Consider the following 72,089-nt stretch of genomic DNA (forward strand, 5'->3'; position numbering starts at 1 on the left):
GTTGAAAATGAAGAATTATATTTAGTGGGTCACTTCATTATATCTAAAAATGTATATCCCTTGCTGTGCCCGATACAGAAATGTCGACAACAAGCATTCCCAGTGTTACCAGTTACCATTGCGCAATTCTTGGGATGACACCGATTTTCACGCTCGCTTTACATTCCACAACAACGAATTATTGGATGAAAGATGCAAACCAAATACAATAATAATTTGTTACTAGGTGATTACCAATCGGCGGTAACTCCTTAGTCCTTCCCCATGGTTCTCTCTACCTTTTCTTATTTTGTCCTGAAGCAGATTTGCAGGAAACGATGATTTCCTTACTGCTGGAAAGGAGAATTTACTGGGAACACCATTGACCCAACGAATTTCCACATGACATCATTTTAATTTAAAACTGCCATGTAGAGATTGGCTAGGACCAAGGAAGGAACAAGTTTTTTTGCGCCAAAACTTATATTACACACAATATAATAACTATAGGTTACAAGAAAGGCCCCTTTAAAGCAATCAACAAAGAAAGGCTTTAAAATGAAGTCATGCCCTCAGGTACCCATTCTCCTCCAAGTAGGATATCACAATTTCAGCCATATCACTGGGAGACTTACAGCCACTTCCTTTCTGTTGTAATACAATCTGCAAGATGAAGAAGGCCCAGTCTTTTAAAATGAATATGAAAACTGGAACTAATAAAATGGAAAACAAAGATTGAGAATCCCAGAAATGATAGTTCTGGTGAAAAGTTTCAAAAGGGAAAGTGTGAGGCTAAATCTGGCTTATATAGTAAATCAGTAAGCTTATGATCTATCAATCCAATCTAAGTTCAGAGAAAGCAAAGAAAAGATATTAAAAGAATGAAAAAAGAATAAACAACCCTGTTCAGAAGACAACAATTTTTCCCTTCCAAGTTGGATCCTCAACAGAGAGAACTAAAATTTCAATTATAATAGGAACAGTATTTGCTATTTGGTAGTTAAATGAATGTTGAAGTTTTTACACTGCTTTTACCAGTTAATGGCAACTCTATTATTCGTTAACAATGTGTATGGTTGATGCCAACGGTGACTCAATGATTGATTAACACAGGGTTTTAAAGTAATCAGTAATAGATATTGTTGGTAAAAAAACACGTGCAAAAAGGCCAACGCAAAAATAGCGACAAATACACACCTCACAACTACACGGTGCTTCATATGGATCATCTATACCAGTGAAACCTGCACCGTACCAAATAAAAAATTCAGTCCCGTCAGGAGAAGTGATACCCCTGAATATTGATTAGAAAAAAAGAAAAATAAACATGATATATGTAACCGAACTGATGATGTTAATGTAGTTGGATAACGGATCCAACATTACAGTGAAAATTTATATCAAGATAACCTTTGATCTTTCCAGCTCGAGCAAGCTTGTAGAGTCCCTTTGGGTCCCTAGCTTCACACACCTGTAGTGGAACGTCTATGAAAACCTGCAAAGTGTAACCTTTGCATCAGCGATGATTTAAGAAGAACCTTTTCTTGTTCTATAGTTGTACAAATACTATTAGCATAGGCCATCTACGCGGATTATTTGGATAACAAATAAAAATATTAATCTTACCTCAATAAAATCTCCTTTCGGAAGTAGTGCTCTACATGCATCTCTATCCTTTTGGTATGGTGATATTAAACTAGTGATGCAGATAACACCAGCATCTGCAAAGAGTTTTGCCACCTCACCTGCAAAATTTTAAATCGCGATGTCTGATTATTAATAGAAATAGACAACCTTACTAGAAGATATAGGAGAATCTAGAAAAACTCACCAATCCTGCGAATGTTTTCTGACCGATCTTCTGCTCTAAAACTAAGATCATTGTTTAGACCATGCCGAATATTGTCACCATCAAGGATGTATGACAGTTTCCCTCTGGAGTGCAAGCTTCGACTCAAAGCACATGAAATAGTGCTTTTTCCTGCAATTAATAATGATTAAAGGGTAACTGATCTCGGGCTAAAACAATTTCAACTTTTATTTCACAGGAACAAGTGTTGAACTAAAGCTGAGCTTGATTGAAGGACAAAATTGGTAGACCTTGGTTGTAAGATAAAGTAAAAATCAGTAATTTGCACTATCGAGATTTCAACACCGTAACTTGCCAAGGCAATTTTTCAGTGCCAAAAAGTTTATTCATTTGTCGGAAAGAAAAAATAGTAGAACTATGTGTTGGATGATTGTAAGCGTCTATTATGGGTCTATATTAGCGCATGCCAAGATCAGTTAAGAACTGTGTCTACAATTCTAAATTATTAAAATTGAAGAGTAACTAATGTGTTCCTTTCTTGACATCTGTGATGTCAATTGTCCGGTGAAAAATTATCAATAGTAGTTACAAATAGATTATGACACTGCAACATTTGAAGGGTCACGTATATAACAACATTAACAGTAACAAATATGGAGCACATACCAACACGAATGGGCACTGTTTCTACAATCACTGAATGTATTACATCAGACAACATATAACAAAATCAAAGGAAGCATAGCCAGAGTTACAAACCAAATCACCTACAGAATGGGAATCCAAGAGGCATTTAAGATATAGGCGGAAAAGAAGTGTGGACTATTCTTGCTCAGTGCACAAAACCATGTTCTTTACTAGATTAAATGAACTAATCAGACTTTCAGATTCAAGAACTATCTAAAATGCCACAAACCTGATCCACTGAGGCCAGTTAGCCATATAACGCAGCCTTTTTGCTGAAGCAGCTGCTGTCTATCTTGTTTCTGAATTGGACAGTCATGCCACATAATGTTTGTTGAGTTGCCAACGTTTGACATCTGGGGGAGATTTTTACCTAGTTAGATAATAGATTGGTTAACTCGGAAACAATTTGAGCCCAAATTCCCCGAAGAATCATATATTCATTCGCTTCAAAGGGAGACAATAAATGAAGGGGGAAAGTCAACTACCCATACGTATGCATCAATATTCAATCCTCACAATATGCAACAAAGTCAACGAGACTTCCAGTTCCACTCAACCAAAATTCAACAAAGAAATCGTCTGTTTCACTTAACCTAAAAAGGCTTAAAAAGAACATTTCATGCCTCAAAAGATGAACACGAATAAGAGCAAAAAAGTAAAAATTACCTTTTTTTTCTATTATTTATGTGCACGATGAAGATGCTTACCAGAAAAGTAACCTTAGTAGGCTTTATCAGCTTTCAAGAGCCACTCAACAAGAATCTGTTCGTTTTTTTTTCCAGGAGAAACAGATGCATCGATTTAAATTGAATGTTCGGCACAGTATAGATGAAAAAAGTTGCTTGCTCTGCTACACGCCACTGAATTATGATTATGACCCACGTAGCTGAGCTGTACAATTTTTAAATGGTTCAACACGAATTTCTTACCTCGCCGTCTTTTCTAATAATTATATGGTTGAATTAGAATGATCGTGACCAATTTAAACAGACGCATTTTTATTTGTAACTTTTTAAAATAAAAAAAATTAAGATTCCGAATGTATCTAAATTCCTCTCCGCACAGTATAAAGAAGCTATTCGAAATTTATCTACAACAACGACCCTTATAATTTGCATTTCAGAAAAAGACATTAATTCCAGATTCCAGATCTTGATAGTGAATAAAACGAAAATCGCAGTACCAGAAAATGCAGTAGCACGATCCTCTGTGTCCGAATCCTTCTTCCCCTTAATTGGCTTGAACCAGTCATCGATCAAAGAAGCGCCTGCGTTCTCCTTCGCCTTAATCGGCTTCGATCTCGCGTGGAGGACGAAGCAACTGCGACTTCGGTACAATCCACTGACATTGATTCCTCGTAGCTTGGCAAACCCTAGCGTCTCCGCCGCCGACGACGGCCCGCTTTCGATTTTGCGGAGTAATCCGGAGCTACACGGCGGTGGCGGTGCTTTGGCGGTGATCATCTGCGGCGGAGGAAGAAGAATGAGGCGGCGAAAATAATAAAAACAGTCTCTCCGTAACCGTTTTCTGTTATGGCTAAGGTTTGTATTTTATATCTAAAGCTTAGTGAGGATTTGATTTTGCATTTTACGGGTTAGCAATGGCAAAATGAAAGCAGTGGAGGACAGATAACAAATACACCTCATGTTATTTGCCACCCCTTCTCTATCGTTCCCTATAGTAACAAACAACACATTTTCCAACATAATCAGATAAACTTTAATCTGATTTTATAACTTTTAATTCCTTTAACAAATAAAATATGAAAACCAAACAAGAAAAATCAAATAAAAAACAATTACATTAATACAAATATTTAGTTTTATTACGCGGCCATTATCAAGAGTTTAATAAAAACACAAAAAACTGCAGTGAAGCGTGTTTTTATTCGCGCGTGAATTGAAAAACCTTTTTTTTTAATTTTATATCATTGTCGCTACATTTAAAAAATACTTTTTTTCCCTAAAGTGTTATTTGTTGAAATTTCATATCAAGAACCTCAAAGACTCATTAAAATTAAATTTTCATCTAATTAAAATATTCTTGTCTGAAATATAACATCGTTAGAGTAGATTACTATATTTGAAGTACTTTAAAACTTAGAATAAATAACGAAAAAAATATATTTAAATTGTAATTAATCTTAATTTTTAAGGTATGTGAAAACATGTAATTGAACGTAAACAATTTAAAAGTGGTAAAAAAAAAATTATTTGAATGCATCAGTTAGTAATTCTCTAAACATAGATATTATTTCAATAATTAAATTAAATTCTACTCTAATTTTTTTTTTCTTAAATGAGAAAATTAATAAATATTCCTAATACTTGCAAGATACTATTAATACACTAGAGGAGCAGCAACGCGCAGACATAGTATTTTCAGTCAAATTCTATTTCAACGTTTATTTTCCTTCTTAAATGAATGAAAATTTAAATATTTATAACATTTTAAAAATATTAAGTACACTAATCCACCGTGCATAGAAAAAATAAAGCTTGAAAACAATAGTATTTCTCAGAGTTAAATTCTATTGAACTTTCTATATGAACATTAATAATGATGTATTTTTCTTTCTTGTCAGAGAATAAGGATTTTTAAAAATGGTTAAAACAAATTTGATTGGTGAAAATTTTTTAGAAGTATTATGTATTTTGTGAGTAAAAGCTTTTCACATCTAATTTTAACAAAATGTTTCCTTAAACTTCAGCTGAGGATAATTTTACAGGCAAGAATTGTTTTTAACTTTGAAAAAATTACAGTGAAAGTTAAACCAATTTTGTGGAAAACTTGTAAAAACAAATATTCTTGGTAAACATTGTTTTGAGCAAGTGATGTCGTGTCCCACACCAAAGCAATCAGGCTGCAAATGAGTGTATGGCGTAGATTTCATTTTTCTGAAGTTCAAATTGACATTCACTGGTAGCAGTGCACACCAATTATTTTGTGTGGAGTTGTCGATTCACTGGACGCCAATTCATATAAAATGCTTGAGATGTAACTTTAATGGGATTCGTGTACTCAACTAATTTCCTTTTTTAACCAAATAACTGAAAGAGAACAAAACACTGCTTATAATTGATAATTTTAGATAATGAATTGTTGTATGCATGTGGATTTAAACACGAGGACAATTTTTATATCTTTAAAATAATGTATTTTATACCAATTTATCAAGTCAAAAAGCCCAACACACACGTTTTTCTTTTCACTTACTAGACATGTGTTTATGTGAGATATATCTCGACAATCTAGGGGGAGGATTATGATATTAATTCTTCATTTAGTAATATGCGTGTTGAAGGGTTTAAATTATAAAAAAAAAACTTTTATAATGTCCAAGATGAATCATCATAATGCATATAAAACTACTAATATATTAAAAGAAGGGTTTTTTTTTTACTATCATGGGTTATTTTTTTTTTGTTTTTATCAAAATGGGGTCCGTTTAAAAAAAATTATAAATTTAGGTAAGTCGTGCCTAATTGGGACGACTTCATATGCAGAAGTCGTCTCAATTAGGCATGACTTTTGCCATGTCATACTAAAATCGTGTCAACTTGGCACGACTTCTGCCCTGTCATAATGAAGTCGTGCCAAGTTGGCACGACTTTTGCCATGTCATAATTTTTTTTTAATTTTAGTGTTTATATATTGTAGTAAGTTATGTAATGTTAAAAATTAATTTGATACATAATTTTCTAAGAGTGTTAGTTTTAAGGAACAAAAAATTGGATAATTGTGTATGGATTATGTTTATGTAACTTAAAAAAATTTTGTTCATTAAAACTAACACTCTTAGAAAATTATGTATCAAATTAATTTTTAACATTACATAACTTATTACCCATTATATAAACAATAAAATTAAAAAAATAAAATAAATTATGACGTGGCGGAAGTCGTTCCAAGTTGGCACGACTTTTGTATGACAGGGTAGAAGTCGTGTCAAGTTAGCACGACTTTAATATGACGGGGCAGAAGTCGTGCCAAGTTGACACGATTTTAGTATGACATGGCAGAAGTCATGCCAAGTTGGCACGACTTTAGTATGACATGGCAGATGGCGTGCTTAATTGGGACGACTTGCCTAAATTTGTAATTTTTTAAAACGGATCCCATTTTGATAAAAACCAAAAAAAATAACCCCATCATGGTAAAAAAAACCTAAAAGAAGCATTCAAAATGGAATATTAAATAAGAAGCATTCTCACACTTATCTTGCAAGAGATCCCACCTTATAAAAAAATGATTTTGCATAAAATACTCTAATAATGGACAACTTTCTTATCAATCACGCTAATCATACATCGTGTTTGAATCCACTGACTTTGATTTTGTTGTAGTAATAGAAAAGAAAGGGAGATGCCTTCCAATGTCACGCACTCACAACACTATCTAAGTTATTTAAAATCAAAACTTCCAATCTTGCATTGTCATTAACAAACTCGTATTACTCACATTGGTTTTCCTCTTACCATTAACAATCTCCTTCTCATTGGTTTTCCTAAAGTTGTTCATTTAGTGAATGTCTTTATCTTTCAAAAGCTTTAGATGTAACCACTAGACAAATACAATTTAGGACATGTTTGCTTTTAAAAGAAGCACTATTCATATAGATGGATGTTTAATGATATTCCTCTTTTGGATTTATTGATGTTTGCAGAAGTGGAATGGAAGGATCAACATGAACACTGTTTTGAAACCCCTCTCAAATGAGAAGAATCCTAAAACAAATACATAAAGGGTGTGTTTTTCCATTTCAGAGTAAAAGTAATAAAGCAAAATATTTCAAACCTTAGGAAAATAAAAGAATGTATAACGAGAGAAAAACCTACAAAGGTCTTTGATGGAAATCTCCACCCAACCAATTTTCTATAGGAAATTCTAGTAGACCTGTAAATAATCATATTAGGTTTTTAAGTATGGAAAAAATCATTATGCTATAAAAACTGTCATATTAAAGAACTTGCCTCTTTCAAGTGAAAAACTTGGTCATATGTTATTTGAATGTGAACAATAAAACCACATTCCAATCATTGTGCACCCAAGGCAAAGCTACGACAACTCTGGGAGAGTCTACATCATGAATGGAGCTTATCTTCAAATGACAAATAAGATTTTATTCCCACTTATTTTGTATTAAGCTTCCATGTTATTCATAATATGAGTTTTTTTGTTGAGTCGAGAAAAAGTCTTAGATAAATTAAGGCTATACAATCTTTTGTCTAATTAAGGGTTTTTGACCATGATGTGTTTTTTTTTTTTTTTATCAAAATGGTGTCCGTTTAAAAAATATTTCAAATTTAGGCCAGTCGTGCCAATTTGGTTGGACTTCATATGCACAAATCGTCCCAATTTGACACGACTTCTGCCATGTCATAATTTTTTTTAAAAAAAATTTATTGTTTATATATTGAGTTGTAAGTTATGTAATGTAAAAAATTAATTTGATACATAATTTTTTAAAAGTGTTAGTTTTAAGGAAAAAAAAAATTGGATAATCGTGTATCACAATTATTCATTTTTTTGTCTGAAGTAATAATTTTTTTATCACAATTCAAATAATACATTTTTTAAACCTGTTTATTTTTTTTAATGTCATTTATATTAAAATATAAAAAAAGGTATAAGTACTGTAATTATTTTGAAATAATTAAATAATTTAAAAATAATTATATAAATTTTAAATAATTCAAATAATATAAATAATTTGTAATTATTTTGAAATAATTAAATAATTTAAAAATAATTATATATCCAATTTTTTTTCCTTAAAACTAACACTCTTAGAAAATTATGTATCAAATTAATTTTTAACATTACATAACTTACTATCCAATATATAAACAATAAAATTTTTAAAAAAAATAAAAAATTAAGATGTGGCAGATTCGCGCCAAGTTGGCACGACTTCCGTATGACAGGGCAGAAGTCGTGCCAAGTTGGCACGACTTTAGTATGACATGACAGAGTCGTGTCAAATTGGAACGATTTGTGCATATGAAGTCGTGCCAAATTGGCACGACTTGCCTAAATTTGTAATATTTTTTAAACGGACTCCATTTTGGTAAAAAAAAAAAAACCCCATGGTCAAAAATCCTCTAATTAATCCTATTAAGTTATTTACAACAATTTATAAAATGATAGTCTAGTTGAAAAAGATTTGTTTTCAATAAAATTTAGAATAATTAAAATAAAATAAAATATCTAATAAAAATAAATAAATTTATTGACTCTTTTTATTTTGACCGAAAGAAACTTTAAAACGTTTGAATTAAAATTTACTATAAAGATTAAAAAAACTAGAGATGTTAGTAAAACAATTTAATCCAAAAAAAAACTATTTTTGATTCTATTTTTATAAAATATGCTTTATTTATGGAATAAACATGAATATAACCACACACATGACAATTCTTTTGCACATATTTACCTACATGACACATATATTTTACACAAGCTTCATCACTTGACATTTATGTTCTTCAGAATTTCTATTTAAATCAAATTCGTATGTATAATCTTTTTGTAGATTTGTATGATAAATAACTTTCATTTTAAAATTTGTAATTTTTCTCCAAATATATAACCAATTCTTTAAATTCTAAATTCGGTAGAAAAATCTTGGTAGCTAATTAGATACTAATTTAAAAATTATTTATCAATAATAGAAACTAGTTTAGAAACCAGTAATTTTTTTTTTCTAAAATATTATCTAATTTAGTCATTAGCCAATAATTATTTTTGGTCCTTAAAATTAATTTTTATTTTATGATTTTCTTGTAGTGTTTAGTCATAAAACATAATGTTGTTTTCTTTTTTTAATTCTTCAATTAAATTTTCTGTTTTTTAAAGTTGACCTTTTTTTGTTAAATTAAATTATAAACAACTTGAAATAAACTTTTTAGAAAAATGATTTTTCTTTTTGTAGCTTAAGTTGTTGCAAAATACTGTACTGTCACAGAAACATATCTAAACAAAATAGAAATAAAGTTAGAAATGATATAACAAAGAAATAAAAAAAAACTGTTAAGTAATATTGTAAAAGCTATGCAAAAGAAAATGAGGATTGTACATTCAATTTTGTGTTGTCTAGGATGAAAGAAAGACAAACGGTGAAGTAAAAGTAAAAGAAAATGAGGATTGTACATTCAATTACACCTGTTTCTTATTTATTTTAAAAAAATGCTTTAAAAAAGTATTTTTAGTAAAACTGTTTTGGTTGAAATGGTTCATTTAAAAAAACGATGTTGTATAAAGAATCGCAGAGCAAATTATGGTGATTTTATAAAGTGACATAAATGACGATTATAACCCATAACTTTTTATTGTGTCTGGCTAAAATACTGTATATAACAAAAATATTTGTTTTTAACGACATACGCAATAGCATATTTCTATGGAGATAACTCTGATTAAAGTTTATCAAAATTCTTTGGATACGAGGAATGTGTTAAATTTTAAAATAGAACTTGCAAGTTTTTTAATAAAAAAAATAAGTATGTAGAGTAGGTATTGGTTTGGTTTCCCATGGGTTGTATTCTTTCTCTTTTCTAATACAATTTTATTCTGTAAAATGTATACACTTATTGAAATACAAGATATCATCTAGTTAGAATGTGATGTTTTCAAAGTAATGTTTTTTAGATAAATACTTTTAAAAAAAAAAGAAAAAAGTAAAAGTGAAGAGAGTAAAACACGATAAATGTGATTGAAAAAGAAAAAAAAATATAATAAAAATAAATGGGAGTAAAAAATGTGAAAGATAATATATATATTAGTTTACAAATAAAAAGAGGTGTGCTTATAAAGACTACTAAAAATATGTTATATAAAAGTTTAATTATATATTAATTTATTTTAATATAACACCAATTAGTAAATAACTCCTGGTCTAATATACTGCGTCTACACTATACCTTTAAAAGTAAAAAAAAAAAAAATACAAAACTTGCACTGATATAAAATTAAATGGAGAATTCTTACAAAGCATTTATACGCTTGAATTGTTGAAATATAGAAAAAATTGGGTATTAATTTTTTTTATTAAAACATATATAACTTGTCAAAACATTGGTTAAGTGAATTACTCCTTTTTGAATATATGATATTAGTATAGAAAAATCATTTTGCAATCACAAAATCTAAAATGAAGGAGGTGAAACATTATTTTAACAAATTTAAGGTTGGAGTGAATTTAATATAAAATTCATAAATTTATGTTTATTTTAGAAGCGAAAATTTAAAAATAAGCAAAAAAGAAGGTGTATTGTAGATGCTCTCTTCCACAATAGTTGAGATGGTAGGTTACAATTGTGAAGTATGTACCACAACAATCTTCAATTCCAAACTTATCTATACGTGAGTAGTAAGTAAGGAGCGTGGTTTGTTTCTGGAGTCAAGTTGAGGCTGAGTTTTGCACCCGAAACGCGTTCCTGAGTCCAATCATGAACCTCTGCCGAAAAGTCTTGTTCATTTTCGGATTCACGCTCCCAACATCCACAGAGAAAGAAGATCTCTTCCCCTGACGCTTCTCCATTCTCCCATCAAACTCAATTTTCGAAGACGAACTCGACCATCGTTCCCCCTTCTTCACTCTACCATTCTCAACCGGCACAAAATGGAAACTCGCCGAACGCTCTGACCCCAACACACCCCTCTCCTCTTCCTCCTCCTTCCCTTCGCATTTTCTCAGCACTCTGTTCATGCACCGCACCTCTTCTTCCAGGCTTCCAATGCGAGCATTCGTGGAATCCATCACTGTCTTCAGTCGCTCCGTTTGCCGCAGCGCCGCGTCGCGATGGAGGAAGTCCCCGAGCGTCATGGAACGGCGTCGTTGTCGTCCCTCGTTACTCTCGAATCGGAGTTGATGACGTTGAACTTCAGAGCTTGCTATGGCGATGGAGTGGCGAGTGTTGAGATGTTCTACCAGCACCGCTCGCATCACCAATCTCAACGGTATTCTAGGGTTTTGAACACACTCTACCAGAGCATCACTCGACAGCTTCGTGCAATCTATGCAACTGCATATACTACTTCTCTCTTCCTCCGTTACTTTCTCAAACTTGTTTTCCTTCACAAATACCAAATATGTCTCTAAGATCAATAGTAATCGTATAACTTTGATCAAATAAAAATGAGAAACGTGTTATACCTTAAAATACGAATCAACCATCTTGTAGAGGACGTCGTGGTTCTCGTACCTTCTACCGAATGATTCAGCCACAATTTGAAAATCTCGAGGCTGCATTTCATTCACCTCATTTAAACGAGTGATGCCATGAACTGAAACAAGCGCTTCAATGCATCTGCTAACGAGAGACGCCGTCGTTTCAGCCTCGGGAAGTATAGCCATGCACGAACGTAGAACCGTTAACGCCTGCTCTGGGTTGGTAAAAACGACTTCGCGGAAGCGCATTTCCGCCAAGTGGCTCAGGCCGTCAGCTGCCGTCATTCCCAGCATCTCCGACGCCGTTCTGATGACGGCGACGTTCGCCGGCGTCATTTGGACTTGGATGTTGTAACAGAATTCGGCTACGGCGGCGAATGTCTCGACTGTTATGTTTAACGGGGGAGAGATAGTGAGGTCCGAAGTTTCCGTTAGATGGCGCTTTAGGTATGAACTTTGTGAAACCACACGGTCCTGGAAATAAAGTAAAAACGGAGAACATCATGAGTGTCCATCTTTTCATTATCAGCACAAAAAAGTAGAGCGCTTATTTCTATGTAATTGGTAATAATTAAATTAAAGAAATGTCCCTACTTATTATTAGGATTAAAAAGCCGCGCCATGAAAAGCAATTACTGATCTAAAAGGGTCATGTCAAGACAAAACAGGGCGTCACTGAAGCTTCCCCAGCATACATGAAATGGATTCTTACATTATTACTTTCCACTCAACCAAAACTGATCATCACAACAGTGTTTAATCACACAATAATTTTATAATAACTGAGTTTTACAATAACTATTTAGTATAACCATATTTGTTTCTATGACCTAGTATTCATTTTACAATGTTTATGGGGTTGAGACTTCACAGCAATCAGCAGCATCGTCAACAAGCTTGGTCTAGAATTATGTAGATATGTTGCTAGCTGTTTTGCATCCTCAATTCATAGGGATTTTTCAGAAAATAACTTGCTGGGTTCCTCTAGATTTTAGGTATAGGAAAATGATAACTTAATGCTATGTGTTTTTAATAGGAAAATGATGTTTTGAAATCTCTTTTTATTTATATATGCATATATATAATTCATTTACAATCTTCTTATAATAATATTTACAAATTATTCTGCTTACTCACATATTTATATTATTATAATAAGACTGTGAAGTACTTTTATATCAAATAGGTTCTTCAATTATTATTAATTTTAATAAAAATAAGAACTCTTCAAGCGTAAGTGTCTGATGTACATGTGTTGAATTGACTATTGATGTAGGCATATTAACAACATCTTGACCTGAAAGGCTGAAAAAAAAATAAAGTAGTTCTTAACTTTTCTTCGGTAGCTGGGAGTATATTCCTATACCCTGTTCATAGGTTAGTCTCCTCCTTGATGGCCATCCAACATTGTTCTTATCCATCCTAATTTGTTCCACTGTCACTACCAATAATCAGGTCTGCATTTGTTAACCCTACTAATCGCAAGTATGTAAACTACAAATTCAGCCAAACATTTTGCTGACAAAATCCTAAGGTTAATCATGATAATTTGTTATTATGACTGTAAAAGTTTGGATGCGGGTTTAGGGTTTAGGAACACTGTAACCACACGCAAGCTTTTGATAAAAACAGGGTTGAAGTAAGACAGTAATATTAGTTGAAGAGCATGACAAGGGAAAATCAACCAACCTTGTGCAAACGAAAACATGTCCCTTGAACACGAATCAAGACATCTGTTTCACGGCCGATTTTCAGAGACCTGGGTGAATTTTTAATATTAAAATAAGAAAGTAAACGTAATTGGAGACCAAGGGGGAGTCATATGACACCCAGAGAAAAAAACGCGAGATGAATAATGAAGAGAAGAATTTGTTACCAGGCCTTTACTCTGGAGTGAAAGGATGGTGGAGAAGAGGAAAATGACGGCGAAGGGGAAGCAAAAGGAGAAGATGTCGATGAAAACTCGCATTCTTCCTCGTAGATGGTTTCAACTGCCCCTAATTGATTCAAACCCCTCATCTCTTTCTCTCTCGTTTCTCGCACTACGCACAGAAGGGCACAGTTTTTAAAACATTTTTCAATGCTTTTATCATATCATCATAAGTCTGGTTATTCACCTTAGTAAGAACCAACATATTGGTCATCATAATAAAAAGTTTCTATTATTTTAATGGTTTAATCAGTCCTTAGTCTCTACTTTTTCAGTTCTAAGCAATATAAAAAAAATAGTTCACACACAAGTATTTTATTTATTTATTTAAAATTGGAGAATATGAATGGTGTGAGTGCTTAACATCTACCTACAGAGGTTTGGAAAATAGTGACGAATTTGTGGTGAAAGGCCATAAATGAAATTTGGGAGTGGGAAGAAAACTTAATGGCACATGTGAGGACTCATAAATGCTCTCACATTAATTTCGCCCTTCATAAATTTCCCATCCAACTTTCTCGGTCGGATACCCAAATATCCTACTACAATAGAAATTGTTTTGATGCTCATTTAGTTTAATTTATCACACTACAAGAAATTATTTTCTTCTGTCTATTTCTTTATAGTATAGCACGATTGCCGTGTAAATAAATTATAACAAGTTATAACCAATACACTTAAATTATTTAGAATAAACAAGTTATGTAAAATTTAGCCAATTTGTTTTAAACCTAAATTCTTCCATTTAGTTATTTTAAATTGAAAACCAACTAAATTAATAGACAAACAAGATATTGTGATTTAATTTGATTTTCAATTTTTAGCGTTGAGACTGGATTGAATCATACTAAATGGTATTTTTAATGTATTTGTATTCATTTGTAACTGTCTTTTTCAACAATTAATTTGTAACTGTGTGAAAATTTATTACAACAATTGAAATATCTTAATAATTTTTTAGGAAGAAATATATTGAATACCAAGTATATTGAATTACTTTAATAGACAAATATACTTTATGTTTGTGAGACTTAAAATCAAAATTGTGAATTTTATTTATTGGAACTGACAATAATATGTTTTTTACTTAAAGATACATCTCAAGTGAAATTTTAATAATGTATTTTGAATAAAAAAAATAAGAATGTAATTCATTTTTATAAATTATTTCAACTGTTTTATGAAAAAAAAAGTTCGAATAACTAATTTTAAAAAAATGTGTGAGTTTCAAATAAAAAAAAACGCATTCTCTATCCTTCTTCTATCACCTCCCTTCCATAACATGAATTGTTCATTTTATATATTGTGACCTTACTTTATAACCTTAGTTTTGAAAACCTTCTCAATCTTCCTACATAAAGCCCGTATGTAAGAAACAAACTCACTCGAAGTCAAGTTCCTGACCAAAGAAAGTTTTAACTACTACACCACTAGACAAATTTTTTTTTATCATATTATAATTTTTATTATACATATTAATAATATTAATATTAGTATTATCATTAATATTAATATTAATAATATTATTATTAATATTAATATTATTATTATTAATATTAATAATTTTAATTCTAGTATGATTTAGATGGAGACAATCAATATAAAATATTATTATAGATATTAATATTTATATTTATTTATTTTTATTTTTTAATAATTTTAATATTATAATTTTATTTAATTAAATAAAAAAATAAATAAACTCAATTTAATTTTAACAAGGTAATAAATCTTAAAATTATTTCAATTCCTTATGACATTCTTTTATATTTTCATTTTTATTTTTTTTTTTATTTTAGTTTGTTCATGGCTTTTAATTCTCATAAAAAACTATACGAATACAAATCCGTATGTATTGCTCACTTTACATATGCATCTGGATTCGTATGTAAAAATCAGTATGTAACAATTACTTTACATATGGATTTAAATTCGTATGTAAAAATTTGTATGTAATACTCACTTTTCATACGGATCTGGATCCGTATGTAAAAATTCGTATATAACGCTCCCTTTACATACGGATTCAAATTCGTATGTAATGCTCACTTTACATACGAATCTGAATCCGTATGTAAAAATCTGTATATAAATAGCAAATTTCTTGTAGTGTAGATAATGCCGAATACTGAATTCTGACTTGAGCGTTGGAATGTCTTTTGCAGGTACCATCCGAGTCTGGACTATGCGGAGACCTAGAGGCTAAACAACGAGAGAGGAGTAAGAAGCTCAATTTGAGAAGAAGGAAGGAAGACTTGACCGACCGACCAAGGAGTGTTGCAATCATTCTCTTGATTTCAACCCCGTTCGAGAATAATTGGCGCTCACCCACCGTGGGACCGAGAGAATTAGCTTGAAGAAGGAAGTAGATGATATCAACCCGAAGCATGGTGAATGAAAAGATGTTTGATGCTGAACAGATGACGCTCTTTATGTCTCTCTAGAAGACGATGACCGAGATGAAGAGAAAGAACATATTCTCTTGAGACTTGACCTTGTTCTTCAAGTCCAACAATTAATGTATATCAAATCATCTAGTAAAAGAAGTTGTCTTCTTAAAATATTTTGGAGAACATCATTAACAAACAAATTATCGAAAATGTAAGAGAAAACCTTTTCCTCCAATTTGCAATCTTGTTAAAAATCACTAATTTCCAGGTACATCTGATAACATTTATTAATAGGTTAGATTTCTATCATTTGGATTCTTGTTGCTACTTTGTTTTCCCTCATTGGATTTGTTATCACTAAAAAAATTGATTTTACCTAAGAAAAAAAATCCATAGGTAACAACAAACGAGTTTTTGTTATCATATTCTCATCATTACTATTTTTAATATGATTATACTTATTATTATTATAATTATTGTTACTATTAATACTATTAATATTATTAATACTATTAATATTATTAATACTATTAATATTATTAATCATATTTATAGTTTTCATAATTTTCATATTATTAATTATTATTAGTAAATACTCACATATACATATTCGTAGATTTATCTTTCTCTCTATATATATATATCCGTGAATAATAATTTATAAAAAAAATATTAAATTTATCTACATATTTAAATTTATGTATAATATGTTGATAAAATTGAATTTATTGACGGATTGAAATTCAAACATAATAATCAATGGGAAAATTTGATTTTTTATTGTATTATTGTATTATAATTAGCATACCAAATGAGCTGAGTTGATTTTATTTCCCCACTTAAACTAGATATTTGGGATAATGAAAAAACTAGGTATTATGACCACTTAAAGCTATGCATTGCAGGAAATAAAACTACCATTGGATAGAAATAAGTAATTTCCCACGTGATCTGTCTTACGATCATTGATACATTCTATCATCATGTTGGAACAATTTCATTGTAAAAGTCATTGCATTAGGTTTTTATTTAATTTTTGTGTGTTATATTGTGTCACATCACTTTTAAGATCCTTTTTTACAATTTTATTTTAAGCAAAGTCTTATAAAACTCACACTCTCATTAATGTTTTATTTAGTTAGTGGCAGAAATATATACTTTCAAAATAAATAAATAAACAATTTTTTATGGCCTAGGATCTTACTTATCACCTTGGATCTTATTTTTTTATGTTATAGAAAGTCTGATAAGATGCAGATCTTAATATTATGACAGAATATATTATCCTTGCAATTAAAATTTTATTAGGAATCTTTTCCTATTTCATCCTTAGACATTTGAACTTCGAGTTCATATGTAAATTTTTTTATAACTCCTTGCTTATCAAGTGAAATTTATTTTCTCTCTTAAATTAAAATCAGATTAATATTTGAACTTTTAAAAATTAAATAAAAGAAATTATTTAAATATTAAGTGTAGAAGTGGATTTTAAATTTATGAAGAAATTATTTGTCAACTTATTTTTTCTCGTAAATAAAACTAATGAAACTTTATTTTTACATGCAAAACGACAACCAAAATTTGAACATAAAAAGTTTGTGCAAACGTGGAATTATTGATCTTACTATTTACAGGAGCTACAGGAAAGAACCGAATACGGCACTTTGTTTCTGAATTCTTTTATCGAAGAAAATAAGGTTGACCCCGTGGAATTCGTTCATCCCCAGTTTCCCGAAATAACGGACAACAACAGAAGAAATGGACCGTTATTCATTCTTAAACACTACAAAATTTCGGATCCTCACTCGTTTCCCTCCTCTGCTTAATCTCTCCCCTCTTCATTCATTTTCTTTGACTCCAACTTTGCCTTTCACGAGGTTCCCACCTCACTCATTCTCTCCCTCTCTTTCCATGAAAAGATATCCAAACCAAACCGTAACCTAAATTTTTCTAACAATGTTACTACTGGTCGCTGTTACAGTGTTACTGCAAATTATCATGCCTTTCTCAACGTGAGCTCGGGTTTGAAAAGAGTCTTAGAGTCGATTGATAACAGAGAAGGCATCGAAGAAGGAAAAGATCATAGCATATTAGAAGATGGAGAGTTATTTGCATGAGAATTTTGGAGGAGTGAAGTCCAAAAACACAACTGACGAAGCTCTTCAAAAATGGAGGAAGGTATGTGGGGTGGTAAAGAACCCCAAACGACGCTTTCGTTTCACTGCCAACATCTCTAAACGCTATGAAGCAGCTGCTATGCGTCGTACCAATCAGGTTATCAATCTCTACATGCATATTTTGAACCTCGAATGTATAGGTTAGACGTATCTTTCAATATAGATTTCAAATCTATTTATTGACATGCAAATTCATTCAAAATGTAATGATTCTTCAACACTGTAATAGACCATTTTCGTAAACAATATGATTCCTCTATTCCCCTTCTTAAAGAAATACCAAATATAGCATGAGAAGTTGGGACCTCTTCATGTGCGGATTCTCAAAGGCTTATTCTCTCCTTAATGCAGGAGAAGCTAAGGGTTGCTGTTTTGGTTTCCAAAGCGGCATTTCAATTTATCCAAGGTAAATTTCTTTATAATTAATGCATGAGTTTGTTGACTTTTATAATAATTATTTAAAAATCATACTTACCATTACAGGTTTTTATTGGTTGTATAGTGTAAAGTTTTTTATTGTATAGATATTATTAAGCATGCTGATAAAGAATCAAGTTGCTTATCTGTGAATTGTGATCGTATATATACCGGCAGGTGTTCAACCAAGCGATTATGTTGTGCCTGAAGAAGTTAAAGCTGCCGGTTTCCAAATCTGTGCGGATGAAATGGGGTCTATTGTTGAAGGCCACGACGTAAAGAAGCTTAAGTTTCATGGTGGAGTAACGGGCATTGCAGAAAAGCTTTCAACATCAACCACCACGGGGCTTAGCGGTGATTCTGAATCACGGCACAGGAGACAAGAGCTTTTTGGAATCAATAAATTCACTGAAAGCGAAGTTCGGAGCTTCTGGATTTTTGTTGTTGAAGCCTTACAAGACATGACTCTCATGATCCTAGGGGTGTGTGCTTTTGTGTCTCTGATAGTTGGCATATTAACGGAAGGATGGCCCAAAGGTGCTCATGATGGTCTTGGAATTGTTGCAAGTATCTTACTCGTTGTCTTCGTAACAGCATCAAGTGATTATCGCCAATCGTTGCAATTCAAGGACTTGGACAAGGAGAAGAAAAAGATTTCCATTCAGGTTACAAGAAACGGTTACAGGCAGAAAATGTCAATCTATAATTTACTTCCTGGTGACATTGTGCATCTTGCCATTGGAGACCAAGTTCCCGCAGATGGCTTATTTGTTTCAGGATTTTCTGTGTTGATTGATGAGTCAAGTTTAACTGGTGAGAGTGAGCCAGTGATGGTGACTTCCCAAAACCCTTTTCTTCTATCTGGAACCAAGGTCCAAGATGGATCTTGCACCATGTTGGTTACAACTGTTGGGATGAGAACTCAATGGGGCAAGTTGATGGCAACTCTGAGTGAAGGTGGAGATGATGAAACCCCATTGCAAGTTAAACTTAATGGAGTAGCAACCATTATTGGGAAGATAGGACTATTCTTTGCGGTAGTTACCTTTGCAGTTTTGGTGAAAGGACTCATGGGCCGCAAACTCAAAGAGGGAAGATTCTGGTGGTGGTCAGCGGATGATGCAATGGAGATGTTGGAATTCTTTGCCATTGCAGTTACCATTGTCGTTGTTGCTGTTCCAGAGGGGTTACCCTTAGCTGTGACATTGAGCCTTGCATTTGCAATGAAGAAGATGATGAATGACAAGGCCCTGGTGAGGCATTTGGCAGCTTGTGAAACTATGGGATCAGCCACAACTATATGCAGTGACAAGACTGGGACACTGACAACCAACCGCATGACTGTGGTGAAAACATGCATTTGTATGAATATCAAGGAAGTGAGTAATGATTGTAATTTGTCCTCTGAACTCCCAGGGTCTGCTTTGAAAATGTTGCTTCAGTCAATATTTAGTAACACTGGAGGAGAGGTTGTGGTTAACAAGAAAGGTAAGCGTGAGATCTTGGGGACTCCAACAGAGTCAGCACTATTGGAGTTTGGTTTATCACTCGGTGGGGATTTTCATGCAGAGAGACAAACATGTAAGATTGTTAAAGTTGAGCCATTCAACTCCGAGAAGAAAAGAATGGGTGTGGCTTTGGAGACCCCTGAAGGAGGTTTAAGGGCTCACTGTAAAGGTGCTTCCGAAATCATTCTGGCTGCTTGTGACAAGGTTATAAACTCAGACGGTGTTGTTGTCTCCATTGATAAAGAATCGAGTGATTATCTCACTAGTACAATCAACCAATTTGCTGGTGAGGCACTTAGAACTCTTTGCCTTGCATATATTGAATTGGAAAATGGGTTTTCAGATAAAGACCCTATTCCTGCAACTGGCTACACTTGTATAGGAGTTGTTGGTATCAAAGATCCTGTTCGTCCTGGCGTAAAGGAATCAGTTGAAATGTGTCGATCAGCTGGAATACTGGTCAGAATGGTAACGGGAGACAATATTAATACAGCGAAGGCCATAGCCAGGGAATGTGGGATTTTAACAGATGATGGCATAGCCATTGAGGGTCCTGACTTCAGAGAGAAGACTCAGGAGGAATTGTTTGAACTGATTCCCAAAATTCAGGTGCTTCATATACTTGCTATATGAGTAACATCTCTGATTGATTCAATCCTCAACGATTAACATGGTTGATGCATTAAATAATATGATGTGTTCAATTTTCTTCTAAGGTTATGGCTCGATCATCACCTCTAGACAAGCATACACTAGTGAAACATCTACGTACCACGTTCGATGAAGTTGTAGCTGTAACTGGTGATGGAACAAATGATGCCCCGGCCCTTCATGAAGCTGACATTGGACTTGCTATGGGAATTGCTGGAACTGAGGTGAATCAATTGCGATGATATATAAGCTTGGCTAAATAGGGAATGTATCTATCTCCTTTGAGATATTCCCGTGTGAAGAGAGAATCATATTTAAAATATTTGTTTCATTTTTGTCTCTTCGTATGAATATATTATGTGAAAATCTAATATGATCTATTCCTGGTCAAATATTTGAAATCAAAAGAAGAGGAAAGGGAATAGTGACTCTAATGCACTTCATTTTGATAAAATAATCTCAATCTTCTAAAGCAAGGAGATGTGTGCAGGTTGCAAAAGAAAGTGCAGATGTCATAATTCTGGATGACAATTTCTCCACAATAGTGACAGTAGCCAAATGGGGACGTTCAGTTTACATAAATATTCAAAAGTTCGTACAGTTCCAGCTCACTGTAAATGTGGTTGCATTACTAGTGAACTTCTCGTCAGCATGCATGACAGGTTAAAACATTATTTCTTAATTATCTTTCATGCACCCTTTCATCATTCTTCATTCCGTTGAAAGTGTAGTAGTAATTATGCTGAAAAAAATATTCTTTATCATACGATTTTACGTGAATTTTGTCTTTAGGCAGTGCACCCCTCACAGCTGTTCAACTTTTGTGGGTGAACATGATAATGGACACGCTGGGAGCACTTGCTCTTGCAACAGAACCTCCAACTGACGATTTAATGAAGCGTGCACCAGTTGGGAGGAGAGGTGACTTCATCAACAATGTGATGTGGAGGAATATCTTAGGACAAGCATTGTATCAGTTTGTGGTGATATGGTTTCTTCAGGCAGTAGGTAAATGGGTCTTTTTCCTGAGAGGCCCGAATGCTGAAGTGGTCTTAAACACCCTTATTTTCAACACATTTGTATTCTGTCAGGTGATCCTTTCTTAAACACTCGTCCTCACAGAATTTACTAGCAAGTTTAGATCAACACCTGCCAATAATCTCCACTAATTTTCGCGAGACACATTAATTGTTTCTTTAATTTACGAGAAAAACATATTAACACTCGAATATGTCTCTGGAAATTAATAGAAACCTAATCCTTGATTACCTAATGATCTCTTCAAGACTTTTAGTAACCTTAACATGTTTTTTTATGGAACCTTAACATGTTGCATAGGCAGATGCATGAGAAAATAATGAATTGACAACTGAGAAAAGATTTCAATTGTGTTTCACTACAGTTTGGCTTGCAGGGTATATTTGCCTAACAAGATATGGTGTTTGGTTGTGCAGGTTTTCAATGAGGTAAACTCACGTGAGATGGAGGAAATAGATGTTTTCAAAGGCATATGGGATAATCAGGTGTTCATAGCTGTCCTTGGTTGCACTGTTTTCTTTCAAATCGTAATAGTTGAGTACTTGGGAACCTTTGCCAACACAACACCTCTCAGTCTGGTACAATGGATCTTCTGCTTAGGGGTTGGATACTTAGGCATGCCACTAGCAGTTCGCTTAAAGCAGATACCCGTCTGAAGCATGCATGAAGGGATATCCAGTTTTTAAAACACAGTTTCATATTTGTTATGTTACAGGGCTTCGAGGTTCCTTACTCTTGTACAGTCACTAATAGGTCTGGTATTGCTTGAGGTTTTCTTGGGTAAGAACCAGAGTTTGAGCAAATAAAAGTAGAAATGTAGAGTCTCGTAGCCATTATATATAGTTAGTCTTGTATAAGTGACTTTCAAAGAACCTCTTAACCATTTTATTTAGCACCCGTTGTTTATTTTTCAAGGCTAGTACAAATTTAGGCTAGAAAACATGGACGATTTTGCAGAGTGGATACTGATGACTCTTTTTTATTATAGATTGAATATGATTGTAAAGAATGCTTCCAAATATTACATACATACAGCGTATTTCTTGCTGTAGCTGACAATGTGACAACATGAATCACTTGTGATAAAAAATTTATTTTCCAAGATAATTTTCATTTATTGAAATAATTATGAGAATCAATGACTAGCCTTTCAACTTCCCTGAACATCTTTTAATTGATTTTTATGAAAGGAAAATTCTGAATCTGCTCTTTGTGTGTGTGGATATATAATTAACTTCCTGTTTATGGCCTGAACCACTGTACAGAAGACGCCACGTAGGTGATCACCTTAGTGTATTTTACTTTTCAGTGAATACAAAAGTCTTCCTGCATTACTACTCCAAACCAAATACGAATTAACTAACCGAATTCAAGTTCTCCCACCATAAACACAAAGGATTTGCAAAAAACTGCTATTTATTATTAAAAAATTGTTCAATAAGATCATATTCTGTAGTATGAATATGTATGGGAAACTAATATAATAAAACCTATCATAACTATGGGATGTGGGCTTGATTTGAACTAACAAAAGCTACGCATGTCTTGAACAAAAGCACTTCCCATTTAATGTTCATTTCGGGTTCTAATGAAATTGAGTGGATGTGGTAAGCAAGGTACAGATCCTGTCAACAGCTTATTCTCTTCCTCATCCTGCCTAACTGTTTGTTCTTCAATCTTGTGGATGGAATTCTCTAGGCACTGGTAGAAATCAAATCTGTTGAGTTTTATACGTATAGAGAAATTAACTTAAATTTGGGAAAAACAATCATTTTAGTTTTAGTGTTATCCTAAGACACCCTCATTTCTTTCATATACACAGCACTAGGGGGATAAGCTTTCCTCATCTGAACTTCTATCTTGTCTTGCATGGTACCTGTTGAGAACAGGTAATGATGCACTTGCGGCTATCCTGAAGGATCTAGCTGAACCAACCACAGTTCTATCCTGCATCCTTCCCACTTCTTTACAGACTTGATCCAAACTATTTAGAAAGTCTCTCACAATCATAAAAATTCTGAAAGGGTGTGCTTCTTCCTTTGCTGCATCACCATGAAAGTAGTCTGTAACTTCTTTCACAAGGAACAAGGCCTTTCTCTCATCAGCCTTGATCCTAACAATTTCCTCTTCAGCATCTTTCAGAAATAGCCCAGTTGAGTTAAAGAAATTTCCATACATATCTGGTTTTCTGCATTGCAAAACTAAGCTCACTTTATCAAGCCCAATTTCAAGCTTTGAGACATAGCTTCTTAACACATTCGAGTCCATTCCTGCTGCCTTTTTTACATTACCTAGGTCTCTACTCAGTCCAGCCACAACCTGCAATCCTTTCTTTCTGAACTCGTCCTCGTTGAATTGGCGAGTTGTTTGGTTTTGAGCATTTTCATTTGCAGATTCACCACCTGTTCCTTCAGATCTAATGATCTCTTGGACCACAAAGTGGAGAAGTGTTGTCTTCCCATCTGTGCCCTTTATATCTACCAGTTTTAAAAGTGTGTCCAGTTTGAAAGATTTAGCATCACCACGGTTAGTGCCAACATTCATTCTGTTTCCTGTCCTTAGAACAGCTTCGAGAAGTTTGAGGAATAACCGACTGTTCTTTAATTCCTCACTTGCTGCCTGATAAATGTGAACAGCTGATTGATTAGTTTATAACGACGCAGAACAAAATGCAATAGAAAGCAAGACATTGAATATAGAAAGGGACAGACCTCCAGTGTCTGAAAGGACTTCCTAAGGTAGTTAACTTCTGTTTCAAAATTAGCTCTGTACAGCATGGCTTCAATTCTTTTAAAAGCTAAAGGGATATCGAGCACTGCTTTAAGAAATCTTTCTGCAGAACCAAGTCTTGATAGGTCACCATCATAAGTTTTAAGTTTTATTTCCTCCTCCTTTGTTAGAGCCATCTTCACTAGAGTCTCCAATAGCTCAGTTCCCAAACCTTCAGGGTTCCCTGTGTCATTCAAGAAACGATACCACCTAAGATGAGGTTTGCTAGGTGTAAACATTGGTTGAAGATAACATTAATGTATGTCAGGAAATAACCAAGGATGCTAGTTGATGAAATATATGTTTTCAGATATTTGAATTCACAATATTTTGCATTTTTGTTACCTATATATAGTGTAATTGACTTCCTTTTGAAGTTTGTCAATATTATATTAGTGAACATGGCAGATCTGCTGTTTTTTTATTCTTAGCCCATACAGAGGACATACGACGGTGATACGTATGAAGGCGTTGTTTCTAATTAGGAAAATGGTCAGTTCTTAATTATTAACAATTGTTCATCTGCACAATACTCACAATAGAGAAATTGTAGTTTGTAAATAAATACTCTGGCTTCAACTCCTTACGCCTAATCTTCTTATACCTGATCTCAGTAATATTTCTGTTACTTCTTTTGTCTAACCCATAAGATTAATATACCATAATTAAATTTATTTAATAGATGAATCTAATAATATTTCTAACATATTTAAACTATTTTAATATAAATTATGAGATTAAGGAGGTGTAACTAATAATAAATATAATGAACTATTAAGAAGATTAAAGAAATGTAATTAGTAATAAATGTAATGAATTAAGACTAAAAAAATGATTGGGTCATAAATGAAAAAGAAGAAACAAGCGAACATTATATTAAAAGGAAGAGTAGATAAAAGAAAAAGAAAACTGAATGATTTAGTATGTAGAAGGTTAGTGAAGAAGCTACAAGGGAGAGTTGCTGGTTTATCTTCAGTTGATATCATGTATCAGATTAGAAATTAGTAATGCCATGCAAGTTGGATGACACCAATTATCCGAAACAGATAAAATAAAGGAACAGTGAGACTGAAGCAATAGAGAAATAATATACTCAGGAAATAAAGAACAGAATATATTTGGGTTAGAAGAGTGGAACATAAATAGTAAAATGATCCGTCTTTATGATGACACAATCACGGTCGTGAAACAGGTACGACACTGCTTTTAGGGAAGTTTGACCGTTACAGCTAAAAAAGGCAAAGCTGGGTAGTTGAGAAGAGTGTTACCGTACTAGGCTGGTCCACTAAGATGCCAACGGCAATATCAACCTCAAAAAAAAAATCCTCAAAAAGAAGGGAAAATAAAAAGAGTTTATAAATAATGAATATGAGATTTATCTCATGTAAAAAGTGTAGAAAGAGTCACCGTGATGACACCAGATCATGGTAATACTAATACGGATGTTAATGACCAGATCATGGTATGTTTAACGAACTAGATCTGAATCTCATATTACATTTTGAAATTTGCCGTTACCTAGTTTTGCTTTGTTTTTATATCCTCTAAAATAACCTATATTAAATAATTTAACAAAATTAATATTTTCAAAACAGATAGAAGAGCAAGTACAGTGTGTTTGTTTTTTGGCAGGTGCACATAAACCCGTGAATCAAGAACAATCGAGATCAGGCCAGCAAAAAGCTGCACAACGCAACAAAATATCCGATTTTTGGTGCAGTTGAAGTATGATTACTATCGATGTCCAGAAATAAGAAAAAATGAAGAAATAAACTTACCATCTAAAAGAGCTTCGCACACCTCATCTCTTGTGACGTTAAGTGCCCTTAGTAGTATAGCTATGTTTTGGGATTTCTTGGGGTCTAACACCCTATTCTCGAGTTCAACAGGCGGAAGAACTGATCTTCTAGTCACACTCTCTTTAAAAGCAGAACCAGTAGATTTGCAGCCAAACAGGGTCTCCATCATGTCCTCATTTAACCTACACAGCACAAACAAACCAACATTAATCCACACACCACACAATCACAGTAACTAATAACTGATCTCAATTTACTTACTGAAAGGAGCTGGATTTTAACTGATCCCACACAGTGGTACGGTCCGAAGTAGCACAAACTTTATCCCAATGCAGAGCCTTCAACTTGGGTTTCACTCCATCCACGTCATCACCTGCATGTCTTTTCTCAACTTCCTCAGAACAACCTTTCCTTACACTAACACTGTTAGCAGAAGATCCTCCTTCATTTGGAGACCAAGACTCTCGCTGCTTCCTTGACACAGAGGACGAAGATGTACTAATTGACGGAGACCAACCATTCCGCGACGGCGGCAGCGGCGGCGGGGGAGGGGGAGGAGGAGGAGGAGCAGGAGCAGGCTTAATGAGATGAGTCAAATTCGGTGCTGGGGGAGGCGATGAGAATTTTGGTCTTCTAGAAGGACCCAAAGTAGTTGATTTTTCTATTTGCTGATATTTGGTTGAAGCTGATGGCGCCGGTGCCGGTGCCGGTGCCGGTGCCGGAGAATGCTTCATCGACGGTAAGACCATGTTTCTTATATCCGGCGAAGGAGCGGAGAACCGGGATTTCGGTGAAGTTCTCTTCGAGTAAGGAACCACCGGAGCAGCAGCCGCCGTCGCTGGCATGGCGGCGGCAAGGCAACTGTGGCGCGAGACAGGGGTGAAACAATTCTCTTCCCGGCTTAGCGACGAGCCGTGCGGCGAATGAAATGCTGTCTCACAGCATTCCTCCTCGGAAGACGATGAGTCGGAGAAACCTGCCGGCGGCGAGTGGCTTTCGTCCGGCAGCTTGTGAGGCGGTGGCAGCGGCTGCAACTCTGGACTGGGGCGGTAACGGTGATCGGAGTTAAGCTTTATAGAATCAAGCTTTCGATAAGGAGAAGTGATAGTGTTCGTTCCGTTGGGTTCGGTGAGCGACGTTCTGGCAGGCTCCACCGTCCCAATGTAGAGGAAGCTCGAGGGTGGTGGGGCCCGCGGAGAATCTTCCGGAAGCCTCCGAGAAACGAGTTTCTGCGTTTCCACTGGGTGTTTTGCTCTGTGCCTGTACAAGAAGAAGCCCAATGCGGAGAACATTCCCAGCGTCACGATTCCCACGGAGATCGCAATTGCCACCTTCTTCGCCGGCTTTGTGGGCTGCGTCGCCGTTGGGTTCGCGATCACGGCACCAGAGGTTGTCGAGGGAGGAAGATTCTGCACTGGCGGCGGCTGCCCCGCGGGATACTCATTGAAGAAAGGAATGTCGGGAGAAGAAGGAATATCCGGTGGCGGAGGCGGCGGTGGGGTGAGTGGCGGCGGAGCTGAGAGCTCCGGGAAGAAAGGCTGGTGGAGAATCCTTCTTGTTTCATTGAGAATGCGGAATTGGGTTGTGTTGGTAGCTTGGGAAGTGGGGAGTAGAGAGAATGATGATAGAATGAAAAAGAAGGTGAAATGATGATGATGAGGTTTCATGGTGATTTTTGTGGCCTTCTCTGCTTATTACCACCTTTTGTTCCACACAATAATACATCTCTGGTTTTGTTTGCGCAAATTACTTAGCTGGAAAGACAAACAGAAAAGGAAAGGAAAAAAGAAATAAAAAGAGAGGAAACTTCTTTGGGTTGTAAGGTGTAAATAAGAGTAAATAGTAAGGAGTGAGTGGAACATGGTTATGCATAACGAACGAAGACGACGACATTTATGATGTGTTACATGTTGTTTTGTTTGGGTGGTAAGGAGGCCAAAGCAAAGCATAAACTCTTTGAGAGATGCCGTGAAGTCCAGTGTGTGGACACACTCTCCACTTTGCCACTTTATCTTTTTCTTCACCTAAGTAGTTGCTTTTACACTTTTTAGTTAAATATATGAATAGGGGAAATTAATAGAAGGAAAATGATAGAGCCAAGTGCTTAAAAACTGAAGCAAAGAGCAAAGGAGATGGTATAAGGTTGATGGCGTGTTGATGGAAGGGAATCCATAATGAGGAGTACAACACGTTACCTACTTTAGGTAATCGTAAGCCATAACAAAATCAAATCTTACCATACGTTCTTAGTTTGCTACCACTCTTCAAGGAATTATATAATGAATAATAATTATTCATTAACTAATATTATTAATACAATTATTAAATTATAATTAATAATTTAAAAGTTTATCATTGCCAATATACATTTTGAAAAACAAATATATAAATGTATCCGTTTAGAAATAGTTCTTTAGTTCAATGTAATTATTAATTTTATGATTTAATTATGTAGTACAGTTAAGTTTGTAAATGTATAGATTCAAAATTATTTAACTTTTCTTTACATATATTCATCAAAATAAATTTAAATTTCGTTTTACATATAAAATAGATAAACAAATTAAAAAAAAACGACTATACGAAGTTTAAATATCAATTCAAAAGGTAAAACATCTTCAAGTTTTCTTTACACGCAAAAGAGTGAGAGTGAGTGTGTGAGAAAATTACCTAACAGACAAACACAAAACAGAAGATAACAATCTAAAAAGATAAACTAATATGTGTCTTGCATTGAACATAAGTTTTCAACAAATTTAGATATTTTTTACACTATTATAGAGGGTATATATATAATATATATATATATAATATAATATAATATAATATTATATCGTGAAATATAATATTATATTAATTAATAATTAATGTCTATAAAGGAATTTCGCCCTTTTTAGTGAAATGTATTTCTGCCAATTATGACCACTACTAGAAACAATAATAATAAATAATGACTAACTTTAATAACTAAAAGTGTAGTTACTATAAGTGACTGAATTAAGGATATTTTTTTTCAAATTTGGTGACTGATATAATTGATCACGTAATAATATTTTAACTTATCTAATTAAAAATATTAATTAATAAATAACTTACAAAATATTTACATGAATGTGTTTTTAATATATATATATATATAATTAAAAAATAAAATAAAATAAAAACTAGACCGTGACATGATTAATCTTCAATGAGTCACTAATCAAATTATTTAAGGGTAGAATCAATTTTCTCACAAAATTAAGAATCAAATGATACAAAATTTCCTTACAAATCACTATGTTTATCTAAGTTAGACAGATTCAATATTAGTTTTGTATTTACAAAGAGTAGAAAGTTTGACTATACGATTTATTGGTTACATGGAGTAGACGATCTATGACTTATATGTCAAAATTCAAATAAAGAAAGCACCTCAATAACTGATAAGTGCTTAATTTCAGTAATATTTCATATTAAAATATAGGCACTTATGAGGATTTATTGTTAATTTATATATAAAATAATCCCTAATTTATGAATTTATACCTTTTTACATTTTTATGAGCTTTATCTGAATAAGAGCATTTTATTATTCCCTTTGGGGTGTTAATTGCAGATTTATAGGGAAGATTGAAGATTTGGAATAAAGGATAATAATTTGAGCTAAAAAATAAAGCCGGAAGGTCCCAGAATGAAAAAAGATGCAAAGAAGCAACCTAGCCCTAGAAAACTAGGATAAATAGAGGGCTAGAGGCTCAACCCTAGTGTGCCATATTGAGAGGAAAACACCATAGAGTGAATTGTAAGTAACCCAATTGGGAGAATGGAAGGTGGTAGAAGTATGCGTGTGGCTAATTGGGAGATTGAGGTGATATCTTATATATTAATATTCAGTTCTTGATTGATTATATATTGGTATTGTTGTTTTACTTTTAACTTTCCGTGACAAATTGAGAATCTTAAATCTGACCGAGAGGTATTTTTAGGGTTCGGACCTAAACAACAATACTTAAGATATTTGAGTGTTAGGGATAGAAGACTTAAAATGTTAATTGCCATTAACGTATGAGCTTCGTTCTAAGTTGTTCTTATAATTACGCGAGAGATCCATAGTTAGGGAACATTCTTAAGAATTTTATATTTTATATGCGAGGAATCAATATAAATGATTTTTATACGGGCATCAATTTCAATCAAAGAATTTAATATTGACATGCTAATCAAAATACATGAGAGTGAAATAGATAGAAGCAACTAATTGTTTGTTTGTTTACTATTGATCAGTGCCAACATGACCACTTTCAACACATTTTTAATTGTTTTGTTCTATATTTAGCGATTATTTAACTTAATTTATTGTTCCTTGTGGGATCGATATCCGTCCTTAGGGACAATTATTACTTCTGACAAAGCGGTGCACTTGCCGTAAAAAGTCATCAATAACATTTAGTGTAACAAAAAAGATGAATGTGTAAAGAGACTAGTGTGAATAACATAGAGTAGATGATCTAAAAGCGTCTAATAAATAAAAAAAAGTTGTCTCAATAAATCAAAATGAAAAACAAAATTTGAGTAAAAAAATTAGAAAATAAAATCTATAATATTTCATAAACAAATTGAGAAACAAATCAATTGGAAAAATAAGAAAAAAGAGACTGACGAAACAAGGAACAAAATCTGAAATTTATGGAAAATTGAAAATTGAGAAATTCGTGAATAATATTTGAATCACAATCAAATTTCGAGATCCATGGAACTAAGAAACCTATTAAGATATACAAGTTCTAAGGATAAATCATTAAATTGAACCAAGTCTTACTCTAGAACAAATTTGTAAAACATAGCAGCGCGTTTTCTTAATTTTCTTCTTTACTTCTTTGTAATTCTTTAGTTGTATGTTTCAATTAAAGATTAAACTCTTTTTATTGACTATAACTATCTTATAATTTCATAATGAATATTGAGGTTATGTGTATTTATAATTTTGTTCTTTAATATTTATAAAATACTAGTATAAACCGTCTAATGCTTTTGAGTTAACTTTCTGTTTTGAAAATATTTTTTAAACGCTAATAATTAAATTTTATCTTTAATGCTAAATGTATTTTTTTCTTCTAGAAATCATACTCAAAGTTATAAATTTAAGACATAAGTAATCAGACTATCTTATTGAAATATGCTGACATGATAAAATTTAAAGATATATAGTTATATAAGATTCTGAATTATATAAAAAAAATTATTTATTATCTTAAAAGTAACTCTTCTTTCAAAAAAATTAAAAAACTATATTATTGAAGTAAAGGTCTTACATTAAAACAAAAGTTACACTAAAATTTTAAAAAAATATATAAACTAGAAAAATAAAATAAAAATTAATATCATAACTTAAATAAATAAAACTAAATAAAAGGCTATTAATTTTATCATATCATATTATTTGAAAATGAAAAACAACTAATATATTAATAAATGAGCTTAAATTTATTTTTTTGAAAAACATATCTTTATCATGATTATTTTTTTATCATCTATAAAAGTTGACAAAGTTTAATGAATTAAATAGGTGGAGGAAGTTGTGAATTTTTGTTTGTTTTAGTGTATGAAGTATGATTTCAAAAAAGTAAAGTTGAGAATATCACATTCTCATGTTTGGTACAAGCTTTGAATAAATATTCCATAAAGTGGTATTTTTTTCTTGAAACAAAAATACATATTTTTACTTTATAAGTGAAGGGTGCGTACGTACATTCATACGAGAATAAAAGTTATTTTATATTGTAATTTTATATTTCTACTATATTCCTTCACATTTTTCTTCTACTATTGTTTTAAAATTTTTTAATCTATTTAATTATTTTCCTAAAACTATTAAATGTTAGTCAAACTTCTTTTTGAAAATAATATTTTAATACAGAATATTCTTGAAAATGTAACTCATAGAAATACAACATTACACCTTAAAATAGTGTTTTTTTTTCTTGTATTTGAGTTTGAAGAGACTTATTAAAAAGAAGAGAAGTGTTAGTAACGCAACCTTAAAATTTTGGCCTAAACGTTTTTTTTTATTTCTTATATTTGAGTTAAGTTTGTTATTAGTCCTTCAAATTTAAAATTTATTGTTTTAATCATATAGTCTAAATAAAATTGTTTCAGTCCCTCACATCTAACTTTTAATCTTACAATTCAAAATGCATGTTTTGATGAAACAAAAATAAACCCACAGTCAAAATATTTGATGATAAGAATGTAAAGTGGATCTAAGTAATTATATAAACGACTTATAGTTATTAATGTAGTATTAGTTATATAAGCAAATTTTAAATATGTTCGTATAAACTTATTTAAAAAAATAAAAGTAGAAAAATGTTTTTATTTATTAAGAAGTAACTTAAAAATAGATACAACAAAAGAGAACAAATTTTAAAAAAATATATATTTTACAGTAAAAAATAGATCAATAAGTATAAAAAATTTATTAAATAAAATCTAATTTTAAAGATAAAAATAATTAATTAATATATCGAGTAAGTTAAATGCTATTTTATAAATTCAATAATTTTTATTATTAATAAAAAATATAAAATAATTTTTAAATTAGTATGTAATATTAGTTATAAAATTTTAGTAACTAAATACTTTAAATATGAATGATATTTTAGTTTATAAAATAGTATATATTTTAATTAATATAATAACTAATTATATTTTATTTTTAAAATTAATTTTAATTTAATTACTTTGTTATAGGATATAAAACCACTAAAAAAAAGAAAACATTCTTTAGTAATATTTTGTTGAAACACAAATAAACAGACCATCTGACTAGCGTTGAAGATACACATATGACTAGAATCCAAAATTGCCATAAACTATTTAAAAGACATAATAGAATAAGATGACTTAAACACCTTGATTATTTATTTTAACTGCTATGGTTTGTTAGAAAGAAACAGCTCTTAGATTAATATTTTAGTACGAATATACTCTTTAGTGGCACATTTCTTCTGCCAATTTGGACTCACAAATTAAGTTTCATCCCAACTTGCAAGGACATGTGCTTATTGACACTGTATTAAGATTGATTATGCGTACTTAATCATATTTAAATTGGAAAAATAAAAAAGCGCTTATCCTAAAGTTCTTAACAATCATATAATTGGATCTGAATTCCAACTCTTAAAAGGGAAAAAACAGACATCTCAGCAATTGAAAACATTCAGTAGTTAACGTTAATTATGTGTATCTATTATAACATATACACAGTTCCTTTCTCTCTCTAATCCCGAATAATATTTATAATTTAGTTTTTTTTTCTTAAATTGGTCTACTTTATGGAAAAAGAGCACCCATACTTTTATACCACAAACGTAATTTATATTTATTTTATATCTAAATAAATTATTATTTTATCATAGTATAATATTTTATTCCAAAAATAATTATAAAATAAATACTTTTTTGAATAGCGATATCAAAAGATTATTTCTTTTGTAAAAAAATATTTTTAAAATATGTAAAAGAAATATTTTGAAAATGTAACCGTTGAACATTTCAACTGGTGAATCTGTCACTTAATTATTTTAAAGAAATTACAAAAATCACTTGAGGAAGAACCGATCTAAATCTGTTTAATTAAAAAATATTTAATTAAATAATGGATTATTTTAATTTTTTTCTTGAAAAAGTAAAACAAACTAAAATATTTGTTAATTTTTTATTCTAATCTAAACATATTATTATTAAAAAAGTATTATATATTATTGAAATTTTAATTTAAGTATCACAAAATATTTTATCTTGATTATATGACTTGGTCAACCTGACCAAGACCAAAGGAAAGCTGGCCGAGACTTGAAAGACTTGGTCGAGACGATCGAGACCATGGGAATTTGACCGATGGCCGACCCATACTAGGGGAACTTGGCCGACCCCTATTATCGTTAGCGCTCAAACCAAAGTCAGTGAAGTTAATCCATTATTAAGAATTAGGTAATACAACCCTAAACGGTATCCACTTCGATAAACAGGCCCAACAAGGTAGGTCCATTAGAATAATATAAATAGCACACATCCCAAGGAGTAAGGTATTTCATTTATTACTATTCACCTACCTGAGAGCTGACCACCCGCTTTACTGACTTGAGCGTCGGAGTGTCTTCGCAGGTACCCCACCATCCGGTGTTCACCCGAGACCGAGTGCCAAAGAAGAAGTAGGAGGTCGAGAAGAATCCCAGCTCATCACCCAGTAACCTGACTGACCGAAGGAAGGAGAAGAAGACTTCAATAATTCTCTAGGTCTCATCTCCCTAGTAAGAATATATATATATATATATATATATATATATATATATATATATATATATATTCCTACTAGGAAAATGAGACCTAAAAAACTATTGAAGTCTTATTCATATATATATATATTTATTTCTTTAATCATAAAAAAAAAAAAACTTAATGTCTTAGAGAAGTACGTTCGTGGTATAAAAAACACATGACTATGTATAAGATTCATTTCGATTGGTCGGTTTAATTTTATAAAATAATGAAAAAATCTTTATTGATTTATTTTGTTCTTTGTATCGACTTGGTTTAGTTATAAAATAGGATCGCTCGAACTTTTTGAGCATGAACATTACTAAATGAGCAAACTGAAGTTTAGCCCAAATGGCACTGGTGATTGGAAAGTTTTTGGATCCAGATCGAGAATTCTAAAAAAATAAACAGATGAAATTAAGTGAAAGCTGAAAAGCACGTTTAAACAATGTGAGAAAGATATTGTTAATGTTGTGCAAAGGTCCTTTATCACAAATGACCTTGCATAAAAAGGTAACTATTTGTATTTTAAGTTTCCCTCCCCCGTTTTTTCCTTATTTGTGATTATTACATCCCTCTTTTATCTTATCATTTCTTTTATAAATGTAATTTGTACACGTGTAGATTTTTTTCCAACCCAACACTCCCTCCTTTCAAATTACACTTTTCCATTGCACTTAAAAAAGAAACTAAAATTTGATCTTAAAAAATCCATTTTTTTATCTGTTTGAATTATGTTTTACTTTAAATCTGTCAGTGCAGTTTTTATAATTTTTATGTTTTATTCGTAAACTTATTACTTGAATTTATGGAGAAATAATAAACATGTTTTATTTTTTTATCAGAACAAAAAATTCAAAATTTGTTCCACTTCTTTTCTTTCTCTGTGCGATGGAAACTCAATATGGTATGAGAGCGGGTTGATTTTGCTTTGTTCCTTTTCCTTTTTCTTTTTTTTTTCTTACCTTTATCTTATCTATTTTGTTATGTTAATCATTCTCCTTGGACCTATTGTTTTTCTTTGGCAAGAAATATGGACCCATTACAAAATCTATCTAGTCAGTTTTACTTTCATCGTGGAGAAAATTAATGGATGGTTCTCGCCACTTTTGCTCTAAATGGCGCAAACTATCATAATTGGAGTCTTGGAATGAAGCGAGTGTTGTTATCCAAAAACAAGATTAAGTTCATTAATTATGACATCCAACAACTAATAAGAACCGACTTTGCTTATGATGTTTGGGAGAGATGCAATACGATAGTGATTTCATGGATCACTTGAACATTGAATGCTCAAATTGCTAAAAGTACAATATACATCGAAATACTCAAAAGTTGAGGGAAGATTTAAAGAAAAAGTTTTCAAAGGGAGATTATTTCCATATATCTTATATCCTTCAAAAAATTAATTCAATAAAGCAAGATGAAATAAATGTTGCAGACTGCTATACACATCTCAATGCTTTAGGAAGGAGTTCAAATTATTGAGACAGTTCCGTCTTATGCATGTAACTTCAAATGCAATTGTGATGTTATTAATATTAATACTTATTAAAAAAATCACAACACATGACATGCTTCTTAAAAGACCTTAGCATTTCAAACTTGGTCACTCTTCCAATAAAGTATTGGAACAAATTTGTAAACATAATTATGATACTAATTAGAAAGATAAGAACCTGTGATATTAGTGTTACCTTATAAAAATAAGACATGCTTAATTTTTCGCATAGTAAAATTATTATCTTTGATATCTTTTTATCTTTATTCATATAGATAAGACATGCTTAATTTTTGACATAGTAAAATTATTATCTTTGATATCTTTTTATTTTATTCATATAGATATTTATGTTTATTTTAGTATCACATTTATGCACAAGGGTAATATCAGGATAATGATTTTTAAGATTTGGATATTCTTAATGAAAAACAAAAGTGAAAAAAAAAAGTCTTCCTTCCAATTTTGTTGTATATGTACAAAACTATTGTAATAAAAACACATAACAATTTAGAATTTGATTATAAAATCTTTTATGCTAAATTTGGAATCTTGCATCAAACTCAAAACTTAAGCATTAAAAGTTGCTACAAGCATCATATTTCATTCTAACCTATACAAAACAATTTTGGTCAATATCTTTCTCATAATTTTTTTTTTTGGAAGAAAAATGTACTGGTTGGTTAAGAAGAGTGCTTCATAATATCCATTATTTGGACCCATCACTCTTCGGCCTTATTCTAACTAGAGAAATGTCACATGCTGGGAAATGAATTTTTAAGCTCACATTCATTCATTTTCAAAACAATGGACCAAGTTTTTTTTTTTTCTTTTTTCTTTCTTGGCCTCTTTTCTTACCTATCCATCATCATCATCATCGTTATTGCCAAATATACCACACTCCCTCGTACACCCCTCTATTGTAACACTATAATGATTCTTATAAATCCCTATTCTGAGTCCTGCATCAGCTCACTTCAAAATTTCAAACAACAAAATAACCTCTCACGCCATCTTACTTAATTAGGGACACAATTAATTGGCAGACAAACCTAAGAGACCTTTAGGGAAATACAGTGCTATATATCATAAAAAAAAAACAACGTTCTCATTAACCATATTGTTGTAGAATCACAAATTTTCTTCACCTTATTCCCTATAAAGCAACAACATAATGAGAGAGTCAATTTCAAATTAATACCTTATTAACAAAATGAAATAAGAAGGTGGTGATGCTGTCTTTTAGTATTCAATATCACAATTGTTCTCTATCATCCAACCAAGAAAAGGTAAGATCGGATACTTCTCTAGCACCCCTCACATTATAATTAATTCATTATTTGTCTTTATCTTCGGGTTAATGCTATAGTTTTTTTTTATGCTTGGTTACTTCTGTCGTTATCTTTGTTTTGACTTCTTCTTTTGTCCATCTTCTATATTTTTTTTCTTTTGCAAAATATGTAATATAAAAGATGTATAACGGTGATAATCTACCTTACAAGTACCTAAAAATAATTTTGTACACATAAGAAAGATAAAATGTATTTTTTAAAATACAATAAAATAGATATGAACATATTAAAAGTTAGACCGAAATTAAATCGGGATAAAAATCAATTTTTTGTTCAAGTGTAATTCATACGAACCTTTGAAATAAAATTTAATATTAATATAAAAGATATTTTCGATCAAGAAATTAAAATAAAATTAACAAACAAAAACATTTAGGCCCTTACATAAAATGTTTAAAACCTTTAAAATAAAAATAAAAACACTTAAAAAAATGTTTAAAAGCTATAAAATAAAATAAAAACACTCAAAAAGCTATTTTTATCAGAGCCAGGTTTCGATCCTGGGACCTGTGGGTTATGGGCCCACCACGCTTCCGCTGCGCCACTCTGATTCGATGATATTAACTCGCAAAATATTTTATAAAAAATAAAGTTGAATATAAATTTTATCTTCAGGACATTGACAGAGTGGTCCCTACGCACCTCTCTTCTTCCCTTGGTAGCATAATATATCTTTTTCTAAAAGATACTAGTGTTGATGAGGATAGAGAATAAAAAGAAGAGAAACAATGCAGAAGAAAGAACATGGCAGGCGTTAAGACAAAGGGTTGTGGGGGGTGCAGTGCATAGGTGAGAGAAGGGAGACAGAAGATAAAAAAGCATGAAAAAGAAGTAACAGTTAATAGTGTGCACTCATAATACTAATGTGTCGTGATCAAAAGTTTGATGCTTTACTTAACTGGACAACGTCTCTTCTCCAATAATACTATTCCTGCTTTTGATTCTTCTCTTTTATTTACTTTTCAGCTAATTGTTGATTTGGGTTTATTTTATATTTCATCATCTTTTGTGTTCACCTTTGGGGGGAAATATTCCCCAGGCTTTATTTTTTTCCTACCTTAGTTGTGTCCCTATATAAAATTTGGACACCGACTGAATGTTTTATAAGGTTCATGATTGAAACAACTATACAATAATGTTTTATAAACCTCGGGGCTGTTTGGATTCCACATGATTGCTCTGTTATTTATAAATTTGCATCATTACCTCCTTGAACGTTCAGATTTGCATGTGGGCATGCCTTGGATTATGCATGTACCAAAGGGGTTTCTCCTTCACTTCTTTGGTTACGGACAAGAACATTGTGCCTTGAGAAAGGCATTTTGCCGCATCATATTTCAATCAAATGACAAATGTTTTTGCTCCCACTCCACGTGCCTTGCTACCAACAAGCTACTCTCCAAAATGGATTATTCAATCATGCAATGTCAAAATGGTAATGGTAAGTGCCTCTTGTCACTTTCTTGCTTGCTGCTGTTCTCACATTTTCATTAAGCTACATTCATTCCATTATAATTCATTGCGACTTGAAGTTTCCAAATAATTATAATATAGTTTACTGTACCAAACATATATTTCAGATATTTTACAAACCAAACAAGTTTTATAGCCATTTGTCCATTTACAACGTTTTCCTTCCTTTCAGCGTTTCAAGACATTCCTTTTTTTTCATTACTTTTTTTTTTAAATCTTACACAAGAACTATGTTAAAAAAAACAAATCCCAGACTTTTAGAACATCAACTGCGTTACTATTTTTACCACAGAAGTATTTGGTGTATAAAGAGGAATGAGAAAAACTAATTCTTTTCTTTTAATCTTATTTCACGTTTTGTTTTATTTTAAAATGTATTACATAAAAAATAAAATAATAAATTATTTCTAACTTGATTTTCCAAATGCTGTGTAGGTTAAGTGATAGATGAGACCAATAGCATGGGCTTCCACTTTCTGGCCTTTCCAATGGGCCACAGATTGAACATGTCTGCTTAGCTGGGCCCATCTATTTTCGACCACGCTCATTATTTGTTAGCTATTATTCTGGGCTAACTGATGAACAGTAAAGGAAGCATTGACCTAATTTTTTTCAAAGATTAATGGAAAATCAGGGACATAAAATAATATTAAATTTTAAGACTTTGGTCATGTCAAAACAATTATACGATTACCTAATTAAAAATTACATATATTATTATTATTATTATTATTGAAACGGGCTATATGATGGTATAGAGCCGTGTGACTTATCATTCTAACTAACAAAAGAGAAGCTCTGAAACGAAGTTGATTCTATTTGAATTTTGTGACTATGAACCTCCATAAATACAAGCATTAAGACATATTATGTAAATTAATATAGTAAATGACGTAATAAAAGTTACTTTCTATTATATATATAGGTCTTCATTTAAAATTTTAAAAAAAAGCATATTTTACTTTCATTTAATCATAATTGATGTAGAAAGTATCATTTTTTCCAATTAAATATGACCATAATCAGAGTAGAATATGTTTTTTTTTTAATTACATTAATTGTTTTGGTACCAGTCCAGCAACCTTATAAAAATGAAACTCTACAAGCTAGACAATACCGATATATTTTAATAAAATAAAATAATTATAATAACTAAATTATCTAATTTAGCCTAAACTACCTATATTGCAACTCATAAAACAAATCTAAAGTATTTGAGCAAAATAAAATTAAAGCAAACTACTAATTATATTGAAAAAGATAAATTATCCATTATTTTTGTATTTGCAACATATCGTCCTCAACCAATTGGGTCCTGAAACAATTAAAACATTTGAATTATGTTAATCCTCATAAAAATAAATCTAAATTTATTCAAATATATGTATAGTTATTACATTCGTCAATACGATATATATATATATAAACACATGAATTTATAAATAAATTTGAATTCATTAAAATAAGATGATATAGTAAAGGGGTGGGTGTGAAATAAAAGACGCAACTTAAGTCCAACACATTCAATGTATTGAATAGTTTTGGGTACTCATCTTCATAGTTAACTAATTAATCTGTTGTTCACCGAAGATCGAGTTCCATTCTCATCATGAGTTCATGTTCGTAGCAGCAACTTTAGAAAATCCATACAAATAAGTTTCCATTCCCAATGCAGTTTTAATCTCGGCTACTATAATAAACTTCCACACGTGCCTTGTGATGATTACTGAGACGAAGTATCATGTAGAAATCGTCCTCTGTATAATATACGATTTCTCACAACATGCTTTATACTTTGGTTTTTGGGATCTCTTCTTTTAATATAAAATTATTCAAGTTACTCTTTGAGAGTCCTCAATATGTATATACCAAAAACTATAGTTAATGAGACAGCCCTTGATTTAAGGACGCCCAGATTGAATTGCCCATTGGAATAGATGAAGCCTATCATGGATGGATGAGTATTGGACAAGCCCTCTCCCTATCTCCCTATCCAAACACATTAATTATGAGTACTTTTTATAACAAAGATTCAAAGTATAATTACAATTGGATATGTTTCTAGAGTGTGGTTGATGAAAACTATTGCAGATTAGACCATCTTCCGTTCATTTACAATTATGGTTGAAATGTTAGGAATTTAAGTGTGAATTGAGAGTTATACATTTAGTTAAAAATGAGTAAGATGAATAATGTACAATGAAAAAGAACCACAAATAATGCTTTAAGATTTTAAATTGGAAGGAATGTTTTGGTCTCTAATATGAGTTAGATTATAAATCATTGACGTATAAAATTCTTTTGAAGACCCTAATTGTGTTTCAAGTCTTTGTTATCTAGTTGAGATGGTATCCAAGTGTGGAGGACCTATGTTTCTCACACACAATTATTGTTTGTTGACAATTGTTTCTTATGTTTTAGATAAGAATGAAAACGTGTGTATGGAAGATATTTAGAGAAGATATGATATGGCTATAGGTTAACTCTGACAAAGTCTAAGATTTTCTTTCGTTCTAATATGCTATAGACCACAAAGGATAATGTTATCTCAACTTTACAAGTCACTAAATGCTTAGGCACACAACGATATTTGGGGTTATCGTCTATGGTAGGAAGAAAAAGATTAGAGTTCAGCACTGGGGTGGGTTAAATATACCTATCCAAGGTTGATTGAGAAGTGTTAGTGAAGTTCATATTACTATATAAATACTTTTTTATGCCATTGTGAAGAGATAAAGTGCATGATAAACTCTTTTTGGTGGGGCTTTACTGGAAAAGGAATTAATTGGATGAGTTGGCAAAGCAAAATGCACTATTGAATAGTGGAAATCTTACCACAACAAGCAACAGATTGTCCCTATTGAAATTCAACAGGTCCAAAAGTGGAGGAAATTGAAGTGTAATATTAGTGCAACTCCGTTTAAGGATCAACACACTTATGACATGTGAATACGTTGGAGAAATGAAAAAGGGGTATTGGTTCTTTTAAAAACAAGTTACTTCCCAAATATTATACCACAACCTAAAACATTGTGCTTATTAGAGACCTTATATTGGTTGATAAGTTTCTTTTAGGGAAACAAAAAATATAATAATTTTTCTAGATTTTAATTTTTTTATTTTAGTATGTTTACTTCTGTACCATATCAAATACATCTAACAAAAAAATAATGCTATAAAACTGTCTTAAATATGGTTGAGGAAATTAATAGGAACTAAGCATTATCGTGGAGGATGTGGTTGAGGAAAAGATATGATAAAACAGCGATTATATTCTACTTTGAACTGATTTTTGTTGACATTGGCAATGGTAGATTGAAACATTGCATGTGGGAGTGAGGGTGTGTGAATGCATTGTGGTCACAATTTGTCCACTGGGAGAGGGACTACATAAACTGCTATACCAGAATTCAGATCATTCAGCCACAAAAACAGATACAATTAACTATTACTCTTTGTCTACCTCCCATCAAATAATACTATATAAACTTTAAATATTTCTTATGTTTCTGTAACTATAATCTATTGTTCAATTTAAAATCTATTTTTTGTTTTCTTTTGTTATTTATAATATTTCTTTAATTCAGCTAACGTCAGGGAATAAAAACAAGATATTACATCGTGTACGGACATTATTAAGATAAAAACATTAAGTTTCTATAAAATAGATGATGAATAGTGCAGGATTAAAAGTTTTAAAAAGATTACTTAGATTAAAAGTAAAAATTACTACATTTATAACTACCTTAGCATATTATGTGTCATATATTATAACCACAAAATTCCTTCAAAAAAACTCTCTAATTTAAGTGTCGGAATAACGTTAAAATATTTTTTAATAATTTAATTTTTTACTATACTTAGTTGGCTTTAGTTTTTTGAATGAAAAATGAAAAAAAAAATAGAAAAAAAAAATTGGATTAAAGAGAAATATTGAGATATAAAAGCACATGACATAAAAGTCATGTTGTCAGAGTGAGAGAGAGAAATAAATTATAGAAGCCTTTATTCATTATCTTACTCATTTTTTTTAAGGATTCACATGTTAATCATTATTATCAACATTCTCAAATAAGCTATTTAACAACCATATGGCATTATATGAAAAGTGTTATATATATATATATATATATATATATATATATATATATATATATATATATATATATAAAAGAAAAAAATGGAAGAATAAATAAATTTCTTGCTAAAAAAACAACTACATTCCCACAAAGGATGCAAGTAAATAAAGCAAAAATATGATAATTAATATCTATTATAAAAAAAAGTCTAAACTGAGACTAGTAGGAAAATCATTAAACCATATAAAAGCAACTCTATTGTCACTTAAAAAGTTGACAAGTTATGATGATTACTTTCATATTAAATGAGAATTTCATAGTACTATTACTTCATTCATGTTCCTCTTCATTTAAGAACCTAATAAAACAATATGAGAAGATGAAAAAAAATGACAAATCAAGGTAGAGTTACTTTCTAACCATAAGCGTCCATACTCATGATTCATAAAAATCTCTATTACCAATATAACAATCGTAAACTTACTTATTTCCTATTTTACTCGTCAAAATGTGTAACTTAAAATCATTCAATTTTAATTTTATCTTTTTTTTTATAGTAAACGATACTAACTATCTTTTTCTCTAAATAATAAAATATTATATTTTCTTTTATTTACACATCCACAAAACACCAAGACCAATAACCACACTGAACGTATTTTCTTAAATGTTTTTATATAATCAAGATTTTATCCTTTTTTATTTTAATTTTGAAATAATATAAATAACAAAAACAATAGTTATATTTAGTATTACATTTGAAAATAATTACTTGATGTTAATTTATGAAACTTATATCTGTTTTTTCTCTCACTGTTAAAATAAGATGAATCATCATTTATTTTTCAATGTTTTAAATTGTATTGTAATTAAGATCTAGTTACTTAATATTGTGAAAGTTTATAGAATTTTGTATTTGATGCATTTATAGTGGTAATCACTAATACTCTAACAATTTCGATGTTTTTTTTTAAATTAAAGTGTGTAAACATAAATTTGGATTAAAAAATGTTATAAACTCGAGTTTAATAAAAATAATGAGTTTATTACAAAAACATAATTAAATATAAACTAATTTAAAATAAAACTTATTTTATAAACTAAAAAATTAGTTTTAAAAATTTATAAATTAGTTTTTAAATTAATATATAGAATATTTTAGTTAGTAGCTATTTCAGTTTCTAAACTAATTTTTAATTAAATTAATAATTAATTAAAATTAAAGTAGTTTGTAATTAAAACTTTGATAATTAGTGTTACATATTAAATTAGAATTATTTTATAAATTTGTATTAATAATAAAAATTATTAAGATAAAAATGACTTTTTAGTTTATAAATAATATTCAACTTAATAAATAATTTTTTTTAGTAAATAATATATTTATGTTTCAAATATTTTTCGTTTAAGAGTGCGTGGATAGAATGGAATTTGTTTAAATATTCCTAACAAAAATACTTTTATTTGATGTTGATGTTGAATAAGTATTCTGAATAGAAAATAAACTTTGAAAAGCAATTTATGCTATGTTTGATGTAGTGTTTCCAGTCTTCAAACTTGCATTAACAAACTCAGAAAGGTGATATGATTGATTTCTTTAAATGTATGTTGGCACTATGACAACTATATAATAGTTAGGATAGGGATGACAGGATTTGAACATTTGACATAAATTAAGGTTCATTTGAAAGTTACCATCGATATATTTTTTTTATAAACACTTAGCAAAATAAAACATATCCGAACTTAAGTCTGACAATTTTAATCTAAACATACAAATTTTAAGTAAAAGATTTACTTTTAGTGAAAGAAAAAGTGAAGGAACCACCAAACATAACGACAAACTAAATTTAGTGAAGGAAAAAGTGTGTTGGAACTACCCAAATGGATATCCAAACATAGAACCGTTTTCTAAAAGCTTGTTCATTGTTATCAAAGTACAAGGAAGATTATTTCCTTTTACACAATAAACTATTTATTTATTTTTGAATAACGTCTTAATTTTTTATTAAAATATATATTTTTCTTATAAATCCTGAAAAGACTGAATATAATTGTTTTTCCGTAATTTTTATTAAAAAAATAAATAAATTATAAAAGACCATTTTCTGGTTAAGGAAGAGGAGAGGTCACAGTTGTTGGGTGGTTCTGGTTTGCCTCACGTCCCGAGACGAAGCCGTTTGTGTTTGGCGAAGAGAAGAGAGCAACAAAGTGGTTGCTGTCAGATGAGCGTGCATACACACTGCATGCATACACTGACACAGCGGACACTGAAAACACGGAGAGAGAGAGAGAGTGGTGTGAGGGGCCATCATTTTAACAGAACCTGCTTTTACTTTATTACTTGCTTCCAAGCCAGAACTGAACTACTAATAAAGAAGTTCATTATTATTATTATTCACTTTAAAAGCCTCACTTTAAAGTCACAAATCAATTATTATTTCTTTCCAAACTTTTTTTTATTTTATTTTCTATGAAAGATGGACAACTTGGACTGTTGCATATTTCGTGAATGCTTTTGTTTTGTAGCTTAAGAGACTACGAGAAGAGAATGGGAAAGGAGAGAAGGGTGGTGGTGGTGGGGGCAAGGGTGTTGATCCAAAAGTTTTGATCAAAGAGAAAGAGAGAGAGAGAGAGGAGTACTGTGATGATGGTTGGCTTTTTGTGTTTGTGTAGCTGCGGTGGCTGCCAAAGATGAGGAACGAGTTATCTTTTAGAAGGGTAGTCTTTTGGGTTTGGTTGGGTAGTTTATGTGATATGTGGGGTTGTTTTTTCAAGATATAGTGTCACTCATGCACTGAACTTTGTGTTTGTTGTCGTGGCCACCCCATGTTAGATTCTTCTTACTTGGCAGAGGCAGACATACATGCCTTCTGATTTCAGATCTCTTTGATTAGCTCTGACTCTTTGCCTCCACCACTTTCCTTTCTTGTTATCTGCTTCTACTTGTTTTACTCTACTTGTCACGCAATCCACTTTCGTTTCTCCAATATTTATTACAGGAAAGAGAAGAAGAACAATTCAGGGTCTGGTACGTATACTGTGTTTCTGTTGAGATTTCTTCCTGTCCCTTCATATTCTTCCCTATCCATTCTCTTTGTTCATTACAGTTTGCTACATTATATAAAAGGTCTGAAGGTTTAAATATAAAAAATAAAAACCTTTGCCAATTTCTGTCCTGGGTCTGCTTGATTTTGTTTTGCTGATTTTATTTTATTTTTTGGTGTATCGTGTGTATTAAGCTGAACATGAAAACCTGTTGCGGATTGTTTATTTTTTTGGTTTATTGAAAACAATTGATCATTATGAAGCTTGATTTCTAATGTCTATGAAGCTTTCTAGATTTAAATTCTCAGAAAAATGTTGTTGTCCACTTATATGTAGTCTTTGAATTAATGGCTTTTTTTCCTAGGCCAATTTTACATGTGCAATGATCATTGAAAACACCACTTATTTCTTAGAAATTGGTGCCAATGTTCTACTGCTTCTGTGGTTCTTCTCTTGATTCATACATGTTGTGTGTTGTGGCAGGTGCTGAGCTTTAAAGGAGGGACAAAGCTGAAAAGTGGCTAGCAAAGGAAAAGGTGTAGCTCTTGGTGTCAAAATAAGTTATTGGAACCAACAAAGAGAAGAAAATGAACCAAATATCTAGAATCAAATACATAATTTTATCATGGTTGGGGCGGTGGTGTCAGTTTTGAGCAAGTGGGGTTGTCTCTGATTTTGTCTTTGAGGAATTGTTTTTATGTTTGAGATAGTCTGTTTCTGTTAGCAATGTCTGCTAGCATGGCCATTCTTTTCTGAGGTACTTGGACTGTTACCATTGCAGTAAGTAACCTTATCTTTGACACTTTCCAAGTCAAGTGAGCGAAAGAAAAACATTTAAAAAACTCTCTTGGCACGCTTACCTCGTTTTGTGAAAAAGATTCGGTCTTAATAGGAAATATACCATATTTCTATTTGATCCTCCTTTCCTCACTCTGGATTCTAACAAGTTATCTCATTCTTTTTTCAAATCTAAACTGTGGGTTGGTGGTCTGTCTTTCAGAGGTAGAGCAACATAGGGGGGAAAAGGAGCAACATAGTCATTTCCTTTGGGTAAGATGAAGTTTATGAAACTTGGATCTAAACCAGATTCTTTTCAGAATGATGGCGATAATATCAGGTATGAAAATCAATCTCATCTCTCTACTTAGAACATCGCTTCATATGTGATGTGTATGCAAGTTACTTTATTTACCTTTCTCTCCTCTTTGTTTAGCTCTTGCTTGGGGGTATGTGTTTTGGGCTTCTTGTGGTCGATGCTTTCAAACTAATTTCCTTCTAAATCCCAGTATTGGGTTTTTTTTCGGATTGGTTCCTGATAATAGTTCATTCTACTCTGTGCAAAGCAAATCAATCTTTATAGGCACAAAATCAGTTGTAGTTTCATGATTTTTGTCTTGCTGGACTTCTCTTCGATTTTCATGAACTTTAAAAAACAATCAGTTTTGGACTTTTTTCTCTAAGAAAACAGATTGGCCGATAATTTAATCTTCCCTATGTGTTATTCTTAAAATTAGAGGCTATCATTTTCTCTCATGAAGATGGTGACTCCAGATTTAGACTGGATTTGATCTATACTTCGCTGTTCATGCATATATCATTATATTAGATGGTGATAGACTTGCTTAATTGAATTGAACATGGATTTGGTTTAAATCCTTAATTTTTTTTTTCTTTTTTTTATTTGTTTTTATATATCTCATAGCCTTTCTAATTTTCAAGGGAATAAAAATGTTCTTATCTGACAAGACAGATTCCCATTTTCAGTCAATAGTGTCGAACTAGTATGCAGTTCTGGTCAGATGCCCTGTGTTTGGACATTGAATAAAAAATATACAATTAAAAATGTATATTTCATTTACCAATGAATTGATTTTTTTTATAATAATATTAATTTAAGAGTTACATATATTAATTTAAGCATTTATACATTTGAAGTCTTGTACATTTTTTATAATCATTTCATGTCAAATTGAATTCTTTTAATTTTTTTCCAGTGACCTTTTTTTGGATATAATATCCGACATATCTCCCTTTGTCATTTAACTGACATGATGTAGTCTATATATACTCTATAGTATTCACTCACTTTTCGAATGATGTTTATTAATGGGTTCAATTCATTTTTGCAAAAAATATTTGATATTTGAGGATACGCCAATCCTCTTACATTTTCATATAATCAATTATTTTCAAATTGAATTCTTTTTGTTTTTTCCAGTTATAGTGAATTGGATGTGATATTAGTCATTGCTTCCTTTGTCGTTTAAATGCTATATACTCTGTAGTCTTCTACTTAACTTTTCCTGTTTTATCAAAGGACAGCATAAAGGCATGCATGGTATTAGTGCAGTAATACGAACAAAAACAGACACATAACAATCTTTCCATAGTGTATGCTTGAGAATCTTAAATAGCATAAACTGCATTGCATCTTTTTCTTCTGTGGCATGTTCAGTAGATTTTCTTATAATATCTTTTCTTTATATTCTTTTGTTTCTTGTCTTTGATTTGTTAATTTCATTTAAAACTAATATGAAGCATATTTTTGTCAGGTATGTGGCAACTGAGTTGGCAACTGACATAGTAGTTAATGTTGGAAATGTAAAATTTTATCTCCACAAGGTAAGATTCCATCTGAGGTTGAGTTGATATGGCAATCTTAAATATAGGTCACATCACAGGCATATGAGCTGCTAATTTTTCATGTGAATTAGGCATCTCTTGATCCCTTTATTAGAAGGGAAAGTCTGTAATTGATTCCTGCCATTATAAAGTTCTGATTATGGACATGAAGGATAACCTTCGTCATAAATCCCGTACGTCAATACTCATTGAAAGGGGAAATGTGTGGTAAAACGATGTTCTAACATAGTGAAATCTGTTCTTTGCTCTTTAGCACCATGAAAATTTTGATTAATACTATGAAGACCAGTTCAAGTAGGGTCTGAGTATGTAATTCGGGTTTTTTAGCCAATTAGGTGACCAGGCTGGATACTTGGATTGCTGCGATTAGCAGTCTGTCAAAAACAGTTAATTCGATTTCATAACAACTTTGCCTACTTTGCTACACTGAAATACACATGCTTTGTATTTCTAATCTTCTCTACTTTTGATCATGACCTTAAGCTTCTCTGTTTATGCAGTTTCCTCTTTTGTCGAAAAGTGCACGCATTCAAAAGGTGATTACAAACACTAGCGAGGAAAACAATGATGAAGTCCATATCCAAGACATTCCTGGCGGACCTGCTGCTTTTGAAATATGTGCCAAGTTCTGTTATGGTATGACAGTCACTCTTAATGCATACAATGTCGTTGCAGCTCGCTGTGCAGCAGAATATCTTGAGATGCATGAAACTGTTGAGAAAGGAAATCTTATCTATAAGATTGAAGTCTTCCTCAACTCGAGCATTTTCAGGAGTTGGAAGGACTCGATTATTGTTCTTCAAACTACCATGTCCCTTCTTCCATGGTCTGAGGAACTTAAAGTAGTGAGCCATGCCATTGACTCTGTAGCTACCAAGGCTTCAATCGATACATCAAAGGTGGAGTGGTCATATACCTATAACAGGAAAAAGCTACCATCTGAAAATAGTAATGATCCTCACTTCAATAATGTGAGGAAACAACAATTGGTTCCAAAGGACTGGTGGGTGGAGGACCTATGTGAGCTCCAACTTGATCACTATGAACGGATTATAACAACAATTTTAACCAAAGGCAATGTTTCTGGTGCTGTAATTGGAGAATCTCTAAATGCTTATGCCTCAAGAAGGATGCCTGGCTTTAGCAAGGGTGTGGTCCAAGGCGGAGATACTGTAAAGAATAGATTATTATTGGAGACCATAATTCGATTATTACCCGTGGATGTGGGCAGTGTCTCTTTCAGTTTCTTGGTGAAGTTATTAAGGGTTGCTATTCTGCTGGAATGTGAAGAGTTGGACAGATCTGAATTGATTAGAAGAATAGGTATGTGCCTTGAGGAGGCTAAGGTGTCTGATTTATTAATTCGGGCCCCAGTTGGTGACACAATTTTTGATGTGGATATTGTGCAAAGGCTTGTAGAAGAGTTTGTTGCATGTGATCAACATGTTCAGTTGGATTCTCTGTTGGAAGATGAATTTCAGGAGATCAGAAGCCCCGGGATTGTTTCGGACACTTCAAAGGCTAAGGTAGCAAAACTGGTAGATGGCTACCTTGCTGAGATTGCACGTGATCCCCATTTACCTCTTCCAAATTTTGTTAATCTTGCTGAACTAGTATCAAGCTTTCCTAGAGCATCTCATGATGGCCTTTATCGTGCCATTGACATGTATTTAAAGGTAAATATACCTTATACTTTAAATTAGCCTGTAATCATAAATCTGTCCAAGTATCTTTTGCTAGGTTTTTCTTTCTTTTTTCAAAACCCAAAGTTTAAACATCAACAAGTTGGCAACTCAATTAGTGCTTTATACTACATCTGGCCAACTAATGACATCTTAACTAACACTATCTGTTAGATACCCTTCTCTAAATTTTGTTGGCTATTTAGTGTAATGATTTTTCATGTAGGTCTTGTAATATTATTTCAACTTAAAGCCTGGAAATTGGCTACCCTCGTTGATTATATGAAAACATATGGATTGGTCCCATTGAACTTAACCATATTTACAAGGCTGACTGAATGTACTATGTCATGCAGGAGCATCCTGGAATTAGTAAGAGTGAAAAGAAAAGAATATGTCGGTTGATGAACTGCAGAAAGTTGTCTCCTGAGGCTTGCATGCATGCTGTGCAGAACGAGCGGCTTCCCATGCGTGTTGTTGTGCAGGTTCTCTTCTTTGAGCAGCTGAGAGCTACAACATCTTCAGGAGGCAACAGCACACCTGATCATTCCGGGTCTATCAGGGCCTTTCTTCCTGGTGGATCTCATGGGAGCTCAAGGTCTACTATAACAAACACAGAAGAGGAATGGGATGCTGTGGGAACAATTGAAGACTTAAAATCTCTAAAAGGAGAACTTGATGCACTAAAATTATCAGGTGGAATCAATGGGGCCAGCGGTGGAAACAACAATAATTGTGGTAAAGGCAATGCTGAGAATGTTGCTGCTAGTAAAATGAAAGGTCTCATGTCAAAGAAGATAATGTCAAAGATTTGGTCAAGCAAAGAAAAAAGTGGTGAGCTAACTAGCTCTGATACATCAGAGAGTCCTGCTTCAACAGTTGTAGAGGAAACAAAATCGACCCCATCTAGAAGCAGGAGGCATTCAGTATCTTAGCCAATGTTCTGCATACTTTAGAGCTCCATGTAGTTTGTATAATCATCTCACTCAAGTAGCATCAGGAGTTAGAGGATACTGACATCTTCCACCTGATACTTCGGTCAGGTCAATGTAACTGCGAGCAAATGTTGGCAAGTGGGAAAAAAATGAAGCACCAAAACTACTTGTTAATTGGGGTTTGTATCATGCCTCTTGGGATGCAACTTCTATTCAGCCATTACTAATATTAGGTTAGGTGTGAGCTCTAGAAGTGAGTGACCCAGTTTTGATTATTAGAGACTGGTTTGTGACGTGCTAAATTTGTAACCTTAGTTTTAAAGGGAAGAGAGAGACATCTAGAACGAATCAGATCAGGAAGGCGCCGAGAGTTTGAAAGCTTGTGTTGTGATAATTACTTAGTTTGATCCGTGATTAATGTTCATTTGAGCACTGATATGGACTGTGAAACTTGTTGAACTTAATATTCACCATTATTTAAACACATAGGAGACACTAGGTGTGATAAATTTGAATTTTCCATACATCTGAGATACGATACCTTTTGAGAGATCTGAGAAATCAAATTTATTTTGGTGTTACAACTGAAATCATTTACAATTTCTCTTGAATGTAGTACGTTTGTGCTTGGTACGAAATCCTGGTTCAACCGTAGTTTGCAACGAGTCGTCCAAGTTCAAATTTTGAAGTCACTTTTCTCTATTACCTCACAAACTCTAACTGCCCGCCCCAGGTCTGGGATGACTAATAGTTCCAATTGATTACCTGATTTCGTAAATGAGCTGTTACTTGTCATTAATGATCATGAAGTAAAACAATATAATCAATAAGTCTTAAATCATGAGTGATTATTTATGGAACATTAAGTAGTAGTTACATAACCAATTCAAGGGGTTTACAAACATCAATTCAGAAAATACTACATGATGAATCTATAAATACTCACTCTCCAGAAAGTACAATCTATTTTGTATGGTACGGTTAAGAACTAGCTATCTTTGTCCTCATACTAACTTAAGTATCGGATAGTCCACTTTCTCTAACACCAACTCAAAACTTGTTTCTTGAGGAACATCCTGTCATCACCCACTTACACTCCTAAGTTCATTTCTTTTTCGATAGGAACTCGTGAGTTCATTTAATTTCCGATAAGAACACAAACTATGTCTTAAGCGACAATGGTGTGCTCATCTGGTTCTCTAGACACAATCAGCTCGTAGGAAGAGCTAGATTAAAATAATAAGGATTAGTTTCAAAAGTCAAGAAATGTATGGTTAATATCTTCAATTGTATACTTATTTAAACGACCAAATTCGTGTCTAAATAAGTCATTGGAACCAACAAAGACAAGAAAATATCTATGATAATAATAAATAAAAATTTAGCATGGTTTTAATGGCGGTCAGTTTTGAGCAAGTTGTTTTGCATATTGTTTCAGTTCTGAATGTCTCTTAACCTTGTCTTTTAGTAAAGTTAAAATGACTCGTCTTACCTCATTTAGACTTTGTTCTTGTGAGACCAATCACATAATCAAAGGTTTCACATAAAAAGAAATTGCACTCAAGAATCCACAAATTTCTCCTATCACCGCATATTCGTCCAGAATGGATTTTCCAAATATAAAAATAAAATTTTAGAAAACCTATTCCAGAATAAATCAGAGATGATGAAGAAAATTGTAAAATATCCAAAAAAATATCCCATAGGATTGGAAAATCTTGAAGTGAACAAAGGCTAACTGGTTTTAAATTTACAATAAATTTATTAGAGCCCACCTTATGAGTTAGTCCACCACCGTAAAAGAAAATTAACAGTATCTACTAGGCTGTTTGTTCGTGCAACACCATGATTTCTCACCACCATATATAAGTTATTTAAAAAGATTATTTTGTCCTTAAAAAAATATATTTCAGAATCCAAAATTGTATTTTTTTTTTCTATTTACACCACCCAGATTATAATATCTTTCATATTTTACAATCAGAAATATTTTTCTTTCTTTAAATAAATACTTTATAGATTACAAACTCATCCAAAGCTCGCTTAAGCGAGTTCACTTTAGTGAAGTTTGACTTTTTCTCGTGAAACTCACTTAAGAAGTAATATCTCGCTTAAACAAGATGTCACTTAACCTACATCAAATTTGGTTGAATAGAAGTCGTGAGGCAGAACCCTAGGACCAAGGAGGGAGGATAATAAGAGATAAAAAAATCTTAGAGGAGATAATCGTTAAGGAGAAACACTTTTAATCTTCTTTTTTTGTTTTCCATGCTTGTAATAGACAATATGTGTGGTGAAGTCTTCCCTCTGGGATTGTGAATAATTTATTCAAACTCTTATTATGTATTGAGGTGATATTGGTATTGTCATTTTATTCTTAAACTTTGAATCTTTATTCTTGATTTTGATCCTTATATTTGATTGGATAGTACTTTTAAGCATCTGATTTAAATGATAATGCTTAACATATTTGAATACTAGGAAAAGATTTGAAATTTTAATTGCTTTATAACATAGGTTTGTAATAATAAGAAAGTTTCTATAAATATGCAAGAAATCGATAATTAGGAGATAATTTTAATAATTTTGTATGCGAGAAATCAATATGTGCATCAATGTCAACCACGTTAGAATGTTATATGTTTTTATTTATTAAAATACAGACGAGTGACAAAGATTAATCTCAATTCCAATTTTCTCAATTGAAATTATTTACTTTGCTTTTTATTTAATTTCTTACAAATTCACAATACAAACTTTCAAATAAACTTTGAAACATCTTTTTATATTTAGTTAATATTATACTTGAGATTTTAGAACGGATCGTTCTGAGTTTGATATCCATTCTTAAGGAAAAATCAATACTTTTGTCAATACAATGAGTTAACTCTTGATAAGACAATAAAGTGATAATGGAGTGGAGAAATGTATAATTTTCCACGCTAGAGGTGAGATTTAGCCATGAACAATGACAATGATGAAGAATATGAATTTAAAGTCTTAATTTAGACGTGGGAGACTTGAAATTCTAGACAATAAAGAGGAGATTTATTAGATGTGACATTGCATGTTCTCTTTTCAATCATTTATAAGTGTAGAAGAGAAGAAAAATGCACCAAACTCAAATGTAAGTCTCTATTAATAATTATTTATTGGAATCCAAGATATGAGATACTATGATAAATCAATTAGGCATGTGCTAGGCTAAGAGCTTATTCCTAACAAGGAGGGGATGAAAGACATAAGAAGTATTAATAAGTAGAGATGCAATAGGAAAAAATAACACAATAATTTGGTGACAATAGTTGATGTCATGAATCTGATTAACAAAAACAGAGAAACTTGAAGGACAAAAAATTGATTGGAAGATTAAGGGGAATATGTTCTATTAAAGAAAGAGCAAGAGTCTACCAAAATGTGGAGGATGAAGAATGATTATGCTCACACGTAAATATGTACTTTATGTTTAAAGGGGATTAAAAGTTGTTAAAAGGTTGGAAAAGTTGAATATGTTTTGTTTTTAAGCTTATACTACTATGTTTAAAAACATTCATCCATAACAATTTAGATATAAATGAATAAAATATGCATGTTATCATAAATTTTAAAAAATTATACATAATTAATTTTAAATGATTGAAAAGCATGACTGTCACATAATTTTCATCTTTATTAATGTTATCCCAACATTTAACCAACAGGCAATGTTTCTGTTGCCGTAATTGGAGAAGTCTAAAAGTTTATGCCTCAAAACTGGATGTCTAGCTTCTAGAAGGGTGTGATCCTAGAAGATATTGCACAGAATAGATTATAATTGGAGACCATAATCCAAATATTACTGTGAAGAGTCTCTCTCAGTTTCTTGTGAAGTTATTAAAGGTAACTATTCTGTTGAAATTTGAAGAGTTGGTAAAATCTGAAGTGATTAGGATAATAGGTATGTGCCTTGAGGAGACTATGTTCTCTAATTTATTAATTTGTGCCCCAGTTGGTAACACAACTTTTTATATTGATATATGCATAGGCCAGTAGAAGAGTTTGTATAGTGTGATCAACATGTTCTGACAGATTCTCTGTTGGAAGATGAATTTCAGTAGATACCTTGCTGAGATTGCATGTGATCCTAATTTACCTCTTTCAAAATTTGTTAATTTTGCTGAACTAGTATCAAGCTTTCCAGAGTATCTCATGATGCCTTTATCGTGCAATTGACAAGTATTTAAAGGTAAAACCCCTTGTACTTTAACTTAGCCTATAAGCTCTGCGTGAACTATGTATTATATAGTATATATACATCTGATCAATTATGGTTGCTTAAGTTTTACTTTTTAAGCACCAATAAGCTGGAAACTCAATTAATGCATTGCTACATTTAGATATATGCTACCTTCTTCGTATTACTTCTCTAAGGAGATATTCTAATATGCTAATAATAATGAAACTTAAATAGAGAATTACTGCATTACAGCATTTAGACATGTTATCTTCATATTACTTATTATAAGGAGATATTCGAATGGACTATCTTAACTCACCCTATCTGTTATTAAGAATCCAAGAGTCTAATTGACATTAATCCTTAACCAGTTAACCTCATTTCCAAATTGTCTGCAGGGGCTTGCGTGCATGGTGTGCGGAGCGAGTGGTTTATCATGCATGTCGTTATGCCAGGTTGTTATCTTTGAACTGGGTGAGATGCTTTTCTCACAGAGAATCTCATGGGAGCTCTAGGTCTACTATAACAAACGCAGAATAGCAATGGGATGTTGTAATTGAAATGTAAAGGGGAACTTAATGCTCTAAAATTATCACATGGAACCATTGAGGCCATCAGAAATGGCAATGACAATACTCTGAGAATGCCTGCTGCCTAGTAAAAGGAAAGGGTCTCGTGTTAAAGAAGATATAGATTTGGTGAAGCAAAGAAAGAAATGGTGAGCTAAGTGTTTCTGATACGTCAGATAGCTCTGCTTCTACTGTTGTAGGGAAAACAAAATCTACCCCATCCAGAAATGGAAAGCATTTACTATCTTAGGCCATGGTCTAGAGACTTTAGAGCACCATTCAGTTATTGAATAATCATCTCACCCAAGTAACATGGGGAGTTAGAGGATAGTGACATCATTTAGCTGATATTTCAATCAGTTCAATGTAACTGTGAGCAAATGCTGGCATGCAGCTAAAAAAAAATAGTTTTGATTATTGAAACTGGTTGTTGACTGCCAAATTTTGTAAGGGAAAAGGAGTTGGAAGGGAAGTAGAACCAAACGTTGTAAGGTTTGGGTTGAATATATTACTAGCTTTTAGATCCTCATTACATTTGAGCACAAATATGGGATGTAAAATCTATTTATCATATTATTTACCGTTCTTGAAACATAAAAGACATTACGTATTAGGTATGGTAAATCTGAAATCTCAAAAATCTTAGATAAGATAACCTAATATGAGAGAGATAGATCGGAGAATTCAAAATCATTGATTTACCTGTTACAACTTAAAACTTTTAACATTGTGACATGACAAGTCAAATCCTTACATTTAACTTTGATGTGATGCAAGGAAAGGGGAAAAAAAAAACTTAAATCAAGCTAAAGTCCACATGGTTGAAGAACTTCAACAGTAAAAATATTAGAAATCATAACTTGAGTAAAGTAGTCCAGTGAGGTGACATGCATAGGCATAAGAATCTTGATAAGACTAGACCAAAAAAGAGTGTGAGAGAGAGAGAGAGAGAGAGAGATACCTTGGGAACAATCATGGGCTTGCAATGGTGTACAGTAAGGTTCGCTACTTTGCGTAGTGGATAAGGCTAAACCTATTTCAGAGCTATTAAATTAGGCTTTTTTCATCTTTCTTGCCAAAGCCCAAATGATTTCATTGTCTAACTTTCTTTCTCCTACTCTTTCATAAAATAATAATTATCAAACAACGTTTAGATGGCTCCAATTAGCCTCACGACGTGCCACTTTTCTAAATTATGTGCTTTCAAACGGGAAAGTGTAATGCTATTGACTTCCACCTATTATTGCTAATGTTAGATAGAAACATCCAAGTAATCTCATAGCAGTTTAATAGTAATAGTAAATCCATGATTGGGACAAATAAACAATGTAGTGAATGTTTTAAAGGATAATTTTAACTAGAATGTGATTGTCACACACTAACTTCCCGACACACATGGTCACATTAGTCTAATCCTACCTTAATGTAGCTAGAGAAAAAAAAGTGTTCTTTGTCCTCCAAAAGCATGTTAACTGTTATAGCATCCCACTTATTAACTATTGTAAATGAAAAGTAACTGGAAAAAAACAAATTAAATGCCACCCAAATTTGACTTTAACTCACCATTTGTCCTTTTACTTAAAACAAACCAGTCAATTGAAGAAAAACACTCACGGCAACAACTCACCAATTAACCCATTCAATATTTTCTATCTCTTTTTTAATGCGACTCATAGATCCATAATTATTAATCTAAGATTACTCCTTAATCAATAATCTAAGACTCCCTTGGGCCACGTTGGAACGAATCTTCATAAAAATACCATCAAGGAAGATTTTTTTTTCTCACCTAATACATTTTTTTTTTCATATGTATATCCTAGAATTAAATTTCACAATATTGGCACTATTTTATGTTTCCTTTATCCTACCATAAAAACAAACCTATTTATTTTTATCTTGATTTTAATTATAAAAGCATCAGTATTTTCATTTTATTTTCGGTTTCCAAATATTTCCATAAAAAGGTAACAATAATGAAAATCTCTTTTTACTAATTCTATGCTAGCCTTAAAAACTTTAAAAAAAATTAAAGTGGAATTTTTATAATTAAAAATATTTCAAACTCTATGGGATTAACTTACTGGCAATCACTTTCCTGCTTCGTAGAGCTTTCTTTTGTCGAATATCGTTGCAATATGTATCTTATCTTATCAAACTTAATTAAAAAAAGCAAAGTAGGAGAAAATTTTGGACATATAAACCCAGCAATGAAGACTAAAGAAGTTCGAACTTTACCTGATATTTCCACCCATAATCCCAATTAGAGAATGCTGTACATGTTGGCAATTTAATTATTGGATAAAGAATAGAAACTTTTTTTGTCGTTCCATGATGCAAAAATGAGGACCATTTATTGATTATTGTGATATAATAATGAATAAAAAGGAGAATGTGATGAATGGCTAAATCTTACTGCAAAGAAAATGTTGGTACAGAGGCTCTCCGTTGGAAAAACACTGGTGCTAATGCAAAGATAAGTCAGCCAACTCATCACGTACTCTTCACTTTTCCGTAGCAAGACGTGGAGAAATTTCAGTCACTTGCGTATTTTCTTTCAAACCGAATTAGTAGCAATATATCTAATGAAAGCTGCTAAAATTTCCAGCAACTTTAAACCTACCACTACAAAATTTTAGATATGCCATGGGATCCAGATATTTTTATAGTGTCGGTGTAACCCAGTTTACAAAACTGTGAAATTTGAAGTCGCTGATCAACAATTTTAGATATATATGGTGATTCTTTTAGAGCACTCAATGTGACCTTTTCTCTTAGTTTTTATTAGTTTTATTTTTTAAATTTTATAACTTTTGATAAAAAATAAAATAGACATTGCTATTGTTTTTCTCATATTATTATTTATTTTTAATTAATTATTATTTTAATCTTAGTTACTCATATAATGCTTTGATCCATATTATATCTTTATTTTCTAGTTTGATTATATAAAATCCTTCTAAGTTTATGTGGGAGAGATACTTCTCAATTTATTTATTAGTAACTAAATTTAAAAGTTTTAATTAATTTTTAACAATCAGATGGATTAGAAATTTATCTATTATCACACGATTTCTCAAGTATAAGTGAATACTTGTTTAAAGTAAGTTGGAATTATACTTATCACTATACAACCTCTCAAATTTAATTCAAAACTTGTTTAAGATAGATCAAAATCATACCTATCACTTTTTAACTTAGACATTATAAACAATTTCATGTCCTAAATAAGATAATATATTTAAAAGTTTGTTACTTTTTTCATGTTTAAAATATGTTTAAAATATCAAAATGTGACCTTCATAATTTATTTTTCACTTTATAAATTATAAACTTTGTGCATTAAACAATAATGTATTTAAGATTTTGTAATCTTTTTTTGTATATAGGGATTTGATAATCCATAGGATAAAGATTCTTAGAGCGAGTGTTTGTTCTTTCCTCGTTATGTTGGAGATTGAATACTTGGAATAAAAATTCTTAAAGCGATTATTTATCATTTTCTCATATGTCGGGGATTTAATAATTTATGGAAAAAAATATCTTAAAAGTTATAGTCCACAATTTTTGCATTAATATAGTTATGCAAAAAGTTCCATGGAATTTATAGTCCCATTATAAGGATGTTCTTTAAAGAAGTCAAACAAAACAATAACTTTAAAGTTAAAAAAAAAATTGTGATAAATTCATAAAGTTATTGCATTACATGCCATGAGAATGATTTCCTCATCTAACTTCTCCAAACGATATGCTCTTTCTTGATTATCTTTCTAATTCTATATGGATTGATCTTTGAAGAAAGTATGTTCTGGAAAATCCTCCACCCATAGCAATTATACTTTCACATTCTTCACATCTCTTAATGTAACTTAAGTGGCACAAGATTAATTTTACATGTCCCACGAAGGGCGTCAAATGTTCTAGCCAAGAAATATATTGATTGTTGCTAATAGTTTTGGAACTTCCATGTGAGTTGATGTTGTTAATAAGAATCTTAGATTCACCAAAACCATTTCCATTAAGTTGTCTTTCTTGTTGTAGTACAAGAGAAAAAAAAACACAATTGATATTAGGTAATGGTTCCATAAGCAAAATTTGAGTTTTAACATTTCAAGTCTTTCAAGAAACATATCACTTGTTCTAATTCTTAAAAATTAGTGATAATCTTAAGAACATCACAGTTGCATTTCATGTTGCACGTGCAAGAAGAAATCAGTCTCATTAATTTGAGCTCTTCTCATAAAACCTTGAGATTTGTATAGTAGCCTAGAATGTTCATTTCCCTTTGTCTAATTGAATTAATTTAATGAAGTATATCATATGTATCAAAATGTCTCCATTTGGAAACCTTTCATTTAAATCTTTCCACAACTATTGAGTATTGTCGATGTATATTGTACTTTGAACAATCTGAGCACGTTTGTAATCCATGAAATCACTACCATGTCATATTGCATCTCTCACAAGCATCATAATCAAGATTAGTTCTTGTCAATCCTTGGATGTCACCATAGATAAACTTAATCTTGTTTTTGGACAACCATCTTTGTTTCATGCCACAAATTCAATTATAATAGTTTGTGCCATTTAGAGTAGGAGTGAGAAGAACCATCCCTAAATTTTCTTCAGATCCATGCTTCTTGGTAAAAAAAAAAAACAAAGACATATAAGAAAAAACAGAACAAAACAGATAAGATAAAGTAAGAAGAGACAAGAGATAAAGGAAGAGGAACAAAAACAAAGAAGGATCAATCCGTTATGATACCATACACTAAATTTTTATTTTTAAATCTAACTTATATAATTAAAAAATTAAATTATATTCGTAATGATCTCTTTTATAGTTAAGAGTTTTTTTAAAAACAAATATATAAGATAAGATAGAAAAACTATCATATTTTGCTGTAACATGTTGTTTACTATTTCACCTAGTTGTCTTATCACTTATTCTAAATGGATGCTTAATTAGTTTCAACGGTATAGATTAAACACTCTATCTTGGTATAATTTTAACATATATGTTTAAATTATAACGGTAATTCAAATTTGAATCATATTATTAGTTTTACAAAGCTTATATAATTTTTAAAATAACTGTATAAATAAAATATAATTTTGTTAATATTAATTCATATAATAATATACATCAGTAACTTTTTTTATTTAATATATTAGATGTATTTATTGTGAGACATAAATATAAATTATATTATTAATTGAATATTAAATACATATAATAATTATAAATACATATCGTTATACATATATAATAGATATACCGGTTCTAATATAATATATTTTAATTTATTTAACGAAAAGAAATGGCAAACATTGATTTAAAAAACAGTATATTTTTTTTGTTTTAAATTCTTTTTATATAAATTATGCTAAGATATCATTTAAAGTTCATTTACAAATCACCCTTTTCAAACATAACTTTTGAATTTCAAATTATGGAAATTGATTGGTGAAAAAGGAAAATAGAATTTGTGATACAATTTGGTTCGATTTTTTGTTAAAAGTATATCAAAACCTAACATTAAAGATATATACGATTTAGTTTAATTCAATTTGAAAGAAAAAAACATTAAACACACAAAGTCAACTGAAAAAGTGAAATTGATGGTGTCTCCAAGTGAGAGTGTGGAATTCGAGTCAAGAAACACGAAATTAATATTAAATTTGTGTAGCAAACCAAACAACTCTTTAATAATAAATATATTGAAGATATGTTGAAATTTGATTTGGTTTGAGTTGGTTTTGAATATTCAAATTGCAAATCGAACTGTTTTTAGAAAAAAGAATTCCAAAAGTTTTCTATATTTTTCGATTATAAGTCATTTAGATAGATTTTGTATTTTTTATTGAATTCGATTAAAATACCAAAAATGTGTCTTCTTTTATTTTGAGATATTTATGTGAAAAAATGGATAAAAAATAAATATAAAAATTTATGTACAATGGTATTTTTTTAATGTCAAATGGTAAAACTTAAAAAATAGACACATACACTCCCGATATAAAAAAAAAGGCACTGCAGACCAAAAAATATAAAAAGTTCATCTTTCCTCGTATTATTGAACTATGGCTTGTTTTCATATGTCACTATCCCAAAACGTGCAGTTCACAAAAGGCCCAATCTACAGCCACAAAAGGAAACGGAATCAAATTGAGAGCGAGTGATCATTATAAAGGTCAACTTAAAGAAACCACCACATTCTCTCTCACACATTTCCCCCTCATCTTTTTCTGATACACTTGCATTTGAACTTTAAATAGATTAATTTAACTACACACGAAGCACAAATGAAAAATAGTACATAAAAAAACATCATGTTGTGTCTTGCTCTTAGTAAATGAGCAGACACAGGACATCATATACAGGGAAAAAAAAAAGCAAGAAACAATGAGACCATGTTTTGAATAGAATACAACAAAATAGGGTATCATGTGTTTTGAATGAAAAAAATTATTTATCTTGATAAAGAAACCTTTCTATGATTATAAAGATAGGCACTGAAACCAGAAGTTTTATATGCTTTATAACTTACCATTCAGTCTATCATTTTTTTTCTTTCTGGCTCTCCTTTTATCTTATTTTGTTTTTATCCTCTTCTCTTTTTCTGTTGTAATCACGCGTAATTCCAGTCCCTATTCACTATATTAATTACTAATTATTTCACATCTGTTTTAAAATTAACTTAAGCTCCAACTTCAAGCTCCAAATTTTAGAGACTTAAGTCCAAATTTTAGAGACTTAAGTCCAAATTTTAGAGACTTAAGTCCAAATTTCGAACACTAACCATAAAAACCACACTTTCAATTAAAACGAAGGTAGGTGCTACACATACCTCAGCCGCAAATTTTACCTGCACATCTCCTGGTAATTTTTAGTTGATGGGTTTTTTAAAAAAATCATTATTTGTTGAGGGTTGTTTAATATTTTTTATGGTGCTGTTCAAAAAGAGTCTCTTTTACTCCCCAAAGCCTCCTCTTTTATGTGAAGCTAAGGATGCATTTATTGTTATAACCAAATATGGCGTGAAAACAAGGTTAGATGTTTTTGTACAGATGAGAAAAGGTAAATTTGCTAAAGTTTCTGCTTACCTTTATTATGGACTCGTGTACAAGTTTCCTCAGCAAGTACAGAGCCTTTGCAGCATTATTAAAATAAAAATGAATGCCTGTACGGTTTTTTGTTAATAACTGGTGATTAAACTATGATAAAAAGAGCTTGTATTGAAACTATGATTGAAATAATGATGAGAAAAAAAAACATAATCTCCATTAGCGAAAATGAGGAAGAAAAAAAAGGGCTGAGAGGAGGTTTGATGGAATTCCTGGAAGGGAAATGATGAGTTAAGAAACACCTGGAATGTTGATAGAGGTAGTAGATACGAGACAGCGTATGTCCCATGATGAATCTATGTGTCCAAGTAATGTTTTTTTTCTCTGGATGGGGTTAAGAAAAAGGCTAATTGCCTATATTAGGAGGCTTACACTGGAACTTAATGGGCGCCATTTGATTCCCACTACCCTCAATAAGAAAGATACTAGGAACCCAATAAAACAAAGTTAAGGTCCCCACCCGCGGCATATTACTATCAAGGACGTCAAAATGTAGTATAACAAACCTTCCCTTCTCCTTTAACAAAAGCCTCACCACATGCACAATCCCAAATGGATATTCGGATTCACACATCACCTCACGCATCAACATCTCATTCTCTCACTCTTCGATATTCAAATCTACCGGAACAACAACAACACAACACAACACAACACCGCCACACCCCAAAATAACAACCACCAGGTTTTGTTCAAGGGATTTAAAAAGCCACATCCATTTTACTACCATTTACAAAATTATATATAAAAAAAAAAAAACAAGTAGGATATTCAGTCCTCCTCTACTACATTATAAAACTAAGAAATTTTTTGCTTGCTTGGTGAAAAGGATAGGTGTCTGTGACTGTAATTACTAATGTAGTAATAATGAGTTGATGTGGATGTTGTTAATTAAAATTAGATCTCTCTGGGATCAACAAAAATTGAGAATCCGGGAGGGGATTTGGTCCAATCACCAACAGAACCATCGCTGTAATCTTCCCCGAGTCTCTTGATGCACCACAAATCCTCTTCGCAAGACAGCATCTTCCAGTGTGGGATGCCGCAGCGTAGGGGTTCCAGACCTGAAACCTCAGTCGCCACCACCTGGCAGCCACCATCCTTGGCGAGGTTATGAGCGAAGGCGCACAAAGCCCTGACCATCTTCTGGGCCTGTGGGCCCTCCCCTCCGAGCCCGTACAAAAAGTGAAACCCAAATGGCTGGAAGAGGTTGGGGATGGAGGGAAGGCGCAGCCAGGGGAAGGCGCGGTCGAGGAGGCGAGTGGTCTTGGCGAGGGCCTTCTTCACGCGCGACGCGCCCCTCACCTGGAGCGTGAACACGTCCTTGCAGTTCCACACGCTGAGGAGGGCCCAGGAGGAGGGTGGGTCCGCGAGAAAGCGGGGTAAACCGGGCCACGTGTCGGGAGAGTATGAGCCGCGCGGAACGGCGAGGAAGGTGCCGAGACTGAGGTGGTTAGTGAGGATGGAGTCGACGTCGCGCGGGAAGAACTCGGTTGTGGCGAACTTGGTGCGGTAGAGCAACTCGGCGTCATTTGGAGCAAGTTGTATTATGGAGAAGTTGGAAGAGGGTGTGAGTGCGTGAGCGAAAACGGGGTTGACGAGGATGCAGGGGCTGCGAAACTTTGAGTAGCCGCATTTGTCGGTGAAAAGCTTAACGGATGCCACGTTGTCCTTTTCTGTTGCCATGTAAGCGTACTCCGCTCCATTCTCTCTGAACCACTCCTCCACTCTCTGCACCAGCTTCAACCCTATTCCCATTCTCCTGCACGCCCACACACCCAATCAAAACCCACACTCTTCATAATAGCATAACGAGTGAGCTAGTGAGCGAGTGAAAGTAAACAAGATACCTGTGGTGTGGAGAAACCCGGAGGCCTAATATGTAGGCCAGTTTGGTGTAGACAGGGACCTGTTTGGAACCAGGTTCGGTGCTATTCTTTCCATGCCTGTGGAGCTTCTTTCCGCATGTAACGGTTTTGATGCAACCCCTTATCATTCCCACTGTCTCTTGCCCAATTTCGGCTACCTGATAAAGACAAATTAAGGATGAATTGTTATTTATTTATGTACGCATAAGGTTGGTTGATTTGTGCAGGCTTGAAAAGTTGGTGAGAAAGACTTTTGCGTGAAAATAGTTAAAAGGATTTTTGGGGTGGATGCTTGCTCACTGGCGACGACAGGAAAGGAAAAGGAAGGGGGAAAGAGGGGGATAAAAGAAAAGAAAAGAAAAGAAAAAGAAAAGAAAGAAAAGACGTTGATTATAGTTGAGAATGAGATAATTATACCAGCATGAGGAAAGTAGGTGAGTTGCGGACCCTGCAAATAGGGTCACCGTGGAGGTCGGTGAAGAGAGAAAGCTTCCCACTGGGTCCAACCTCACATATTCTTTCAACCGCTTCTACTCTCTCTGTGTCTTTATTTGGGTCGAACTCTCTCACAGTCACAACCAGCATGGTTGGAGAAAAACCAAACGCTAACTCTTCTCCCCTCACAATATCAGAGTGAGTGAGTGAGTCTGAGTGAGTGAGGAAAGCTTAGCTTAACCTCCCTTTATATAGAGGGGACCGGGCGCTAAAGCTATGAGAGTGAGGAAATTGCAGCTGTTTCGAGACCGATTATCCGGGCTTGTTTGCTAGTAACAGAAGCTTAAAACCTGAGAAACCCTTCCATAAAACCAGAGTCTGAACGTTTCGTAACGGAGATCAGTGTCTTCTGGGACCAATTAGCCAACTGGAGTAGTTGTATAATAAAATATTAAGAGAGGGAAAAGAGCGTTAGTGAATTAGTGAGGTGAGCGAATGAACAAGGCTGTGGTGTGTGTGATGCTTCTTCCTCTCACTCTCATTGCTTGAGGTACAAATCCAAATTCTCTAACGGCCCTTTAAATACCTGATCCTTTCACCTTTTTCTCTTGCCGTTTTTTTAATCACTCACACCTTCTATTCCCACAATCCGCACCACTTCCGCTATTTAATTCCGGGGTTTAATTTTAATTTAATAAGAATATGTCTTTATCTGCTCTCTCTCTCCTTTATTTGTTCACTTTGCCTTTTTCTCTTCTGCACTGTATAGTTTGCTAATAATAAAGGAAAATAAATGAATTTAACAAAAGCAATAATGAGCAGCAAAAAGTAGGAGAAGGGAGAAAGAAAGAAAGGAAAGAGGAAATGGCGGCTATGGCTGCGCAGTACTGTGGAGGTGTTTTGTTTTCCTATTAATTAATTTATTTTATTTATTAATTGTGGAAAAAAGACGCTTCCCATCATCTCCCCCATTCGTAATCATTACCCTTTTTACACTCTCCCTCTTCAATGGGTTCGGTCCCAGCCATGATGCACATCAACAGTTATCATGTGGGATGGGATGCATATGCATATTTCATGTGAGAAAGGGAAACTGTCATACTGTCCATCACGCCATTCTCCGTTTTACTGCTGCTCTTCATTCAAATTGCCAGTTACTGTGCTAACTTCACATGCACAATGTGAACTTATCCCTCTTCAATAAATTAAAATATTTTAAATATCACTTTCCTATTTATAATATTATCGTCTCATAAACACAATTTATTCTTCAATTACTCATTATTTATTAAAAACAATCATTGACAACTCATTATTTTTTTAAAACAATCATTAACAGCTCATTATTAGTAGATTAAAATAACTGTGCGCAATTACTCCTCATGTATTTTTCTCACCATTAATGCATGATTTTCCAGCAAAAGTGGGATATTATAAACTGTCAAATATAAAATCACAAATTTATGATCCTCATCTGTTACAACTGCCAAAATCGAGTGGTGAAACTGCCACATTATCTCCCTACTCATTGCAACTTTTATTTGTTATTAAAACATATGCTTTGTTTAAATTAGTGAACAGAAATGAAATGAGAGAGTAGACTTATGATACGAAGGAAAAGTTAAAGAAAAATAATGTGTTTGGATTAAGATAAGGAGATTAAAAGTGTAGAAAAAAATTATAAAATTTTGTGAATGATATAATGGGTGATTGAAATTATATTTTTTTAATTGATAAAAATGTAATTTTACACGTATGTCTTTGCATTTAAAAATTGATAAAAATTTGACATATGGGATAATAGGTAAAGGATAATATAATAAAAGCTAAAAGAAATATTTTTCACTTTCTTTATCTTTCCTCTTCCTCTAACAACCTCTAGGTGCAAACACAATGTTTCCTTCTTGTTTTTTAATTTGAGTGAACAATAATCACCCAGATCCAAACACTGACTAAGTACTAAATTTTGAGACAATTAAATTATGATCTATGTCCTTAAATTAATAAGTAGACATTATATCATAAACTTTTTTCGCCTAACTTTAGGAGATACTCTTGAAAGGGTGGATGAAGGTTAGAATGGGAAAGGAAAAGAAAAGAGAAGAAACTGAATAGTGATTTTTTTTTTTTAATGTAGGAAAAATAAATTAATTTAATTGGAAAATTGAAAACATTAATGTGATAGAAATAAAGATCTTAAAATAATTATGTAATTTAAAAACTAAAATAAATTTATTTTAAAGTTGTACAAGTTAATATACTTTTTATATAAATATTTGTTTGTATCAATTTTTTATTAGGTTATGTTTTAGTTTGGGACGTAAGGTAATCATATTTATATATTTTTTTTTAATGAAAACAAATTGTAAAAATATACTATTTATGAAACTCACACGTACAACTTCCAATGAGAGTCAAGTGGTCCGTATCATATCAAATGTGATTAATGACTAACCTAAGTATCAAAGCAATACACATGAGATAGGAAGACATATCAAGTAAATGACTCTAATAAATTATATATAAAACCTTAACAGATTATATCCATATAATCCTTTAAGACCAAATTTTCACAAATATATCATACTTTGCGTGGTGTAAATTAATAACTTTTATTTACGTCACCATATACATATTCTTCGACCATATAAAGATAAATGCATAAATCACTCATTACATGTTCCAGACCTATCTTTTCAATTTATAGTGTTTTTTTTTTCTCATTCTCTTTTTTTTCTTCATGCATTTTTTTACAAATATACTCAACAAAAATAACAGTACAACCAATTTCCCAATTTCCAAATCCACTTCATTTATACATATAATTGAATTTGATTAATTTTTTAGAAGCTTACAAATTTCATTTTTAAACTTAATTGAGTTTCTTGTAATGAGTTAAAGATAGCATATTTAAGGAAACAATAGACATTTAAAATTTTATTACCTGTTTCCTTCTGTTTAAATCTAATCATATATGCATATTTTGGAAAATCCGACAATGGATAGAAATTTTTAGAATTTATTTTTCATTTGTATATATCTGTGGAGTGTTTCGTGATTGTTATTATCTTAACAGCGGTTGTAAGTTGTAATTGATTGGTGGGTAGGGGTGGAAGCAAAGATTTTGTGCATTTAGTTGAAGCGTGTATTAAAAGAAATCTAGAAAAAGATTTGAGCGTATTTATGCAGTGGGAGCAGCAGCCCTACTGACGCAGGTAGTATTAGGACGTCACTGGGCCATGCCGTACACATTTAATTACAATATTGTTTTTATGCTCATTTTCAGGAACATCTAACCTTATTTTTCTTCTTTAAACAAACCTCCACCGCAAGCAAAATCGACAATGATGGGTGAAAAACCAATTCAGACGATTTTCATGTTAGGTATCTGCTACTTTACATCTGACTTAGGTTCACACCTTAAATAATAACCATTATTTATTATTATATGAAAAAATATCATTAAAAAAAATACAAAAATATGAAAAATTAGATCGAAACTTATATGTTAACAAAAACAATACATGATATATAAGTAGACTATACATATTAATAAACTACTATACTAATAAAAGGATTCTCTATAAATAAATCATAAATTAATCAATTTATCACACACGCATTTCCTTCATGAGAAATATATTAACCTTAAACCTAATATTACGAAACATCCAATGAACATTTGTCCTAGTACTAAACGCAACATAAACCAAGACAGAGTAACATTCCAGTCAGACATTAGTAAGTCCCAATTTTTGAGCTCCTCCAAAGCATATATAACTCCATAAAATCCAGCAACCAAAATAGTCTGAACGTTAAGAAACGCAGATAAAACTCCAATAAATTTCTCCATACTCCCACGGAAAATACATCCACAAGTGGCAAGACCTAGATAACCCTTAACAGTCTCATCAGTGTTAATTTTAACCTAACTTGATAAAGAAAACTCCCATATATCACAAAGAAAATGGACAACTTTATCAGTACGTGTGTATATATATATATTTCATAAAAAAAATGAATGTATTTCATAAAAGAATGAATGTATTTATATGCTCTAAATAAAAGTCCAATAAAAGTAATTACTTTATCATAACTTTTACGTTTTCTTTAATTTGTCTTATTGTCTTGCATACGTTAAGAGTTAAAACCAAATTATAAATAATAGTTATCAATATATAACAATACAATAAATTGTCATAACTATTAACGGTTTTTACTCATTAATATATAATTAATATATATTTACTACAATATAAATATATAATAAATACTTATATATTAAGTAACGGGTAGTATATCATATTTTCTATTTTTAGAATTTAACATCTCTAATAAATAATTCATCTATGAATTCAATAGGTTTATGTAATAATTAGATACCGTGTACTTACATATTGTAAAGATCGATCGTATCATAGAAAACTTTTGGTTAATTTTATTATGGGCAAAACTTGTTGGGTTATTGATAATCTTATTGCCCCACGTGTTAGATAAACCCGTGATAAAAACCAACAACTCATTTTCGATAATTAGACTAAAAGAAAATAAAAGAACAAGTATGAAGATTAACTCTTCGCTGGAATTTGTTTGGGAGAAGACATATTTTGAGTTTTCCAAGAATCTAAAATTGAGAAAGTATGTTTCTCATGTTAAGTTTATCTTTCAAAAAAAAAAAATATTTTAGAAAATTATGTTTCTCGACAATGATTTTCAATCAAGTTTTTCCACTAAAATATTTTCATTCAAGATTAGATTTTAATTTTTTTTGAATTTTTTTAGTTTTTTAAATATTTTGTTTCCATACAAAAAATGATTTAGCATTAAAAAATAATTTAAAAATATTAATATTAGTTATTTTTTAGTTGATCTTAATAGATTATTTTTTTTCATATTCATTATGATCATTTCAACATTGACAAATTTTTTCTCAATTGACGCTAAAATATGTCTTCATTTAATGTCAATCATATCTACTTAGGTTACATCAAATATAATATATGTTGTTTGACTTAGATCAATAATAAAGTAATATGATTGTTACTTGAAAAATAAGTACCATAAATTTGAGTATTAATTTTTTTTTCCGTAATCATTTATCAATAAATAATGTTCCTATTAATTATGTTATACTTTGGTCAAGTCAAGTCTTACTCTAGCCAACATTATTTTGGTCAAAATCAAATTTAAGAAAGAAAACAAAGAAAAGATACATAAATTTTTAAATATTTAAATTATCTAAGATTCACTTTTGTTTCAATTTTTTTATCCAAATAATATATTTTATAATAAAATTTCAAATATTTTGTAGAAATGAATTAACCCTCTTAAATATTTTATCTAATCTAAGTATAATGTAAAAGTAAAACTTTTATTTTTATTTCAGCGTTAAATTTACACATTAGCCTAAGACAAGTGAGTTATCTAATAAATTATATTTATTACAATAGTTTATAGAGGAGATAATTTTTCATATATTATTATAAATTTTTATTTTTGCAGTGCAAATATCTCTAGTTTCATATGTACATTCATTATTGTTATATATAAAGTAAATAAGTTTGATATATTATTTAAATGCAAGTTAAATTTCATGTCTGACGCTTAGTATTAACACGCAAACAATCCTATTATAGTTCAATACTCACTTCTATAATTAATTTATTGAATTTATAAATGAAATGAGTGAAGTTGAACAAAAATATAACTTCTTAAATAAAAGAGTTAAACTTAGATTCATGTATATAAATAAACTTGATATACATGTATGCTTATAGGGGTAAATTAGATAATTAGATATGTTTATAATTATTTTAATATAAACTTTAATTTTTATAAAATATATCTTGAGGGTAGTTTAATTTTAATTAATTTCAAACCTTTTACCATATTCAATTCTAATATATTTTTATATAGTATATTTACCATTAAACTTATATACTTTAAATATATTATTGTATTTTTTTATTAAAATATAAAATAAGGTAGAAAGAACATATTTTAAATAAAAATAAAATAAAAATAAAGTTAAAAGGCATAATAAATTAAATTAAAATAAAATAAATTTATCATCTATTTATACAAATTTTTGAAGTATAATCCCTGGAATAAATGGTATGATAAAAGACTATCTAGCAAATAGTAGTAATGATAAACTAATTTTCTATCATTTTCAATATCATATTTTGTGAAAGACTAAAGTAATTTTCACTTTTAAGTAGAAAATAAAAATAAGAAAGTTATTACAAAATAAAAAAAGTCTCAACAAAGTTTATTTATAGTTAAAAATTATTTCTTCATAAAAAAGATGTATTCTCTTTAAGAATAGTTTACTATAATGTTGATAAATAAAACAACGTGCCTTATAAAAAAGAAAAAAATATTAATAATAATGTTAATAAATAAAACAACGAGCCTTATAAAAAAAATTATATAAACGCTAGATAAAACATTCTTAAGAATAAACACTAACGGAAAGGATCTAGAAAATAATTTTAGAATAGAAGTGGTATAGTTTAAATGACACTTGAAT

General features: G+C 31.6%; 6 protein-coding genes and 1 non-coding gene across 24 annotated transcripts; 2 read left to right on the forward strand and 5 right to left on the reverse strand.

Annotated features, from left to right (window-relative positions):
• Positions 1-157: 157 nt before the first annotated feature.
• On the reverse strand, positions 158-4,328 carry APK4 (adenosine-5'-phosphosulfate (APS) kinase 4). 12 transcript variants are annotated; one of them, XM_068609226.2, is made up of 8 exons: positions 3,184-3,367; positions 2,962-3,069; positions 2,706-2,846; positions 1,811-1,960; positions 1,606-1,724; positions 1,390-1,474; positions 1,177-1,223; positions 158-642 (listed from the first exon to the last, which is right to left on the reverse strand). In XM_068609226.2, the coding sequence occupies exons 2-8, from the start codon at positions 2,963-2,965 to the stop codon at positions 544-546; spliced, it is 645 nt and encodes a 214-aa protein (XP_068465327.1). In that variant the 5' UTR covers positions 2,966-3,069; positions 3,184-3,367; the 3' UTR covers positions 158-543. The 12 variants fall into 12 exon arrangements, with proteins under 12 accessions (XP_068465327.1, XP_068465331.1, XP_068465334.1 ...); XM_068609230.2 differs by having other exon boundaries at positions 2,968-3,078; XM_068609233.1 differs by having other exon boundaries at positions 2,706-2,829; positions 2,968-3,078; positions 3,184-3,351.
• A 6,317-nt stretch (positions 4,329-10,645) lies between these two features.
• On the reverse strand, positions 10,646-13,866 carry LOC137808225 (Phototropic-responsive NPH3 family protein). Its single transcript, XM_068609238.2, has 4 exons — positions 13,525-13,866; positions 13,338-13,407; positions 11,634-12,122; positions 10,646-11,552 (listed from the first exon to the last, which is right to left on the reverse strand). Exons 1-4 carry the CDS (start codon positions 13,665-13,667, stop codon positions 10,878-10,880), a joined length of 1,377 nt encoding a protein of 458 aa, XP_068465339.1. The 5' UTR covers positions 13,668-13,866; the 3' UTR covers positions 10,646-10,877.
• Positions 13,867-18,731: 4,865 nt separating this feature from the next.
• LOC137808226 (calcium-transporting ATPase 2, plasma membrane-type) lies at positions 18,732-22,810 on the forward strand. Its single transcript, XM_068609239.2, has 5 exons — positions 18,732-20,679; positions 20,787-20,945; positions 21,212-21,383; positions 21,514-21,812; positions 22,176-22,810. The coding sequence occupies exons 1-5, from the start codon at positions 18,811-18,813 to the stop codon at positions 22,413-22,415; spliced, it is 2,739 nt and encodes a 912-aa protein (XP_068465340.2). The 5' UTR covers positions 18,732-18,810; the 3' UTR covers positions 22,416-22,810.
• Positions 22,811-23,157: 347 nt separating this feature from the next.
• LOC137808227 (formin-like protein 6) lies at positions 23,158-28,329 on the reverse strand. The gene is made up of 4 exons (XM_068609240.2): positions 26,589-28,329; positions 26,307-26,509; positions 24,471-24,712; positions 23,158-24,378 (listed from the first exon to the last, which is right to left on the reverse strand). Exons 1-4 carry the CDS (start codon positions 27,992-27,994, stop codon positions 23,584-23,586), a joined length of 2,646 nt encoding a protein of 881 aa, XP_068465341.2. The 5' UTR covers positions 27,995-28,329; the 3' UTR covers positions 23,158-23,583.
• Positions 28,330-37,960: 9,631 nt separating this feature from the next.
• Positions 37,961-38,032, reverse strand: TRNAM-CAU (transfer RNA methionine (anticodon CAU)). The gene has a single exon. It is a non-coding gene; the product is annotated as a tRNA-Met (tRNA).
• Positions 38,033-45,155: 7,123 nt separating this feature from the next.
• Positions 45,156-51,791, forward strand: LOC137808228 (phototropic-responsive NPH3 family protein NPY4). Of its 7 annotated transcripts, none has more exons than XM_068609241.2 (6): positions 45,156-46,064; positions 46,565-46,861; positions 47,082-47,198; positions 48,634-48,703; positions 49,225-50,400; positions 50,763-51,791. In XM_068609241.2, exons 3-6 carry the CDS (start codon positions 47,137-47,139, stop codon positions 51,339-51,341), a joined length of 1,887 nt encoding a protein of 628 aa, XP_068465342.1. In that variant the 5' UTR covers positions 45,156-46,064; positions 46,565-46,861; positions 47,082-47,136; the 3' UTR covers positions 51,342-51,791. The 7 variants fall into 7 exon arrangements, with proteins under 7 accessions (XP_068465342.1, XP_068465344.1, XP_068465343.1 ...); XM_068609243.2 differs by having other exon boundaries at positions 46,565-46,838; XM_068609242.2 differs by having other exon boundaries at positions 46,565-46,617.
• A 12,149-nt stretch (positions 51,792-63,940) lies between these two features.
• Positions 63,941-66,111, reverse strand: LOC137808230 (putative N-acetyltransferase HLS1). Its single transcript, XM_068609247.1, has 3 exons — positions 65,540-66,111; positions 65,105-65,280; positions 63,941-65,016 (listed from the first exon to the last, which is right to left on the reverse strand). The coding sequence occupies exons 1-3, from the start codon at positions 65,705-65,707 to the stop codon at positions 64,152-64,154; spliced, it is 1,209 nt and encodes a 402-aa protein (XP_068465348.1). The 5' UTR covers positions 65,708-66,111; the 3' UTR covers positions 63,941-64,151.
• Between the last annotated feature and the right edge of the window lie 5,978 nt (positions 66,112-72,089).

Source organism: Phaseolus vulgaris, chromosome 3 (assembly GCF_051622355.1).
Source record: "Phaseolus vulgaris cultivar YP4 chromosome 3, ASM5162235v1, whole genome shotgun sequence".
Lineage (NCBI taxonomy): Eukaryota > Viridiplantae > Streptophyta > Magnoliopsida > Fabales > Fabaceae > Phaseolus > Phaseolus vulgaris.

Coding starts and splice junctions, on each gene's coding strand:
- APK4 (XM_068609222.2), bottom strand. CDS start 3,939: ATGATCACCGCCAAAGCACCGCCACCGCCGTGTAGCTCCGGATTACTC. Junction 1,961..2,705: donor AACTGGCCTCAGTGGATCAG/GTTTGTGGCATT, acceptor TATTAATTGCAG/GAAAAAGCACTATTTCATGT. Junction 1,475..1,605: donor CGAAAGGAGATTTTATTGAG/GTAAGATTAATA, acceptor TACACTTTGCAG/GTTTTCATAGACGTTCCACT.
- LOC137808225 (XM_068609238.2), bottom strand. CDS start 13,667: ATGAGGGGTTTGAATCAATTAGGGGCAGTTGAAACCATCTACGAGGAA. Junction 12,123..13,337: donor CATGTTTTCGTTTGCACAAG/GTTGGTTGATTT, acceptor CTTTATTTCCAG/GACCGTGTGGTTTCACAAAG. Junction 11,553..11,633: donor TGGTTGATTCGTATTTTAAG/GTATAACACGTT, acceptor GTATTTGTGAAG/GAAAACAAGTTTGAGAAAGT.
- LOC137808226 (XM_068609239.2), top strand. CDS start 18,811: ATGGGGTCTATTGTTGAAGGCCACGACGTAAAGAAGCTTAAGTTTCAT. Junction 20,680..20,786: donor AACTGATTCCCAAAATTCAG/GTGCTTCATATA, acceptor TTTTCTTCTAAG/GTTATGGCTCGATCATCACC. Junction 20,946..21,211: donor TGGGAATTGCTGGAACTGAG/GTGAATCAATTG, acceptor AGATGTGTGCAG/GTTGCAAAAGAAAGTGCAGA.
- LOC137808227 (XM_068609240.2), bottom strand. CDS start 27,994: ATGAAACCTCATCATCATCATTTCACCTTCTTTTTCATTCTATCATCA. Junction 26,510..26,588: donor TTAAAATCCAGCTCCTTTCA/GTAAGTAAATTG, acceptor TGTGCTGTGTAG/GTTAAATGAGGACATGATGG. Junction 24,713..26,306: donor GTGCGAAGCTCTTTTAGATG/GTAAGTTTATTT, acceptor TGAATGACACAG/GGAACCCTGAAGGTTTGGGA.
- LOC137808228 (XM_068609241.2), top strand. CDS start 47,137: ATGAAGTTTATGAAACTTGGATCTAAACCAGATTCTTTTCAGAATGAT. Junction 47,199..48,633: donor AATGATGGCGATAATATCAG/GTATGAAAATCA, acceptor TATTTTTGTCAG/GTATGTGGCAACTGAGTTGG. Junction 50,401..50,762: donor CCATTGACATGTATTTAAAG/GTAAATATACCT, acceptor TATGTCATGCAG/GAGCATCCTGGAATTAGTAA.
- LOC137808230 (XM_068609247.1), bottom strand. CDS start 65,707: ATGCTGGTTGTGACTGTGAGAGAGTTCGACCCAAATAAAGACACAGAG. Junction 65,281..65,539: donor CACCTACTTTCCTCATGCTG/GTATAATTATCT, acceptor TGTCTTTATCAG/GTAGCCGAAATTGGGCAAGA. Junction 65,017..65,104: donor CGGGTTTCTCCACACCACAG/GTATCTTGTTTA, acceptor GTGGGCGTGCAG/GAGAATGGGAATAGGGTTGA.